At 45.9% G+C, this 71,345-nt stretch overlaps 2 protein-coding genes across 5 annotated transcripts in view; both read left to right on the forward strand.

Moving 5' to 3' along the window:
- DNAJC8 (DnaJ heat shock protein family (Hsp40) member C8) overlaps window positions 1-7,057 on the forward strand; it is a 20,782-nt gene extending 13,725 nt beyond the window's left edge. Inside the window, exons 6-9 of the mRNA XM_014853620.3 lie at window positions 749-820; window positions 3,272-3,363; window positions 5,062-5,137; window positions 6,222-7,057. Coding sequence (XP_014709106.1) covers window positions 749-820; window positions 3,272-3,363; window positions 5,062-5,137; window positions 6,222-6,344 — 363 coding nt within the window. The 3' untranslated portion in view covers window positions 6,345-7,057. The remainder of the gene's footprint in view (window positions 1-748; window positions 821-3,271; window positions 3,364-5,061; window positions 5,138-6,221) is intronic.
- A 14,052-nt stretch (window positions 7,058-21,109) lies between these two features.
- PTAFR (platelet activating factor receptor) lies at window positions 21,110-48,457 on the forward strand. 4 transcript variants are annotated; one of them, XM_044770173.2, is made up of 3 exons: window positions 21,110-21,315; window positions 23,131-23,201; window positions 44,611-48,457. In XM_044770173.2, exon 3 carries the CDS (start codon window positions 44,658-44,660, stop codon window positions 45,684-45,686), a length of 1,029 nt encoding a protein of 342 aa, XP_044626108.1. In that variant the 5' UTR covers window positions 21,110-21,315; window positions 23,131-23,201; window positions 44,611-44,657; the 3' UTR covers window positions 45,687-48,457. The 4 variants fall into 4 exon arrangements, with proteins under 4 accessions (XP_044626108.1, XP_070366705.1, XP_070366704.1 ...); XM_070510603.1 differs by lacking the exon at window positions 21,110-21,315 and adding an exon at window positions 21,385-21,553; XM_070510604.1 differs by lacking the exon at window positions 23,131-23,201 and having other exon boundaries at window positions 21,153-21,315; window positions 44,611-48,321.
- The last annotated feature ends 22,888 nt before the right edge of the window (window positions 48,458-71,345 follow it).

The following is a 71,345-nucleotide window of genomic DNA, read 5'->3' on the forward strand; positions in this document are numbered from 1 at the left end:
TGGCAGAAATCAGAAAAGTACCTGACAGTTTCTTGACTCCTTGTGGTAGTTACCCTTCCTCTGTATTTTGCCTGAAGAAGCCATCCTCACTCTCTGACACAAGGTGGCAGTAGGGCCTTTCTGAGCTTGGAAGCCACTTGGCTTTTTGCTGGTGTGATAGACTGAATCGTTAGTTAATGGAGTAATGTCGTTCTTGGGTGAATGGGTATATTTAACTGTTTTGGATCTCAATAGTGACCGAAGTGATAATAACATCAGTTAATGTGATGTGAAAATTACTGGTTTAAGGGCATTTCACAGTCACAATTATTAAGAATGAAGTTGTAGAAATGCCAGAGAAACAATGCTTAATGTCGCATGTTCTGTAGCTTCTTCTAAAACTTGACAAATATATTTTCTTTGCTATAAACACGTAACCGCAAGTGCGAAAGGTAAACAGGTAATCTGTTCAGTTTATCAGAGCCTCTTTTGATCTGGCCTAGGATCCGATGAGTTGAGGAAAACTCCCTTCTGGTCCCTTTTCATCCTTCCAGGTAGAAGAATTTTAGATGAAGTTAGAAAAAGGATCCCTGGTTCCTAGTTTTCCTTGATTGCATTGCTGTTTTGGAGGGCAGGGGAGAAGTTCATCTTTTTTTAACGCAAACTTTTTATTATACCTATAGAAAAGTGCGCATATTATATGTGTGCAACTCAGTGGACATTCTCAAAGTATGAGTGCTCATTTTTTGATGAAAAAAATTCTTTTTAGGTGAAAGAGCGAAAAAAGCAATTAAAGAAGGAAGGAAAACCTACAAATGTGGAGGAGGATGATCCTGAGCTGGTGAGTTAAATATGAGAAGAGCCACCTTATCTTGTGCGGTTGAGTTCACTGATTAGTGGTTAAAGACAGGGAAACCTAAAGAATGATGCACACATGCATGCTATAAACATTTTATTTTGACTTAAAATATTAAAGGTACATTCATTCACCCTTTTAAAAAATTTCCCCTTTTTTGACATAGGGCTGCGACCATGTTTTTGCGTGTGCGTCTGCTGATCAGAGTTTATAGTTGACTTAATTTCGTAAAACACGCACGCCAAGCATTATCCATAGTTTCTGTTCTTAATTCCTTTTGAAGTGCATTGGAAATGTAGGTACTCGGGAAGCAAACCAAGAGCAAAATCTTAGATATTTGTGATTCTGTTTTCAGTCTTTTCCAGATGTCTCACCTGTAACTAATTCAACAGCAGTTATTTTTAGGGACTCATGTTTATTAAATCTTTCTAAAGCATTCAATGTAGTTTAAAACAACAACAACAAGCATTTGTTTTTATAATGACGTCAATTTCTATGATATTTAAATAACTTAAGTACGGTAGTCATTGCAACTGGCGTAGACCATTTTGGGAGCAACCACAAATAACTCTTGATAGACAGCTGTTTCGTAGCACGAGTGCTCGCTTTGCTCCAGGTAATAGTTTGCAGAGAAATGGAGAGTAGTGGTTAATCCACTGGGTTATTTAGTGGAGATTGGTTAGGAGATTCTACTTAAATATTTGTGTCTAATTGCCTCCCTAGCCTGCGAACTTAAAGTCTTCTTACTGATCCCTCAGTTGAGGTCGATATGTAACTTAGCCATGTGCGTATCTTGTTGTTGAAGATTTTTGGAAGAAAGCCTGCACCTGCTCGCTTCAGCGATTCTGCTCACGGTGACCAATCCTCTCTTCTGGGTGCTAACGCTGCTTGAGAACTCTTAGGTCATCTTTTCCACCAGCCACCTGTTTTGGGTTTACTCTTTTCCCATATTTAGTTTTTTCTCCTCAGTCCTATTTGCTCTTCTCTTTAATTGTCCTCTTCAGTCTTTTCTGAAGACCCTCTTACAAATACTCCTTGGCCCTCCTGAGTTGTTAAAGACCCTAACTTTTTGTAGTTGTATTTTTTTTTGTCTGATGATAAAGGAGCACATGCTAATAATAGAATATTTGGAAAAAGCAGAAAAATATGAAAAGATGAAAAACCCCCCGTCTCTGTCCATCCAGAAGAGTTTGGAACTTTAAAGGTGTTGAAGTCTTCCTTGCAGACGCCTGCACCCCTTTGATGTTTGTCCTTCTTAGGGCTGGAGTGGCAGCACTGCTTTCATTAAGCAGTGCCTGGCTAGTGGAAGCGACGGCAATTCTGGACCTCTTTTACTTGCCTTCTTTTCCACGCAGCACTCTTTGCTCCACCGTCTCTGATTTTAGGGTATAGGCCCTGTGAAATCTGCATGTTGGGTTATTTTCTATGTTTCTTTTTATATTTAAAATCCTTTGTATTTGGGGGAAAGAGTTTTAAAGATAAAGTTCTGCTTTCTATCTAATGTTGTGTAAACTGTTTCTGGCAGTGATTAGAATATAAGTTCAGCTGCATACAACTGAGACCCAAAATGGTGGTGGTTGGAATAAGATAGCAGTTTGTTTTTTCTCCCATGTAATAGTCTTTGGGAAGATGGCCATTGGTATGGCAGCCCCGGGCCATCTGTAATCCAAGGACTTAGTCTCCTCCTTTCTGTGGCTCTGCCAGCAAGGATGTTGCCCTCATCCTCACAGTCCAGGATGTGTCATCACCTCACTCATGTGCCAAACAGCAGAATAGAGGAAGGAGGCAAGAAGGGATAAGCCTGCTCCTTTTAAGAACATTCCAAGAAATTGCTTAATCACTTTTCCTAACATCCTGTTGGCTAAAACTTAAGTCACCTTGGCACTCCCGGCTATAAGGAAGCCTAGGAAATACAGACTTTTACATTGGGTGGTCATGTGCCTTAAGATAAGCAATTTTAGATGGAGGGAAAAGAGATAATGAGATGAGGAGTAGGGACAACTAGTAGCCCTGCCACAGTCAGTAGACCCCTAAGACTGGTGTGCTGGATAGCAACTTCCTATCTCTAGCACCTAGCTCAGTGCCTAGCACAGAGTAATTATAAAATATTTGTGAAAATTTTGGAAGGTCTTTGGAGGTAAAGGCCCTCCGAAATCTCAAATGGTTGTGATGAGCAGGTAGATTTTTTTCCCTCATTGGTGCTTTTTTTAGAGCAGGGTTCCCGTGTATCATCTATGTGGTGAAAGTGGGCAGGTCTCATAGGTGGATGTGTTGTTTTTCTCCTGAGAGAGCATTGTGAAGTGGTTCTCTCTGAAGAATCTTTTTCCATGCCGGCTTCTAATCTGCTTTTATCTTGGGCTCCATCTAAAAGTACTTGATTCAAGTTGCTGGTAAAATATTTACTTGGATTTTCTTTTGTTCTTAATTTTCTTGTAGTTCAAACAAGCAGTATACAAACAGACCATGAAACTCTTCGCTGAGTTGGAAATTAAAAGGAAAGAGAGAGAAGCCAAAGAGATGCATGAAAGGTATCTATTAGTATATTCATTTAAATCATATCTAAATGCCTTGGTTACCAACATTGGTCATTGGGGGTTTTCTTAATGAAGGGGTTAGGTAATACATGACTTAAGAGGCTGTCTAAAATAGTTCTCTGACAGGGAAGTGCAAATCAAAACTACACTAAGATATCACCTTACACCCATTAGAATGACAAAAATATCTAAAACTAATGGTAACAAATGTTGGAGAGGTTGTGGAGAAAAAGGAACCCTCATACACTGCTGGTGGGAATGCAAACTGGTGCAGCCACTATGGAAAACAGTATGGAGAGTTCTCAAAAAATTAAAAATAGAACTACCATACGATCCAGCCATCCCACTACTGGGTATCTATCCAAAGAGCTTGAAGTCAGCAATTCCAAAAGTCCCATGCACCCCAATGTTCATTGCAGCATTATTTACAATAGCCAACACATGGAAGCAACCTAAGTGCCCATCAACAGACGAATGGATAAAGAAGATGTGGTACATATATACAATGGAATACTACTCAGCTGCGAAACAGAACAAAATCATCCCATTTGCAACAACATGGATGGACCTTGAGGGAATTATGTTAAGTGAAATGAGCTAGTGAGAGAAGGATAATCTGTGTATGACCCCACTCATATGAGGAATTTAAAAATGTGGACCAAGAACAGTTTAGTGGATACCAGGGGAAAGGTGGGGTGGGGGGTGGGCACAAAGGGTGAAGGGGTGCACCTACAACACGAATGACAAACATTAATGTACAACTGAAATCACACAAGATTGTAACCTATCATGAAGTCAATAAAAAAAAAAAAAAAAGAAAAAAAATAGTTCTCTGAAACAGCCAAACTTTTGAATTACTAGGGTGAGAAATTTCCTCTCACTTTTGGGAAATATGGAATAGACCTATCCTTAGGGAGTTTATCGTCAAGAGTGCTATGTGTTTTCTTCCTGATTTCCTGGAGTGAAATAGGCAGAGTTATTGAGGCCATTGTTACTGAGGCCAGAGCCTTTGTGTGGCTAGTGGATGCAGCTGTGGTGAGTATGCAGCATCATACAGCGTAATCACTGACAAAATGTTTATTGTCCTAAAGTAGGATTTCCCGTGCTCATCAAAATATTGAGGTTAATTTAGTTTATGTATTTTGGAAGGTAGCTGTGCTCACCGCTGTACCACCAATGCCGCTAGTTTATATGTTTTGTATTGTTAATTACTGTTTAGCAATAAATACGTTTTGCTAGTTGAGGTTGTGTGAAATATCCTGGTTTTGGGATAGGTTTTGGGATAGGCTTTTTTGTTTTGGGATAGGTCCAGAGATCCTCTTGAGTAAGAACCTCTGCTATTGTAATATCATAATGAAAAATGTATGTAATGTGATGAAGTATGTAATATAATGAAGATGGCTTTGTCACGAACTAAGCCCAGAACCTCCGATTAGTATTGGCTGAGCTTTGATGACACGTGACAGGAGTGTTTGTATCTTGCCCCACAGCCCTGCGCAGGGTCGCATCTGTGTGTTTTAGAGTGAGACATTCATGAAAGTGCTTTGAGCCCTTGCCAGGCAGCCATCTTTGTAGAACCCTAGGGAATTGATTTCCTTTGTCTGCTTGCTTCTGTGGGGAGATGCCTTAACTTGCTTAGTTAACATGGGCTCTAAGTTTCATCTAAATACTATGGTCTGGTTTTCTTCTTAGGAAGCGACAAAGGGAAGAAGAGATTGAAGCTCAAGAAAAAGCCAAACGGGAAAGGGAGTGGCAGAAAAACTTTGAGGTAAATTTTCAGGCTGGCCAGGGGTTCTTATTCCAGACTAAGAAAACTCCCCAGCCTAGAAACTTGGTTCTGGAGCATTCCCGGGACTGACTGGGGCAGTCAGTCAGGGAAATGGGATATGGAGGGAAGAGTGGGGGCTTTGGAGAATGAGTCCTGGCCCAGCCACCTCTAAGCTCTGTTGCCTTGGCAAGGGCCGTGAGGCTCCCTGAATGGTTTTTGGAGATTGTGGTGGGCTCAGCTGCCAAGTGGGCTGAAGAGAAAGACTTGCATGTTTAATTTAGGGGTAAGCATGGAGTAGTGCCCTGCTTAGAGGGCTGTTACTAGAAACCGAGGTTCTTGTGGCCCTGGTGTCCTGCCTACAGAGACACTTATGGCTTTTGAACTGGGCTCCTCTGTGACACCCTGGTTGCATCCTTCAGGTGCCCAGCCAATTTCCTGAATTGAGCAACATTTAGTCTTGTCTTCTTAAGATTCAGAACCTAGGTTAGGGATTAGCTAACCAGAGTTGATGACTTTGTTTCTGTATGCAAAGAGAGAAAAGGAGTAGGCCCCTTGGTAAGGAGGAAGAGATCGTAGTGGCCCTCTCAGCACAGCCAGCTAGGCATTGCGCTGGCTTTGAACCTCCACCCAAGTTTTAGGGGGCAGAAGGAATGTGCAGTGGAAAGAGTGGCAGTCATATGTTTGCTAGTCATATGGCTTTGAGAAGATGATTTAACCTTTCTGAGCCAGTGTCACCATTGGTGAAATGCCAGTGGCACTACACACTGCAGTCAGCTTTTTGTGAGGATTAGAGAGAGCATATGCTAAATGTCCATCCCAGAGGTCCCCAGTGATTGGTGGTCTCATTGTTGTGATGAGTGTTACTCATCTGTCCTCGTCTTCCAACCTGTGGCTTCTCCTTCCTTCTGGGGATGCTGTGACACCTTTTTGTGCCACACAAAATGGGAGAAAAGCTCTGCTCTGTTCTACTCTTGGATTGTTCCAGAGGACTGAGCTGCGCTGGGCTGTGGGGGCATGGCAGAGCAGGTTCAGGCTCTTCGTCTCATTAACTGGTTTCCTCACCTCAAACCTCTTTTGTGCTTAGGAAAGTCGAGATGGTCGTGTGGACAGCTGGCGAAACTTCCAAGCAAATACAAAGGGGAAGAAGGAGAAGAAAAATCGGACCTTCCTGAGACCACCAAAAGTAAAAATGGAGCAGCGTGAGTGACCGCATGGGGTCACAGCCACAGAACCTTCCCCCAACTGTCTCCCCTCCTGCTTTGAAGGACTCATTCTTTCCTCCCATTTCCACCCCAACATAGAGTAGTATTTGCTTTTTAGTCCATTTTGTTTTCAATACAATTTAATATCGATCAGAGTAATTCTTTTGTACATTGAAATCAGGGGCTTGGTTTAAAAAAAACCTTCCCCGACCCCATACCCCTAAACCAACCAGGATTGGAAGGTACCACCGCTGGTGCTGCCTTTCCTTCCCACAGCCTGTAACTTAATGTTTTGTACTTCACTGAATTGTGATGGTTAGAAACTTCGTGTATAGTTTGTGGAAATCATGCAATTAAACATATTGCTTAAAACGGTGTTGCCGTGACTTCAGAGCTAAGCCTAGGCCACCTTGGGAAGCCTGGGCCACCCTCTCTTCCACTGCTTGCTTCTGGATGTGGCATCCTTCGAAGCCCCAGGTCAGGCAGGGAGGGCATTGGGCACACGGAGCAGTTACTCGCTGCCCTGACATCCCATGGTGTTTGGCATGTGCTCTCCCATCTGACCCATCCGCGTGGCATGAGGCGCCAAGCCACCCAAACCTGTTCACTTTCCAAAGAGCTAGCCATCTCCACCCAGTACCATTGTGTCCTAGCCTGTCTGCGTTTGTTAGCGGTAGTATTCTGTATGTGTAATAAATTTTTATACCCTAACCATTGATGTACTCGTCCTCAGGTATTATTCCAGGGGTGGGTCTCTTGTCTGGCTTGGATGTTGGGCAGACCTGGCTCCTTACCTTATTTGCTGAACCTTAGTTCCTTCATCTGCAAAATGGGAATATAGGTTACTGTGGCAGCTTCTCGGGAGGACTAGCTGCGGCATGTACAGGGTAACTACCACAGTGCTCAGTGGGTGTTGCCAGTGTTCTTTCTTTTTTTGTTCTTTTGCTTGCTTAAAGCTCTACAGCTGGCAAATGGCAGAGCCTGGAATCAAATTGAGGTCTGATGGATGCCAGAGCATATACTCTTTTTTTTTTTTTTTTTAAATTGGCACTTGAACTAACAACTGTTGCCCATCTTTTGTATTTTTTTCTTCTTCTTCTTCTCCCCAAAGCCCCCCAGTACATAGTTGTCTATTCTAGTTGTGAGCGTCTCTGGTTGTGCTGCGTGGGATGCCACCTCAGCATGGCCTGACGAGCAGTGCCATGTCCGCGCCCAGCATCCGAACTAGTGAAACCCTGGGCTGCCAAAGCAGAGTACGCAAACTTAACCACTTGGCCATGGGGCTGGTACCCGCCAGTATTACATTGTGCAAAATGAAGGTACTGAGTATTTTGAGGATTAAATGAAATAATGTATGAAAGCACTCAGCTGATAGTATATATTCAAATGGCCTGCTGGCTATGAGAGACAGGATTAGCCCTTGGGAGGGACATAAGGTGAGAAATAGAACACCTAAAAGTGTTCTTACCTAAAGTGTGATGATAGGAGAAACGGGGCAACTTGAAATTAGACGTTTTGCAGTATTCTGTAGATGAGTGAAGAGGTACAGTGGTCACGAGGGCACGAGGTCTTACAGTATCCAAAGACAGTGCCGCTTTGATTTGCTTCTTGGAGGGGACAGAAGTGTGGGTGTCCATACAGCTGAGCACGTCCAAACTACAGGAGAATTAGAGCACAGGGGTGCGTGGGGGTGGCTAGAGCTAAAACTGGACCAAGGCAGAGAGAAGGAAATGTTTTGTCACCCTGCAGGGTCACACAGGCTGCATTTTTTGACTGTCCTGTGCAGGGAGCAGCAGCTATCTCTTCTAGCCAGGCAAGGCGACGCCCACCTCACTCCAGCATGTGTGTACACACCCACCCCTTCCTTAGAGGTTCTCTGGTGGTCACAGCTCAACTGTCTTTGCAAGCTCGTGAGGGCCAGGCCCAGTCTTTGCCCTCAAGGAAGTGGTGCCGGCAATCAGCTATGAGTGTGCTCATGCTTCAAGTCTGCTGGAATAAACGGTTAGAATAAACGGTGATCCTCCTGGGGCCCCTGCTGCCTACCTCACAGTCTCTACTGGGACTCATGGATGAGTGAACAGGTGCAAAGATCGTGAAAGGCACAGTGCATCCCCCGCTCCAAGGAGGGGGCGCTTGATCCTATTCTTAGGCAGCCAGGGAATGTTTCCTGGAGGAAGGGGCTTTTTTAAACTTGGAACCCAGAGGCCGTTGCATCAGTTCGCAGTGTTATCAGCTGCAAGGGATAACTCGCATCAACAAACACGGGAGTACTTGCTCACGTAAGAAGGCTGGTGGCAGGCAGTTTCAGGTATTGTTCATGGGCTCAACGCTACCCCCAGGGAAGCAAGCTCTTAGAGTGCCTCCCCTCCATCCTCTCAGGAGGGCTTGTCATCTTAGGGTGCACAGTCTCACAGAAGGCTGTGGCAGCACCACACCCCATGTCAATTGCCAAGCAGAGGTCATCCTGGAAGCCAAGAGATGTCATTGGCCAGAAAAATGGGTCACATGGCCGCCTCTAACTGTAAATTTGGGAAAACAGCAAAGGAGAATGGGCAGGTCATAGACCAGGACTTGTCCCTTGGGGCTGGGCACCTACTCTTTCCAGTAATGTTTTGTTTGTAAGGAGGAAGAAATAGAGGTTGATTTCTGGGGATGACTTGGAGTGTCTGGCATAGTTGGGGTAGGACTTGAGGGGAAGATGTTTCAGTCAGAGGGAACAGTGTGTGCCAAGACCCAGCGGTAAGAGCATAGCCCATTCACGGAATCGAACATCCTTTGTCATGCCTAGAGCATAGAAAGGGTGAGGTGAGACCAGGAAGATCAGAAAGTCCTGAGGAATTTGCATCTTAGCCATGACATCCTGTTTTCCCGTACAGACTAAAGCCTGCCCATTTCTTCTCTGGCACAGTTTAGCCACAGACCCACTGGGAGGATCAGCAGTGGTCTCAGCCATTCTCAGGACCCTTCTCAGGGCAATCTTCAGTGAGGACTTGGCCAGGGAGAGGGCTGTATGTGGGGTGTTGAGTTAAGGCAGCATTAGTCAAGATGCCTCCAGGGTGGGGCCGTGGCTGTGGCAGTTCTGCCAGCGCCTTCATCCGTGAAGAGGTGAAGGGGCTCTTTGGGCAGGAAAGGCCCCAGGGCCCAGAGAGAATGAAAGCCTGGAAGAGCCACTTCACTCCTCTTCCTGCGGTTTGCTGTGACTAATGGAACACTTAGCCAACCCCCACACCTCCCACTGCCAGCCGACCGCTGCCTGAGGACTGCTGCAGGCGACGGGGCAGTGGAAGGAGCTGGACAGAGGGGGTTAGCGTCCTGGCAACTGGGCCAGTGAATCAACCCAACCGCTACTCAGAGCCTCTGCTTCCTCGTGGGTAAAGTAGTGTGTAAAGTAGCAATTTACCTTTAAAACGAGGTCTAACCCTCTGCAGCACCAGTCATTGCCTTTGGCAGTTCAGTCAAGGTTTCTCAGCAGCTGCCCGGGGCAGCTGCAGCCAGGCCCCACCTTCTGGCACCTCTGGCTTCCCTGGAGCCCCAGAGGAGGTGGCAGTGAGTGAGTGGGAGGCTGCAGAGGAGCCTGGGCCTGCCCTGAGGGCGGAACCTCAGTAAAGTAGGGTTTGGGCCTCCATTTGCTGCTTCTTCCCCATCCCTGTCCCTGTCCCAGCACATCTGGTTCATCCGCCCCCTCCTGGAGGTTATCAGCTCTTCTCACCATTGGAATCGGGAACTGTGGGGACATCTGACCCCCAATGCTGTGCAAGGAGCATCGAAAGGGCTTGCAGTCACCTTCCTGATTACCTGCTCTGCCACTCACCAGCTCTGTAATCCCGGCAAGTCATTTCACCTCTCTGGGCTTTAGCTTCCTCCTGTTCGGTAAAACCAGGGTAAAATACACCCTCACCCGCCCTGTTCCTGTTCCGTGAACTCTGGTGACATTCTGTTTATTGCAAAAAGAACAAACCTTGCAAATGAAAGTAACAGGCCTGTGTTTGGGGTCAGACAGACTGGAATCTTGAAACTTCTCTGAGCCTCAGCTTCCTCATCTCTTAAATATGTTGCCCTGAGGGTTAAGGAGATTAGAGAAATCAGGTGCCCAGGACAGTGAGGTGCACAGTGGGTATTCCTCCCTGCCCCCCTCTTCCAGCATAGTGTTCCCTGTTCCAAGAATTGGGTGAAAGAGCAGAGGATTAAGGACACTTGGGACACTTGTTAAAAAGACATTCTTGGGGCCGACCCTGTGGCCGAGCGGTTAAGACCGTGCGTTCCGCTTCAGTGGCCCAGGGGTTTGCCTGTTCGGATCCGGGGCGCAGACATCAGGCTGTGTTGAGGCGGTGTCCCACATGCCACAACTAGAAGGACCCACAACTAGAAGATACAACTATGTACTGGGGTTGCTTTGGGGAGAAGAAGAAAAAAAAAGATTGGCAACAGATGTTAGCTCAGGGGCCAATCTAAAAAAAAAAAAGACATTCTCTGCTCTCCCTCAAGATTCTGATTCAGGATTTAGGGTGGAGTATGTGGGGTGTGCACAGTGGGGAGACAGACAGCTGGATCTTTAATAAGCTCCCAGGTTAACTCGGCCAGCACTAGAACATCAGACAGGGACGGACAGGCCTCCATGAGGTAAGGGGTGGGGCGAGCTTGAGCTTCTGTCAGAGATGCCAATATTCTCACCCTACACCTGTGGCTCAGTGGGCAGCCATTATTAAGATGATGGGTAGGTAAGCATAGCTACTAAGAGTGCTTCTGTAGTTGAATTCTCCTTCCCCAGTCACTCGCTTCCTCTGGAGTCCCTCCACGCCTGCTCTGCAACATGGGCCACCTACCTTGGAACCATGGGGGTGCTTGTCAAAAATTCATTTCCTGGGCCCCACCACCAGGACTGCTGGATTGGAATCTCTTGAAGTAGAACCTGAGAAACTGCTTTTTTTAACCCATCATTTTTAACAAGCTCTCCAGCTTAATCTGATGTCGGGAAAGGATTTGAACTCTGATTCTGGGACACTAGGCAGGAACTTGGTTCAACAAAGTGATTTTCATTTAATGAGTTCCTAGTATGTACTAGGCATCATGCCAGGTGTAACATAGGGAAGATGTGTCTCTGTTACCGGACCCAGGAGCCTGAGGCTCCTTGCTGCTCAGTGGAGGGCTCAAGCTGAAGAGCAGAGGCGGTGGTCAAAGCCGGGTCTAGTGGATTCTTAGAGCCGGTGTTTGAGAATGTCCAACCATGCCATGGCCCAGTTTGCTTTCCTCTGTGGCCTAACACCTCTGCTTCCTGCTAAGCCCAATCAGATATTTTGGCGAAGTTGGGGTCGGGGGTGGAGGTGGAGATAAGAAATAACGTTCCGCACAGAACGCACAAGGCTGGAGCTTCTACCGCAGTCATAGGCATTTGGCAGAACGGTGGTCCTTTGTTTGGATCAGACAAGGGGCCTCCTCAGAGCAAGGATTTGTCTTCTCCCTCAAACTGGGGGCTCATGAGGGCAAGGATGGCTGCGTCTCCCCCTCAGATAGAGGTGGCTTCAGAAGGCAGAATTTTCTCTTTCCCAACAGACTGGGCTTCCCTGAAGGTGGGGAGGTCTCCTCTTGTTTGGGGGCACCTGTGGGTGGGCTGTGTCACACCCATTGGACCGTGGCCTCTGCAGGCAAGACTGGCTGTGTGTCCTCTCAGACAGGGATATCTTCTGGAAGCAGCTTTGGGTGTTTTCCATCAGCTTGGGGCTCACTGGAATTGGAGCTGTGCCCATCGAAGCTTGGGCTCCTGAGGACGGGGCTGGAGTACCCTAGGCCAGGGCCCATCTTCCCCTCAGACCAGAGCCCCGGTTCCTCCCTCCTCTGCCAGCCCAGGCCCAGCCCTTTGTCCCAGAAGGGTTCTGCATCGGATGGGACCAGCCTGGTGGTGTTGGCAGAGACTCCTTGGCTGGATGTGAGTATTCCCAGTGACCTCGAGGTTGGGGCCCCACCAAGGAGCGGCTTCCTGGCCAGCACAGCCGGCAGGCAGACCTCCCCTAATTTTTCATCCTGCCATTGCTGAATGGCGACTGGGGATTGGAACGTAGAGGAAAGTGAGTCACACACCTAGGTCTGGGCCTGCCTTCTACCTCCTCCCAATTGTGTGCTCTGCTTCCTGAGTTTCCTGAGAAGCTGTCCAGGAAATATGCTCTCAGCAGCCCCCACCTGCCCCTCAGCTTCTCTGCCACCTCCTAGACCACTGCCCCCGCCGTTTCTCAGGTAAGAGGCTGGTGGCCTGGGTGAGAGGGTCAGGTATGGCTGCTTTGTCTAGCTGCCCCGCAGAATCCTTGAGGCCGGTCAGGCTCTGGAGGGGTCTGAAGAGCTGGGTCATGCCTGACTCCCCTCCATTCAGCACCTGCTCATGGACACAGTCCGCCTTCGTCACTCACAGACACAGCATGCATCCTTTCACCCCTCATAGCCGTTTAACATACACAGTCATCTACAGTCATAGCATTCCCTCACACACATCACACAAAACACACCCTGATCACTACAGACACAGTTCATGGCCTTTCGCAAACATGCAGCACACAACGGACGCTTGATGTCCACTGATGCAACCCGTGACCCCTCACTACACACAAAAAAACAAACTGTCACAACTGACACAACCCATCGTGTGATGCATGTCCTTACCTACACTCTCTGCAAACACACCTACTCCACATAGACACACAAACATCCCCCTACACACACACACACACACACACAGATCAATGCAATCACCTGTGCACATCACAGAGATTCCCCTCACCCCAAAACAGGCCCCCAAGATCCCTGAGTGCTACTGCTCAGCTGGGGCAGGGACAGGGACCCAGTCAGCAACACCATTCCCACTTCTCACCGCCTGCGGGCTCTGCATTGAGGGGCAGTCAGGAGCAGAGCCCGGGTCCTGGCCACACCATGGAGCACGATAGGAGAGACACCTGTGCTGCTTCCTATGCCCTGGGACTCAGCGCAAGCAAAAAGAAAAAAGCTGGCTAGCATTTGTCACAGGCCTGCTGTGGGTCAGACACCATGCTCAGTGCTTTTACAAACATTATCTTATTTAATTATGCAATATCTTTATGAAGTAGATACTATTAACCTCATTTTACAGCTGTTTCAATATAGGCTCAGAGAGGTTAAGAAACATGCCTGATATACCACAGCTAGGAGGCAGCAATGAGATTTGGACAGAGGTAAGTCTGACAACCAGAGTCCACCTCTTTTTTATTTATTTTAATTTTTTTTTTTTGAGGAAGATTAGCCCTGAGCTAACATCTGCTGCCAATCCTCCTCTTTTTGTTGAGGAAGACTGGCCCTGAGCTAACATCCGTGCCCATCTTCCTCTACTTTATACGTGGGACGCCTGCCACAGCATGGCTTGCCAAGTGGTGCCCTGTCTGCACTCAGGATCCAAACCCGCAAAACCCTGGGCTGCCGAAGCAGAGTACACGAGCTCAACCACTCGGCCACGGGGCCAGCCACATATTTTAATTTTTTAATTTTTTAAAGAGTTAACAAATGAGCAAATTAAAAGTTCAGTAGATATCAAAGAATCCACAGTGAAAAGACTCCCTCCCATCTTTGTTCTCCAACCACCCTATTTTGCTCTGGGGAGGAAACCCAGCCTACCTCTTGGAGACCTCTCTTTTAACAACCGTCACAGGCATTGCAGCCCAAGGGTTCCAAGAGCAGCACCCAGACCCTGGGGCCTTTCCCACGCCCTCCTCCTGCCCAGGCACACAGCCAGTTGCCTCTGTCTGCCCAGGTGAGGAGTGGGGCCCAAAGCCCCTCTAGGGCTCCTGCCTGGCTGCCAGGCACCATACTTTACCGACCTAATCCCATGGGAGGTTGGTGGTGCTATCTATCCTCACTTTACGGATGAAGAACTTGAGGCTCAGGTGGCCCACTTGTTAAGTGGCAAGGTTGGGATTCAAACTCCCTGTCATTTGAGAAAGAGAGAGAGAGAGGGAACCTGAGGTTGTGATGGTGAGGAGGAAGAGAGGACGCAGGGCTGCCAAGCGTCACGGCTGGCCGGCCCAGAGAGGAGTCTGAGAAGGAACCCGCCGCCCCAGTGACTTTTGGGCTCTTAGGGGTCTCTGGTTTTGTAGGAACCCCCTCCCCCAGTGGCTCTTTCCCTATTCCGTTGATTTGCATTATTTGTCTATCTTTGTGTTTTTGCCATCCTGCTTTAACTACTGTAACTTGATAGTAAATCTTGATATATGATGCAGCATGTTTCTTGACTTCTCATTCTCCAACTTATTTTGGCTAATCTCAGGCTCATGTTATATATATATATATTACAAATACCTGTGTGCCCACTGCCGAGTTAAATAGAATATTACAGACGCACTAGAAGTCAGTCTCCTGCGCACCTGGCCAATCCTGACCCTCCCCCCTCCCCAGAGGAAATCATATCCTGAATTCATCTTTATACATTGATGCATATGCATGTGTCCACCGACAGCAATAATGTTTTAGTTTTAAGAAATAGTATCAGGCTCTATTTATCCTGCAACTTGCTTTTTGAGTCTAGCATTGTGTTTCTTGTCCATGTTATTACATGTAGCTCTGTTCATTTTAGCATGTGTTTTACAAGATTACATTGTAAAAACACGCAAATATGTATTTCCAAGAAAATGCGTGACAAGGGAATACAAATATTTCCAGAGTGTACGTAGGAAGGATGTGCACATTTTCTGGTTCCTTATGAAATTCATTTCCAAAATGATGGCGCCATGAGTGCTCTCTTTTTAGCAGTGTAATAAGAGGTTCCATTGTTCTGCATCCTCCCCAGTACCTGGAATGGGCACACTTCAATTTTTTTTTCCTATCTGGTGGTTGGTTCTTTTCATTTGAACCCCTGATTTCCCAAAATGTTGATCATAATTTATGTTTCTTACCCCTCAGGCTTTTTCTTCTGGGGATTGTTGCCTCCTTCCTGGACCCGTTTTTCGATTGGGCTTGTCTTTAAGTTATTGATTTGTAGGAACTTAGATTATGCCTGAAAATTCTTTTTTTTTTTTAAAGATTTTATTTTTCCTTTTTCTCCCCAAAGCCCCCTGGTACATAGTTGTATATTTTAGTTGTGGGTCCTTCTAGTTGTGGCATGTGGGATGCTGCTTCAGCATGGCCTGATGAGCGGTGCCACGTCCACACCCAGGATCCGAACCAGCGAGACCCTGGGCCACCAAAGTGGAGCACGCGAACTTAACCAATCGGCCCCGGGGCCGGCCCCTACAAACTTTTTGATAGACGTGTTGCAAATATCTTCTCCTGGTCTGTCTCTTTTCACTCTCTTTATAGTGTCTTTTGATGTCCACAGTTTTAAACTTTATATGGTCAGATTTATCCAACTTTTTTTTGTTGTTTATAATTTCTCTGTCTTTTAATTTAAGAAAATTTCCCCTGCTTTTAGATCATAAAGGTATCCTCCATTTTCTTCCAGAACTTTCTATTTTGCTTTACACAGTTAGGTCTTCAAGCCAGTTGCAATTTAATCGTGGACATGGAGGGGGTAGGGGTCTAATTTTATTCTTTTTCCCTAATGGATAGCCAGTGACTTGTACCAATATCTGCTCTGCTCTCATTGATCTGTAATGGCAACTCTGTCACATGTATCAAGTTTCCACATATGTGCTATTTCTGGGATCTCTATTCTGTTCCTTTGGACTATTTGGCTTATCCTTTTATTAATACCACCCTGTCTTAATACTGTAACTTTAAGACTTGACATATGATAGGGAAAATATTATCATATGTCCTTATTGTTCAGATGTCCTTGTTGCTCTTCAGGAATTTCTTGGCTAGTCTTGGCTCTTCGCTTTTTGTTTGGAATTCTAGGATCAGCCTGTAAATTTCCTTGAACTCTATTGGGATTTTTTTTGAAGTGCTTTACGTATCTTATTTCTTTTCTTTTTCCAGTTTTACTGAGGTATAATCGACAAATAAAATTGTACGATATTTAAAGTGTGCATCATGGTGGTTTGATATACGTATACATTGTGAAAGGATCCCACCATCTAGTTAACTAACATCTGCTGGGATTTTGATTGGAGTAGCCCTGAATTTATAGATTAAATTGGGAAGAACTTACATCTTATAATATTGACAGTCCCATGTATGAATATTTTACATTTATCTATTAAACTAGTTCTTTAAAAAAATTTTTTTTTTTTGAGGAAGATTAGCTCTAAACTAACATCTGCTTCCAATCCTCCTCTTTTTGCTGAGGAAGACTGGCCCTGAGCTAACATCCGTGCCCACCTTCCTCTACTTTATATGTGGGACGCCTACCACAGCATGGCTTGCCAAGCGGTGCCATGTCCACACCCGGGATCTGAACCGGTGAACCCCAGGACGCCGAAGCAGAACATGCGAACTTAACCACTGCGCCACCGGGCAGGCCCAAACTAGTTGTCGTTTAAGTATTTTTCAATGACTTTGTAATTTCCTCCATCAAGATCTTGCACATCTTTGGCCAAAAAAGTTATTTGCCAAGATAGTTTTCTTGCTATTGTAAATTGGGTTTTCTTAAAAATGACATTTTCTGTTTATTTCTTGTTTAGAGGAACATAATTGATTTTTATATATTGATTTTATATCCAGAAATTTTATTGAAGTCTTTTGTTGATTCTAATAATTTGTCCATGGAATTGCTTTAATTTTTTCTGTGTAAACAATCACATTACCTGTGAAAATGACAGTTTTGCTTTTCCTTTCCAATCTTCATAGGCTTTTTTTTTCTCTCATGTTCTTCACAGCAGAGTTAGGTACTTACGATTCCTCCCAGTTTGCATATTAGGAAAGTGGGGTTCAAAGAGGGAAATTAGCTTTTCCAAGTTCACACAGAGAGTTGGCGGCAGTCAAGATTGAAATTCAAATCTCTTTAATTCTGAAACCCACGCTCTTTTCCCTGTGGCATTCTTCCTTCCACGTTATCCTCCATTTATAGACGAGAAAAGAACAGCTCGCAGCGGTGAAGTGTCCACAGCACTTTGAGCAGAGGGCAGTTTGAGAGAGCGGAAAGAAGTTCACAAAGCCTACGCAACACTGTGCAGGACTGAATTAGTGTTTAGAGTATCTGGGTCCTAATTCCAGTTCTGCCACCTGCCAGCTGTCTTTCCTCCCGTACGGCACTTCCTCTCTCCGACCTCATTCAATCAATAAATCGAGGAGCGCCTGCAACGTGCCGGGCAGTGTTCTGGATAATGGGGTACAGTGATAAACAAACCCATCCTTGCTCTCAAAGAGGTTATTGTTTAGTGGGGGAGACAGATAGTGAGCAAAGTAAAGAAGTAAAATGGATGGTATATTGGATGTGCTAAGTGCTGTGGCGGAAAATAAAGCAGGGTCGGGGCCTAGGGAATGTCAGGGGGTCCCTACAGCTTGTTAGGGTCATCAGGGAAATCTCACTGAGAAAGTGGCATTTGAGGAAAGACCTGAACTCTGGGTGTCTGGGGAAGAGTGTACCAGGCGGAGAGAAGAGCAGGTGCAAAAGCTCGAGGCACGAGTGTGGCTGGCGTGTTGAGGAAGAACAGAAAGGCCAGTGTGCGGAGTGAGAGCAGGGGCGGGATTGCAGTGGGGAGGAAGTAGGAGGTGAGGTCAGGTCTTTAGGGCCTTGTGGGCATTTTAACGCACTTTGGTTTTTCCTCTAAGTGAGATGGAAGCCACTAGAGAGTTTTGAGCAGAGCAATGATCTAATCAGACTGCTGTTTCATAGGCTCAACTGCACCGCTGTGTTGAGAACAGACTAAAGCGGGGCGCAAGGGTGGAAGCAGGGAGACCAGCGAGGGGGCCACATCCAGGTGAGAGAGGCTGGTGGCTTGGACCAGGGCCATAGCAGCGGAGATGGTGAAAAGTGGCCAGGCTTTGAACCTCTCTCTCTACCATCTATCATCATTTGAAGTATAAAGTAAACTTATTTACTTTAAAATTTAAAATAAGTTGATTTGATGAAGGAAACTTTAAAATATAAATCCAAACATAAGGCAACTCCTTAAAAAAGCAATCTCTTATTTTCCTGATGATAAGATCCCAAAAAGAATTTTTAGGGCAACTTGAATATATAAACTCCTGGGAATGTAGATGATATAGTCCAGAGTTTCTCACCCTCGGCACTATCAACATGTTGAGCCAAATAAATTTTTATTGTAGGGACTGTCCTGTGCATTGTAGGATGTTTAGCAGCATTGCTGGCCTCCACCCACTAGGTGCCAGCAGCACCCCTGTCCCTTCCTCCCTGGCAGTTGTGACAACCAAAAATGTGTCCAGATATTGCCAAATGGAGCCCATGTTGAGAATCACTGATGTTGTCAAATGCGTAGTCAAATTATAATATTTCATTTGTTCTTTTAGTTGCTCATACACCTTAATATTTTGGGCAATAATTTATTATTTTCTAAGTAATGCTTTTTTTACACTCTCAAATTTCATGAAACAGATTTATTCAGACCCTTTATGTGCATCGTTGATGTCAACACCTTCGTTGTTGCTCTTCTGGCCTGTCATTTAACAGAATTTTCCAGGTTACATAATTTTCCCTTCCATCTACATTGTATGAACCCAGCATCTTAATAAGATGCTATCACAGGAAAATTACATCCTAAGACACAATTATCCATTATGTAATATTGGGACAGTTTTTCTTTTTCAGTCGTTCTCTAAAATCCGAACAAGTGCTACGTTACTTTAAAAAACGCAACAAAAAACTCTTTCTTATTATAAAAAATTGAAAACACATACACGAGTGTACTTAATGTTATAATGGATCCCCATGTACCATCAGCCAAATTCAACAATTATGAACCCATTTTTTTAATTGAAGTATGTCCCATATTATTTTGAAGCAAATCTCCAGTATATAATTTCATCCATAAATATTTCTGTGTGTCGCTACAAGATAAGAATTCTTTTTAACATAACAGTGAAACCATTGACCTAACAATTAACATTAATTCCTTAATATAATTGAATATCTGTTAAGTGTGTAGATTTCTGTTGGTCTCATAAATTTCTTTCTTTTTTTATAATTTGTTTGAATGAGGATCCAAACAAGGCTCGCACGTAGCAATTGGTTGCTGTGTCTCTCAATTCTCATTTAATCTACAGGTTCTTCCATCATCTTTTTTTCTCTCTTATAATTATTTGTTGAAGAAACCAGGTTGTCTGTGCATTCATTACTGTCTGCATTTGCTGAGTGCATGCCTAGGATCAGTTTCTCTTCTATATTTCCTGTAAACTAGTGATTGAAATTGCTGATTCTGTATCCATTTCCTTGGCAATACTATTTGGGTGTGTACAAACACAACTGTACTAGGACAGTTTTTAAACATACACACAAAGAGAGGGAAGAGTATAATAAATCCTTTTATACCTGTATTAGTTTCCTGTAGCTGCTGTAACAAACGACCACAAATTTGGTGTCTTAAAACAAACACACATTGATTCCGTTACAGTTCTGAAGGCCAGATGTCCAAAATCAGTATCAACGGACGGAGACAGCAGGGCTGTGCTCCCTCCAGAGGCTCCAGGGCACAATTCGTTCCTTGCCTCTTCCAGCTTCTGGTGGCTGCTGGCATTCCTGGCTTGTGGCCTTGTTACTCTGCCTCTGTGGCCACATTGCTTTCTCCTCTTCTGTCTATGATCAAATTTCCGTTGGCTTCTCTCTTATATAGATTCCTGTGATGGCATTAAGGCTCACTTGGATAATGTAATATTTTAAAGCAATTCCCTGTAATTTCATCTCTAAATATTTCTTATATAACCACTCCACCATTATCACTTAATAAAATTAACAATAATTCCTTAGAATCATCTAAAATCATGTCCATATTAAATTCTCCCTGATTTTCTCAAATACGTCTGTCCTAGATATCTTCTATTTTCCCCTCCAGCTCCACTCTTCGCCCTACTCCACCCGACTCTGTGCCCCTGGAGGCTGGTCTGTATGGGCTACGTTAACCATCTCCCTTGCTTCTGGTTGGGGTCAGCCAATGGGAGGCACTGGTAAGACATCAGAGGGTGGAAGAAGAAAGAGATTTGGGTATTTATTTCCTGGTTCATTCTCTGCCGGGTCATTGAGGATCAGCTGCAGCTTCCTACCCAAGGTCACAGCTCCTGTCCCTCAGCCCTCCCCAAATAGCCACCCTCTTTGGGTTCCAGTAACTGCTTTCTCTCCTCAGCCCGTCGTATGATAAGGGTGCCCCACTCTTTGCAGCCCTGGAGGACTACTCTATTCCTTTTGGACCTCCAGCCCGGCCCGCATCTCTTTAAGTGCTCCCTTCATCCTTGGACTGCCCATTTTGAGTGTGCCATCTCTTTCCAGGACCGTAACTGACACGTATGTCTTTTTACAGTTGATTTAATTGCTCCAGGTTCCAAACAAGATCCACAAGTTGCATTTGATTTTTATGTCTCTTAAGTTTCTTTTAATCTAGAATAGTCCCCTCTCCATTTTTTTCCCCCAGGTGGTTGGTCTCTTGAAGGAATTGGATCAGTTGTCCTGTAGAATGTCCTCGTCCCACATTCCGGATTTGGCTGATTGCCTCCTTGCCAGGTCTTCTCATTTGTTCCTCTGTCTCCTGTATTTCCTACAAACTGGTTAGATCCAAAGGCTTGATTAGATTCAGATTTGGATATATTTTAAAGTAGAACTCACAGTGTTTGCTAACGGAATGAATGTGGATGTGAGAGGAAGGAGGAGTCGACCTCAGTGTCCTCATTTGTAGAAGGTTGATACGATCTCTGCCTACCTACCCCGCTTATTGGTAATCGCAAAAGAGGTACTGAAAGGCAACTGCTCCAGAAACCCCGGAACAGGAACAGGGACTACTGAAAGACAGGCTGAGCCGAACAGCCCTGGGTTTGAGCCAGGTGTCCTGGAATCTGTGGTCAAACAGGGCCTGGTTGATCCTGGAGGTCCCTCCAGGCTTGACGTCCCTGCTGGAGTGTGGCGGCTGGAGGATGGCTGAGAAGGTGAAGCCAATTTGGGGCAAGCGGGTCTGGGCTGGGGAGCAGAGTGGAGGCCTGGGCTTTCCAGCGGACAGTTTGCAAGAAGGTTAAACGCAATGAACAGATTGTGTTCGCTTGTGTCTCAGGGCACTCAAGGCTCAAAATGCCTCGAAGGGAGACGAGGAGGGATGACCAAACTGTGCCTTTGCAAAGTCCTGAACAGGCCTGGGCCGCATCTTGGGATTCGAGGACAGTGTCTGTGGTGGGTGAACGTGGGGAAGTGTGTGTGAATGACCATGAGGGAGGAGGTGACTCTGGGCAGATGTGAGGAAGGGGGTGACAGATTTGGGCACCTGAGTAGGTGAGTGTGCATGTGAGTGGAGGGAGGTGGCTGTGCGTGGTGTCTTTGCATGATAGAATGTATTGAGCGTACATGAACATGTGAGGGTTGTATGCCTAAGTGGTTTGAGTGCTTCTCCCTGTGTGTGGCGAGGGTGGGGTAGAGGGGCAGATTTGGGGCTCTAGTCTCCAGGGCCGAGGCACAGGTTAAAGCTGGTTTGTCCTTTGAGATCTGTTTTTGGCTTTGACAAAGGACGGCAGTGGGTCCCAATCAGCGTAAGGAGGCTGGCCCAGACACGCAGGGCAGAGCTGAGGCTGGACCCTGCATGGGGAGTCAGGAGCCTATACTCCTGGCTCTGCTTTGCACCTGCCTCACTCTGGGACCCTGGTCCTGTCTACAGTTGTTCCCCTCTCTGTGTAGCGGGGGGTGGGATTGGCTAATATCCAACTTGCTTTCTTAGACAGTGTGCACTACAGTGCCCGGTACCTGGCCATGTTCAATAAATGTTTATTGGTTGAATGTGTGGGTAAGTGGATTGGAAACTGAGGCAGGAAGCTCTGGCCCATCCCTCATTTATGAACACACAAAGCCTCCACTCAACTGACTTTCACACACACGGACACACACAGACACACATGCACACACACTCTCAAACTCACCTGTGTTCACCCCTTCAGTTGCCCACACCTATTCACCCTCACTTTTTCCCACTCACTCCCACACTGCAAAACTCCCGCTCAGGGTCTTATGACGTTCCCTCCCTCCCCCAGGCCCATGGCACTCCGTCCCCATGGGTTCCTTGGGTTCAGTGCTTCTTGGTCACCAAGGATGCCCAGCCCAGTCACGCCGCTGACAACAGTAGCTCTTCTGAGCTCCTCCCTTCTCATCTTTTTTTAAATTCTAGTTGTCACTCTCTTTCCTCCTCTCTCTCTCTCTCTTTCGTTCTTTTCTCTGCCGCCTGTACAGATGCACAGACACACACCTACATAGGCACACGCAGGCACACGCTCGCTGTCTGTGTCCTCTTTCTCTTTTAACTCCCCTGGTTTTTGTCCTTATATCTCCTGCTTCCTCTTATGCGCTCTCTCTGTTTACATCTGTCTGTCTTTCTGCGTATGCCTTTCTCTCTCCATTTCTCATTTTTTTCCTGACTCCCTCTCTCCCGCTCTTATTCTGTTTTCTCCATCACTCATTTCTCCTCTCTCCTCTTCCTTGTGCTCATGCTGTTTCTCTCTCTCAAGTGCATGCTCTCTCACTTCTTGCTTTCCCTCTCTTTGCTTTTTCTCTCTCTCACTCTAATTCTCTGGCACAGTGGCCACTGCCCACACCCTACCGTGCCCCTTGCTCGGTGAGAAATCTCCAAGCAGTGCCCAGGGCCTGGGTGACCCAACTTGGAGGTTCCCGTGGCATCCGTTGGAGAGGCCCTAAGGTCACGGCATTTCCTCCCGGGGGTGACTTGGCAGTGGCGTGCTCTGTTTCCTCACTTCTGCAATTTCCAGACGGCACAGAAGCTGGGTCTGCAGACAGAGACACCAGGATCCTGCCGCTGCAGCTGCTGCCCCTGGTGCAGGTAAGGGGGTCCCAGCCCTGGCTGGGCAAGGGGGAGGCATATGAGAGCGTCCTCAGGAGACCAAGGGCGTGCTTCTGGACTGTGCCTAAGCAAATGGGGGGTTCTGCTTTTAAGAAACTGTTTTCACATCTTCCTTGGGCCCAGAGTATCATATTTAGAAAGAATTTCTCGTGACCAAACTTCCCACGAAATCAGCTCCCCTCTTCGGTTCTCTGAGGCCAACGCAGTGCTGAAGTGACCTCAGAGACCTCACTGGGAGGTGGTGATGGTGATGAGAGAGGGGCTACCTAGATCTCGGGGAGCTGAATGCCGCCTACTTTACTAGCTGTGTGACCTTGGCCAAGTGGCACTCCCTCTCTGCACCCCAGTCTCTTAAATTGTCACATGAGGATAATGCCATCTCCCCAGCAAAGTTGTCAGGACAAGTAAAGGGTCTGGTACAGGCACGGGTGCTTAGGAACTCACTAGATGCTAGGCTTTCCCGGGGGAAGATGAAGACAGAGGTTGTTGGTACAAAGGGCCTGGCCCACAACCAGGTTCTTCCACCAGGTTCCAGGGGGTAGGGACAGAGCACAGGCTTGTGCCCTCCTGTCCTTTGCTGGCAGGAGGTCCAGATGTAGACCTGGTGACCCAGAGATGCTCCAGGCACTCCCTCGGCTGGGAGAAATGAGGAGCCATCACACTCTCTCCCTGAGCATTCAGGCAGCTTTAATTTAGCGCTGACTGACTCCACAGCTGTGTTCTGGTGCTTGGAGAGGGAGAGAGAGAGAAAGAGAGAGGGAGAGAGTGTATGTGTGTGTGTGTGTGTGTGTCGGGAGGTGCTGGGAAAGCAAAAGAAAGAGACATCCCTACCTTTAGTTACCGACAACCCAGCCAAGGAAAGACGCCCGCTCTGGAGGTGAAGAAATGGCCCTGGGCCTAAGGCCGGCAACAGGGTTTTGATTTCGGCTCTGGCTCACAAGCTGGGACCTTGGGCACTTTAGGAGCCTCGCTTTCCTCATTTGCAGATTGCAGTTAAAAGGACTGACCTTGTGGGTTTGTGGGCAGGATGAAGTAAGAAGCTGGGTGGGAAAATGCCTCATCAATCGTAAGATGCTACACGAACGTGAGGCAATGTGTTACTGCCACGGCCAACACTGTAATTCTTACTGAAAATGCCTTAAGAATGAGGAATTTGTTTTGTTCATGGCTTTATCCTTACCCTTAGCACAGAATTTGGCTTATATATAATCTTAGAATATGAATTGAATAAATGAATGATAAAGTAGTATTTTGTACTTGGAAGAGAATGGACAGTGAGCCAGAGACCCAGCATCTAGTTCCAGCTCTGCCCCTGATACTGTTGTCGCATTGGGCAAATCCTTTCTGGGCCTCAGTTTCCCCATCTGAGCAATGAAGGTTTGGTAAGGGATTCACAGTCTATGACATTAATACAATGTGCCTCCAGGACCGAGTTTCTACTCCCGATTGGTATTGGGGTGGCAGGGGGTGTGATGAAAGGCTGGGGTCCTGCGTGTCCTTTTCTAAGGAGACCTTTATGGGGAGACCTCCTCCTCCCCATTCTGGGCCTGTGAACAAGGCCTTGTTGAGGAGAAGCGAATGCTCCTCTTTTTAGGGGCAGCCCCTCCTTTCCCACACTGGTCCCATCCCCTTCCCCCATGGGTGGGCAAGGAGGGGGCAACAGCTGAGCTGTAGCCTGGGAGCATGCCCCGAGTGGTCCTGGGGGGTATGTCTGGGTTAGGAGTGGAGCCTGTTCCCACAAGGACAAATGATGGGTCCCCAGCGTGGCCACTTCTCTGACCAGCACTATTGGGTTCCTAGGCTGCATGGTGGTGATGTGGGCTCTGCGAGCAGAGGAGTCAAAAGAAAGATTTCTTGAACTTTCAAGGTCTGGTAGTAGTGCTCCTTTATCCAAAGAATAGCATGAGGACAGGACCCATGGACAGTAAAAAGCTGCAGGCATGGGGACAGGACCCATGGGCAGTGAAGAGCTGTGATGGGTTGAGGGCAGGGCTAAATTTATAAGGCATAGGTATATGAGTTATTTCTTTATTAGACAAAGAAGAGATCGTGTAAAAAAGTCGTTAAAAAGGTATCAGTGCAGGTGGGGTCCAGTTATTGGGTGGTCCTATAACTTTGTCTATGAATCAGGTCGAATCAGGTCAGGAAGTCCTATACTTCCTGGAGGACGATATAGATTGGCATGTAGGACAGGACGCCTTAGGCTTCTCTCCCTGGTGTAGCCTTGATCCTCATCAGTGGGAGGGTAGAGAACCCTCAGGTGTATGTTTGTGCGTGCGTGTGTGTCTGTGGTTATGTGGGGTGAGCTGGGGAGTTGGCTCTGGCTATATCCACATGTGCCGGGAGCATGTCCAACCTGCAGGTGAGGCTGGTACAGCCGAGCTGTTCCCAGAGGCGGGATCATCGACAAAAGCAGCTGAGAGGTGGGTACATCTTTCTTTCCTTGTGTCTTCAGCCAAAGGAAATCAGAGCCAGGCTCTGTGTGTGTGTGTGTGTGTGAAAGAGAAAAAGGCGAGAGAGAATATGTGGGGGGAGGACCACCACTCAGCAACCCCCCTTCCCCATCCCCTTTGTTCTGTAGGAGGGGGACCCTCGGGGCCTGGGTTTGGAGTTGAGCTTAGATGGCTGATGGGCGAAGCATGTCAAAAATTTGTGCAGATCTGTTTATAGTTTATAAAATCCATTTCAGTTTACCAAGTACTTTACTGTGTACCAAACCCTTTATTCCAACAATCTTAGTTCCTTTTCACAGCAATGCTTGAAGTGGGGGGGGCCGTTTTACAGATAAAGATCCCAAGGCTCAGAGCCGGGAGGAGACTCACTCAGGACTGTGGGTGGCACAGCCGAGGCCAGAACTCACATTCTCTGATCCCAATTCCTGTGATTTCTCTTCAACCACCCCTTGTTGCTGCTTCCAAAGAAGGAGATGTGGCTTGTGGGTGCATGGCTGGTTTGTTTGCTTATTCATTCATTGGTTCATTCAACAAATATTTTCGGGGTGAGGGAGGAGCTCACAGTTATTGACCGGTAACCAAGCGCCTAAGTTGCTTCATTCTGCTCTTACAACTACCCTGTGAGGCAAGTTTTATTATCACCATTTTGCAAATGAAGAAAGGGCGGCTATGAGAGCCAACGATCAGCTAGGAAAGAGCAGAGCCAGGTACAGATCAGGGTCCCTGTGACCCCAGGGACTGCGCCCTGTACTCTCTGTTTTCCCTTGGGCCAGGCCCTGGGTTCCCATGAGAGTGTCCACAGGACTCAGGAGCTCGCAGGCTGGGAAGACGTGGTCAGCATGGTTCCTGATGTAACAGAGGGGTGTGGCCAGTTCTGGAAAAGCCCAGAATAGGAAGCTCCTCTCCTCTCCCTCCTCCCTGCCCTGGCTGACTTTCAGGGAACAAGGAGCAGGGAGCATGACTCAGACAGAAACCATCTGGGTATCTGGGAGCCAGGAGAGACCCAGGCCAGGCTCAGGGTCCCCCCACTCCACAGGGATGCCCTAGGCCAGCTGAGCAGAGACTGAGTCTCATCAGTGTAACATACATACCTGGGGTCAGGGTAGGGCCCCAGTGACAAGGAAAATTGAGCAACTCTGGTACCCAGGCCACCCCCATCTCCAGGACCCTAGACCCTGTCCCTGACCTCTCCCCAGACAAGGAGCTCCATTCGTCCACCAAAAAGTGTACCTGGCACGGCACTAGACTCCTTGTACCAGAACCCGTGGGGAGCCCAGCACAGAATTCTCCGGAGCTCAGCATACTTGCTTCCTTAATTTGCCCCTCAAATCCCTCTGCTTCTTGGAGAAATGGTCATGAAACCACTCCACAAGGGGATCTTTAGAGGGTATGGCCAGCATGGCCAGGCCAGGGCACAAATGTCAGCAACAGGGGAGGTCAGAATAGGACGTAACTGCTTTATTATGCACCTACTGTATGCCAAACATCTTAGAGGTTTATCTACCTTCAACGTCAGGGCTGTCCTATGAGGTCAGTGATGATACTATTCCCCTTTGATAGATGAGTAAACTAGTACTCACGGAAGGGAAATGACTAAACTGTGGTGTTTGAGTGGCCCCAGGGAATCCCAGGGCTGGGAGTCGTTGAGGCTGGTACGTGCGGGTTTGTAAGTGAAGGGGGGGATCAGTTAGACACTCTGTGTTTGTGTGTGAGTATCTATTTGGTAAATATTCCTTGAGCGTTTGCTGCGCAGGAGGGCCTCTGATGCGTATTGGTGAAATGCCAGAAGCCTTCACCCAGGGAATTCCTAACCCAGAAGGAAAGAGAAGCCTACAGCCATTGTAATGCAACGTGATGCGCTGTGTTGTAGGAATCAGAGGTGGCACCTCTAACCCTGTCAGGGGTAGAGAAGTAAGACTAACAGTAGCCAACACTCATTGAGCTCCTGTGATGGATCAGGCATTTTCCATTTAATCCTTACAACTCTCCTATGAGGTAGGTAACATTATTATTATTTTGTTTTACAGATGAATAAACAGGGGCTCATGGAAGTTAAATTAATCACCCTGGGCAAGAATTGGCTGATAGCATTTTGCCAGCTGTCCCCAGCTGCTATAAAAAGATGTGACTTGTTCCCAGAAGCTTTCAGGGTTGATGCTATATCCAGAAGCCTGATGTAGGCGGCGTCAGGCTGGGGTGAGCTTGATTGAGTGATCACAGTGACAGCGGTGCTATTTTGAAAAACATTTGATCTGATTTAATCAGCAGATTGTCTGGGTTGCTTGTAGATACAGCTTTTTAGAGCTGTGGAGTGTGAATACCTTGAATTGTGCTAAACACTTTATACGCGTTACTCGTTGAATCTTCACACCACTCTAGGGAGATATGCACTTGGAATATGACCAGCTCCATTTATAAGGGAAGGACCTGAGGCCCGGAGGGTGACGTGGTTGGCCTTGGTCATGAAGTTGGACGTGACAGAGGCAGGATTTGAACTCGGGTTTGTCTGACTCCGGAGTCTGTGTGTTAACCACTGTCCTTTCCAAATGCTTTATATCTTTTACCTCACTGGGTGCTCACAAAAGCTCCGTAAGGTAAATGTGTTATTGTCCCCACTTTATAGATGAGGCCCAGGGAGGGGAAACAGTCTTACCAAAGGTTGCACAGCTATTTAGTCATAAAACTGAGCCCTATGATTCCAAGTTAGAAATAGACAATGTAGGGCCAGCCCGGTGGCACAGCAGTTAAGTTCGCACGTTCTGCATCTCTGCAGCCCAGGGTTCGCCGTGTTCGGATCTGGGTGAGGACATGGTACCGCTTGGCAAAAGCCATGCTGTGGCAGGCATTCCACGTATAAAATAGAGGAAGATGGGCACGGATGTTAGCTTAGGGCTGGTCTTCCTCAGCAAAATGAGGAGGATTGGCAGCAGTTAGCTCAGGGCTAGTCTTCCTCAAAAGAAAAAAAAGAAAAAAGAAAAAAAAAGAAATAGACAATGTACTTTCAAATCTGCCATCTCTCAGGCCCGTTTTTAAAATTTATTTTTTTATTGTGGTAAAAAACACATAAGATGAATTTACCCTCTTAATTTTTAAGTGTCCGTTACAGCATTATTAACTATATGCACATTGTTGTAGAATAGGTCTCTAGGACTTTTTATCTTGCATGACTGAAACTCTGTACCCATTGAACAACAACTCTCTATTTCCCTTCCCCCCAAGCCCCTGGCAACCACCATTCTACTTTCTGTTTCTATGAGTCTGATTACTGTAGACACCTCATGTAGATGGAATCATGCAATATTTGTCTCTTTGTAATTGGCTTATTTCACTTAATAATATCTTCACGTTTCATCCATGTTGTAGCATATGACAGGATTTCTTTCCTTTTAAAGGCTGCATAGTACTCCATTATACACACATACCACATTCATTGACCTATTCCTCTGTTGATTGACCTTTGGGTTGCTTCCACCTCTTGGCTATTGTGAATAGTGATACTATGAACACAGGTGTACAAAGATCCCTTCAAGATCTTATTTTTAATTCTTTTGAAAATATACCCAGAAGTGAGATTACTGGGTCACCTGGTAGTTCTATTTTTAATCTTTTGAGGAAGCTGCATGTTTTCCAGAGTGGCTGCACCATTTTCTGGTTCCACCAATGATGCACAAGTGTTCTAATTTCTTCACATCCTCACCAACACTGGTTATTTTCTGCTCTTTTGATAGTAGCCTTCCTAACTGGTGTGAGGAGATATGTCATCGTGGTTTTAATTTTCATTTCCCTGATGATTAGCGATGTTGAACATCTTTTCATATGCTCGTTGGGCTATTTGTATATATTCTTTGAAGAAATGTCTATTCAAGGCCTTTGCTCATTTTTTAATGAGTTATTTATTTATTTACTTATTCATTTATTTTGTTATGAAGCTGTAAGAGTTCTTTATATATTCTGGATATTGACCCGTTATCTAATATAGGTTTGCAAATATATTCTCCCATTCTGTAGGTTGCCTTTTTACTCTGTTGATTGTTTCCTTTGCGACTACACAGACGTTTTCAAGTTTGATGTAGTCCCATATGTCTATTTTTGCTTTTGTTACTCGTGCTTTTGATGTCATTGCCCATTCCAATATCATGAAGATTTCCCCCTATGTTTTCTTCTAGGGGTTTTACAGTGTTGGGTCTTATGTTTGGGTCTTTAATCCATTCTGAATTAATTTTTGTATAGTAAGCCCCTCTTATCTGTGAGGCATATGTTCCAAGACTCCCAGTGGATGCCTGAAACCATGGACAGTACTGAACTCTCTCTATACTATGTTTTTTCCTATACATACGTACCAATCATAAAGTTTAATTTGTAAAGTAGGTGCAGGAAGAGATTAACAAGAACTAATAATAAAATAGAACAATTATAATGATATATTGCAATAAAGGTTATGTGAATGTGGTCTCCCTCTCTCTCAAAATATCATGTTGTACTGTACTCACCCTTCTTCTTGTGATGATATGAGATAATGCAATGCCTACTGATGAGATGAAGTGAGGTGAATGACATAGGTATTGTGACATAGCCTAATGCTACATCAGAAGGAGGATCATTGAACCATGACGCTGTCAATGGCCGGATGTCAGGAGCAGACCATGGGGATGGTTGGAGATGCAACGAAGGGATGATTCACATCTCAAGCAGGACAGAGGGGGGCGATGTGAAATTTTATCATGCTGCTCAGAAGCACGTGCAATTGGAAACTTATGAATTGTTTATTTCTGGAATTTTCCATTTAATATTTTCAGACTGAGTTCAGACTGTGGGTAACTGAAACTGCGGAAAGCTAAGCCACGGATAAGTGGGGGGACTACACTATATGGTGTAAGATAAGAGTCCATCTTCATTCTTTTGCGTATGGATGTCCAGTTTTCCTATCACCATTTGTTGAAGAGACTCTCCTTTCCCTATAGTGTATTCTTGGCACCCTTGTCAAAGATCATTGACTATATATGTGTGGGTTTATTTCTGGGCTCTCTATTCTGTTCCATTGGTCTGTGTGTCTGTCTTCATGCCAACACCATACTATTTTGATTATTATACTTTGTAATGTGTTTTGAAATTAAGAAGTTTGAGGACTCCAGATTTGTTCTTCTTTCTCAAGATTCTTTTGGCTGTTCGGGGTCTTTTGAGATGAGAGTCCATATAAATTTGAGGATTTTTTTCTATTTTCTCAAAAACTGCCATTGGGATTTTGATAGGGCGTTGAATCTGTAGATTGCTTTGGATAGCATGCACATTTTAACAATATTAAGGCTTCCAATCCATGAACACGGCCTGTCTGCCCATTTATTTGTGTCTTCTTTAATTCCTTTCAGCCGTGTTTTGTAGTTTTCAGTGTACAAGTTTTTTGCTTCCTTGATTAAGCTTATTCCTAAGTATTTTATTCTCTTTGATGCTCTTGTCAATGGGATTGTTTTCTTAATTTCCTTTTCTCTGAGGCCCATTTTTAGGTCTTCGTTTTACCAATGAGGAAACAGAGACCCAGAGTCATGGGTGAGTTTAGTGTTTGAACGAGAGTCCGATTCCATCTCCAGCGCTGCCTGGCAAGAGCGAGATGGGTGCAGAGCAGACCCTCCCCTCCCTTTACCACTTTCAATACTCGACTTTGGGGAGCAAAGGTACAAGCAGGATTCCCAGGGCAAAGGCGTCTTGTCCTGGGGCCCTGCAGCACCTGAAGCTCCTTCTCAGGCTGTGGGTCGGATCTGTGAGTGGACCCCTTGGCCAAGGAATGGTTTGCTTACAGCAGAGGTCACAGCTTGGCCTAGGAGAGTTAGGATGGGCCCTGGAGTTTAAAATCCCACTTGTCCCAGTGTGACTGTGGACAAGTCTGTTTCCCTCTCTGATCTCACTTTCTTCCCAGGAAAAATGGACATTTCATAAAATTCTTCTCACAGTGCTGATTTGAGGAAGAAACGTGATCATTGGTGAGAATGTCTCTGGCTCTGGCTCACCTCCAGGCCTGCCCTCCCCGCACAGCAGGGAGTCCTTAGATCCATGTGAGAGGGCCCACCTGGAGCCTGTGTCTCTCCCACACCCCACTTCTAGCCCACGCTCTGTTGGTGAGTGAACCCCCAGGCTTATGGGGCTGCGAGGAGCTGCTGGTGCATGGGATATATATGAAGTTGGACGTGACTGATTTTATAAATATTTAGAAATTTGTACTCTTGACATCAAATGGCCCCCCAAATGTTAGGGGCCAGTCTGACTGGTAAACCCAACTTCCCAACCCACCGTCCGCACTGGGGAGGTAACCAGCAAATATTTCCTTCTTCCCAGATCCTCGTGGTCCGTCCCCTCTGACTGTCCAGCTGAGGATGGGAGCTCTTTCTCCGGGTTCCCTAGGGGCTGCGAATGTTTCCAGACAGGATGGAAATGGCAGGCAGAGTGGGAGTTGGGGCTGAGCATTCTGCAGGGCGGAGGATGGGAAATCCAGATGGCAGAATTCTTCTTGTCTCCATGAATATTTATGGCTCCCTAGCCCACCCCCGGCTGAGTACTGGGACTGGGCCTTCTGCCCAGCCTTGATCCATCAGGAAACCATGCCCTTATGTTAAGGTGAATGGTCTGAGCCATCTCCTCCTTCTCCTTCCAAGTGCTCATTCCCCTTCTAAGCTGTTGAAAGCTTTGTTGGCGTTAGCCTGAGGGCCTGTCTGGAGCTGACAGGGAAGCCATCATGTGGGTTAGAGCCCATGGGGTCAGTGGTAATCCATCGTCCCCTCCCCTCGCTCCACATAGCTGGGCCAATAGGAAGAGGGATGCTTGGCTTTTTGCGGCCACTTTGCATGCTTATCTTTGGAACCACTGTTAGGATCATAAGATTTTGCAGATGTAGAAACTGAGGCTCAGAGAGGTAAAGTCACTTGCCCAATGTCACACAGCAAGTAAATGGCAGAGCCAGGTATAAACCTAGATCTTTCTGACTCTGGAAGCCTTGTTCTCCCCAACTCACTATGCCTCCCCAAGAGAGACTAGACACCTTTCCTTCCTGCCAGTTTCCTCTGAATAGTCATCAAGGGCTTGGCCATTCATTCATCCATCTAGTCCCCAGTGTCTGACACTGGAGATAAAGACATGAAAAAGACCTAGTCCTTGTCCTCAAGAAGCTCCCTGCCTGGTGAGGAAACCACCAGAGAAATCAATACTCAACAAAATATTGTGTCAGGTGCTACACTGAGGAGTGTGCCCGGGACCATGGGGACCCAGGTAAGAAGCAGCTCATTCTGCTGGGGTGATCAGGGAAGGTGGCCCAGAGAAAGCACTCTTTAGATTAGGTTTGAAAGGATGAGTAAGATTTTGCTAGGTAAAGTAATAGTCAAAGGGCACCCTTGAAAAGGACCTCAGTGTGTGCAAAGGCACAGAGGTTTGAGGAGAAATGGAGTTTTTAGAGACCCAGCAAGAAATTCAGTGTGGCTGGAGTTGAGGGTAAATAGTAGTAGCGGCTGGTGGGTAAGGAACTTAGACTTGATCCTGGGCCATGGGGAGCCATGGAAGGTGTTAGATCAGGCAATTATGTGGCTGCCAGTGTGTTGAGGCACAACACTTCCCAAACTTCAGTGTGCACATGAATCACTTGGGAATCTTGTTAAAATACAGATTCTGATATAGCAGGTCTGGGGGGGGTGTCTGAGATTCTGCGTTTCTAGCAAGCTCACAGGCGGTGCTGATGCCGCTGGCCCAAGGACCACAATTTGAGTTGTGAAGTTGTGAGGACTCAGTCTGCCTTGTGTGGAGGCTGCTCTCACGTCACTGGACAGATCAGGCCTCCGCCATCTTCTTGGCTCAGCCCTCTTGCAGCTGTCACAAAGGGATCAGTGTTGTTGGTTACCAGATATTTGTTCACTCAACAAACATTTACCCAGCTCCCGCTCTGGCCAAGCTTGTGCTGAGTGCTGGGGATGGAGAGAGGAATTGGAAATGCCACTTTCTGGTCCATGTCATCACCATCTCTTGCCTCCAGAATGGTCTCTCTGCTTCCACTCTTGTCCCCTACCATCTAGTCTCTGCCCAGCAGCCAGAGCAAGTTAGATTAGGTTATTCATGCACTTGACATACCCCAACAGCTCTCCGACGCTGGCGGAGTAAAATCCAAAATCCTTACTGTGGCCTGGGAGCTATTGGGAGCCTGTTACCCTTTGATCTCCTCCCAATCTTCCCATTTCTCACGCCCCTACGGCGACATTGACCTTTTAGTCTCTTGAATATGACAAATGTATTCCCACTTCAAAAGATGATGAACTAACTTCCACCACAGACTCTTTGCACATCATACATCATACCCTTTGCCTCGAATACTCTTCTTCTGGATTTTCTCTTGACTTGTTTCTTCTCATTTTTTAGATTTTTAGCCAGGGGAAGATACAGGTTTTGCAGGATCCTAAAGCTTATACAATTTTGGGGCCATCTTTGAAGAAAAGATACCAAATTATAAATACACAATTAGCTACAAGGCCTAGGAGGGGGCCTAGAAGCTTAAGCTTCATTGGTTTTGTGATAAATCTGCCTCTGCTTTCGTTTATATGTCACCTCCTCTGAGGAGCCTTCCCTGATCACTCTATTTAAAGCAGCCCCTCACTCAATCTTTGTCACGTCGCTATTTTTATTTCTTTTATTGAATTCATCACAATTTGAAATTCCCTTGTTCGTTTATCTCTCTAACTATTTTTGTCTGATTTCCCTGACTAGTGTAAGCTCCTCAAGAGCAGGAATCTTGCCTGTCTTATTCCTGCAGTATCCCCAGCTCGGTGCCCAGCACTCAGCAGGATGTCAATTACTGTTGTTGAATGAACGCACACAGTCTCGGTGCTTCAGTCTGGTGTGGCAGGCGGACATACACAGGCAATTTCAGTGGGATAAGAAGCCGTGAGCTCTGGGAGCCCAGAGGATGGACACTTAACCAGGCCTGGGGGCAGAGGGGAGGGTGCGGAAGGCAAGGAGGCCTAGGAAGAACTACCTGGAGGAACGAAGGCCTGAGTAGTCTTAAAGGATGATCCGTAGTCGGCCAGGCAGAGAGAGGGAGGGAAGCATGAACAAAGGCATGGAATATGAGCCCCCAGACCTACAGGAGACTTGACTGGTTACATTTTGGATGATTTTAAGGGTTCTGTTGATGAAAAGGACAGCTAGGTATTAAGTTTGGGAAGAGGACCAAGCGAATGGGAGTCACCTGGGAATCAGGACCTGGGACTGGATAGCAGGCAGCAGAAGTAGGAAGAGCCAGGGTGATGGGTACTGGAACCGCCACGGGCAAGGCTTCGGGCAAAGGCAGGGGTTCCACCCAAGACTGCCTACACTGATTCTCATTCTTTATCTGGAAAGAAGTGGCCTACCATTGCTGGGCCTACTGGGGAGGCTCTGTGGACTGGGGAGGCTCTGGGCTCAGACAGATCGGAGTATACATTGTCACAGCTGACTCTGGGAAGCTGACGCTGAGATGGAGATTAGCATGTAGGCACATTTTTCCTGGAATATTTTAAAGCAAAACCCAGATAGTGTATAATTCTACCTATAAATACCTCAGTATGGATATCTCATTGATAAGGAATTAAAAAATTAAAAAATGTATAATCATAATATTATTATACTTAACAAAATTAACATTAATTTCATAATTGCATCTAATTCTTAGTTTATGTTCAAGTTTTCCCAATTGTCTAACAATTTTTTTTTTTAGATTTTTAAAAATTTTTCCTTCTTCTTCCCAAAGCCCCCCAGTACATAGTTGCATACTTTTAGTTGTGGGTCCTTCTAGTTGTGGCATGTGGGATGCCACCTCAGCATGGCTTGATGAGCGGTGCCATGTCTGTGCCCAGGATCCGAACCCACGAAACCCTGGGCCACCGAAGCAGAGTGAGAGAACTTAACCACTCAGCCACGGGGCCAGCCCCTAACAAATAATTTTTAAGTTAGTCTGTTTGTTTGATCAGGATGCAAACAAGGTCCACACACAGAATTTAGTTGCTGAACTAAGCTTCTTGAATGAGAACTTGACATTCCACTTCCTCATCTCACTTACTCCCCAACTCATGCTTCAGAAACCACTATCCCTCTGATGAAGGAAGATAGAGTTCCGTGTTGCCACATGCGATGTTTATTTTTCTGTCTACATCTCCCTGTGGCTTTTCACACTGTTGGCCACTTACTCCCCACTTTTGAAACTTTCTTCCGCTAGGTCTCCTGCATGGCACTTGCCTGGCTCTCCTCCAACCACTCGGACCGGCCTGGGCCTGCCTCCTCCATAGGTTTCTCTCCTCCTCTGCCCTCTGTTTCAGTGCTGGGCTCTTCAGGGTTTAATCCTGGATCCTCCTGGATGTTTCACAGACATTCCTAATGTGATACGTCCTCAGCTGAATTCATCCTCCCCACCGCACTCTGTTCTTCCTCAGTGTCGTCTCCATGAGGATAGACACCACCTCAGCCCCAGCCGTCTGGGCCAGAAACCTGGCAGTCCTTGACTGCTCCCTTTCTATCAACCAACATCCCGCCCATCACCAAGTTCTGTCCATTTCATCTCTCAAATAACTCTCACGGTCATCCATTTCCCTCCATCCTTTCTGCCATGGTCCCAGCCTCTTCCAGCCCTGCGACAGTTGCAGTTGTCTCTGGGCTGTCTCTCCGCCTCCGGTCTGAAGCCCCGCCAGTCCATTCTGTGCACAGCAGCCAGAGCCATCTTCCTTAAACCCGGATCCAGCCTTGTCCCTTCCACACTCCGTATCCTTCAAGGACTCCCCATTTTCTGCAGAATCAAGTACGAACTCCTTAGACTAATATTCAAGACCCTTAAGTTGACTGCTGCTCACTTTGTAGGCCCTGTCTCTCCTCATCCCTGCTCTCACTTTATGTTTTAGCCAAACCGAATGTCTCAAGTTCCCTAAGAACAAGGTACACCCTCTCCTATTCTTCCAGGGCTCCGCGGTGCCGTCCCTTCTGCCTGGCATTCCTCCTCAGGCCCACTCCTTCTCTCCCTTCAGCATGAGCAGGAGGTCATTCCTGACCCTCAAGTCTGTGCTAACAGCACCCTCTCTGAATTACCCTGACATCTGGGACCTCCACCATCATAACACTTATCACTTGTCTGTTTCTGAATCTCTCTCTTACAGAATGGTCTGTGAGCCGCTGAAGGTCTGTTCTCTGAGGCCTCGGTGCTCTGCCCAGGGCCTGGAGCAGTGGGCGCTCGGCCAGTGAATGCATGAATGAGTGACCGAATGGGCGAATTGGGTCAGCTTGCATGTGTGCCCCATTCACATGGTGAAAAGGCTTTTTAAAGAACCAATTAATGCAAAAAAAAAAAAAAAAATTCATGATGAACAAAATACCAAAATTTTAAATGGAGACAGGATCCTAATAGCACCAGGCAGAGCCATATTAGAACATGAGGCACAGGGAAGAATCAGTAGTTACACTGATTTTGATTTTTTAAAATGTTGCATTAAAATAGAATTTATTTTGATTCCTGAGGTTTTGGGCACCCCCTTAAATTTTGTACCCAGGTGAGCGCCTCACAAGAGTTACCCTAGTCCTGCTGCTTCCTGGTGGGAAGACTTTGTCCACAGGCCTGGGTAGGCATGGCACGGAGACAGGGGGCCCTGGCTTAAGGTGTCCTGGGTTAAGTCCTTTGGCTGGAGAAAGACAGTTTTCAGGGGAGAGATGCCCCCACCCCACTGAGCTGGAGCCTGAACCCAAGAAGAGGAAGGGACTGACTGAGCGATAGGGGTGGGGAGTGGGGTGGCTAGAGATGTGACTTCCTCACAGACCCAGAGTGAGCACCACGCACTGCCCAGCAGTGGTTGCCTCCCTGCCTCTCTCAGCCCCCAGGAACAGCGTCCCCCAAGTCCCAAGGGTCCAGCACGAGAAAGAAACAAAGTCAGCCCAGATGAATGGGCATCTTGGGCTCAGAGGAAAGGCGGGCAGGGCTGAAATTGTAGAGCCGTGATTTTCAGATCTTCTGGTCTCAAGATTTCTTCATATCCTTGACATTTGTTGAGGGCCCCAGAGAGTTTGTGTGTATGCGGGTCATATCTCTCAAGTTTTACCATATTTGAAGTTAAAACGAGGACAGTCTAAAAATCTTTTTGGTTTTTAAACATGAAAACAAGCAATACATTCATTCCATGGTAACATAAATAATATTTTTAGCAAAAAATAATAAAAATTTTCAAAACATAAACTATTTAGAGAGAAGAGTGGCATTGGTTTATTTCTTTTGCAAATTCCTTTAATGTTGGATTTAATAGAAGACAGCTGGATTCTCGTACCTCCGTCTGCACTCAAGTCTGTTGAGAGATGTTGATTGGTTGACGTCCACAAAGCAGATCCGCCCTCACGCGGTTGTGTGTTTGTAAACGGAAGGATATTTTAACGTCTTTTTCGGATGATAGTTGATGCTCTTTGACATTGCATCAAGGCTTCACAAATGGTAGTCTGTTTCTTACAGGTTAGTTGCGATGTGGAACCTGAACCATACCCATGAACTTTTTGGGATCTGTTACACAGCAATGTGTCGATCCAGCTTGCCCTTTGAATCTTTTACCTAGACAGAATTTTGAAATATCACGCCTTCTTCCTTCGGAAAATTCGGGTTCACTGAGTTAGGCAGGTCTTCTACATCTCGACCTTTCATGATAAGATATCAAGAAAATGCATTCAGGGGCCGGCCCGGTGGTGCAGCGGTTAAGTGCGCACGTTCTGCTTCTCTGCGGCCTGGGGTTCCCTGGTTTAGATGCCGGGGGCAGACGTGGCACCACTTGGCAAAAAGCCATGCTGTGGTAGGCGTCCCACGTATAAAGTAGAGGAAGATGAGCATGGATGTTAGCTCAGGGCCAGTCTTCCTCAGCAAAAAGCGGAGGATTGGCAGTAGTTAGCTCAGAGCTAATCTTCCTCAAAAAAAAAAAAAAAAAAAAGAAATTGCATTCATTAATATCACCACCTATCTCATCGGAAAATTCTTTAAGTATGGGAAAGTTGTCAAGCTCATGCTGGCAAATACAAGTTCTCCAAAAATTGTCATCTTCTCTTGAAAGTTCAAATTTTATCACCGGCAACAGATACCATCGTTTGTTTTCCTTGAAGTGACAGGTTCACTTCGTTCATATTTGAAAAAATGTCTGCCAAATACCCAAGTCTGAAAGCCATAGTTTGTCAGTCATTTTTTTGAGAGATAATGGTGACTAAGCAAAATTCAGCTCTCAACCCCAACAATGGCATAAGCGCTTTTCCTGAAGACAACTTCAGTGTGCGGGGGAAGTGTCTCATGGGTGTTTCCCGTTTCGACACACAGACAATTAAAAAGATGTATACTCAAAATTTAATAAAGTTAATAATTTCCTTGCTTTATTAAGGACACTTTAAAGTGAAATTGGCTTTTTAAAAAATTTAATTAAATTTTGGTACACTGCGTGCATGGCTGTGAAGACCGTAACTCCTGCTACATTTTGGTGCCACTGCCTTGATTTGTGCTAAAGAGGCAACAGTTTTGCTCATCATTTTGTACCATCAGCACAAATGTCAACACAGTGAAAAAGACAAATAATCTCTTGGTATTATTATGACAATGGTTTTGACCTCAGGGATCCCCTAAACGGTTTCAGAGAGATTCCTCTCTCCTCCCTCGTTTCCATGGACCACCCTTGAGATCTATTATCCTAGAGTGGCGGCATCAGGTGGGTTCCACCTTAGGAGTGGAAAAGGTCCCAGCCGAGTAGAAGCTAGCAATTTTGCTGCTGGGGAAGCAGCATAAAACTATGTAATTCAGGGGCTGGCCCAGTGGCGCAGCGGTTAAGCGCGCACATTCCACTTCTCAGCGGCCTGAGGTTTCCCTGGCCTCGGGTCCCAGGTAAGGACATGGCACCGCTTGGCAAAAGCCATGCTGTGATAGGCGTCCCATGTATAAAGAAGAGGAAGATGGACATGGATGTTAGCTCAGGGCCACTCTTCCTCAGCAAAAAGAGGAGGATTGGCAGCAGTTAAGTCAGGGCTGATCTTCTTCAAAAAAAAAAAAAACAAAACAACTGTGTAATTCAAATCAACTATGTAATTTACAACATGACTTGGTGGGTTTTTTGTTTTTAAAGGAATCACGATTTATTGGAATAATGGAACCTACATTTATTTAATTTAACATAGACAAACTACGACTACAGGAATGGGGCAAAGCACAAAAGTGTTCTCAATCAGGCTGCCCAGTGGCACAGCGGTTAAGTCCACGTGTTCCACTTCTCCGCAGCCCGGGGTTCACAGGTTTGGATCCCGGGTGCAGACATGGCACTGCTTGTCAAGCCATGCTGTGTTAGGCGTTTCACATATAAAGTAGAGGAAGATGGGCACGGATGTCACCTCAGGGCTAGTCTTCCTCAGCAAAAAGAGGAGAATTGGCAGCAGTTAGCTCAGGGCTAATCTTCCTCAAAAAAAAAAAGTTCTCAATCAACAAAATTCCGATTAGAGCCAGTCGTTTCTTCAAACTCACCTGTAAGTATCTATAGGTTTCTTCAAGTGTCTCCGTTACTCCGGGGCCCCCTAAGGAATGGGCATAATTAAAAGGCTTCTCACTCATTCCTTCGGTTATTGGTTCATGATGCCGGGAATAGTGTTGAATAGACAGATAAGGCCCTTCTCCTCCTCGTGCTCGTAGTCAAGTGCAGTCAAATGCAAATATGATTACAAGCGTGCTCAGATTTACGAAGAAGTACAGTGAGTTTTGAGACAGGAACGGAACTGAACTGGCCCTGGAGTCAGTGAAGTCCTCTCTGAAGAAGTGAAATTCGGCTAAGGTCTGAAGCATTAGCTCACAAGGCCAGGTGGAAGCGGGGTGTGGGTGGGGAGGAATGTTCAAGGCATCGGCGTGGGGACGTGTGGAGGCTGAGGCAGGAAAGGTTTGGGTGGGTTTGAAGACCCATGTGGGAAGTCCATTTTGGCTGCAGCCTCGGGGGAAGGTAGCACGAAGTGAGGGTGGAGTGGCAGCTGGAGGTTAGGACAAAGGGCTGTCAGGTGGCCCTTTTTTCAGTTCCTGGAACCTACCAAGCTCTTTCTTGCCTCAGTCCTGGACCCGTGCAGATCCCTCTGCCTGGGAAATTCTTCCTCTGCTCCTCCTTCAGGCCGCAACGGAAAGGTCACCTCTTTTCTAAGCAAATCCCTTTTTTGATTCTCCATATCAGTGCCCCATTTTCTTTGTATAGCAGCTATGTTTGTTTACATTGCTTTTGTCTGCCTCCCCCATGACACTGTAAGTTTCCTGAGTGCAGGGCCCCATTGGCTGTGTTCACCCTGTATCTCCTGTGCCTAGCAGAGAGCCTGACAGGCAGTTGATGCTCAGAAATATTTGTTGGATGAATATGTGAATGAACAAATGAACACAGAGCTGGACTTGAGATCCTGGCTCCATCCCTTAACGGCTGTGTGACCTTGGACAAGTCACATAACCACCCTACGATCAGTTTCCTGTTACATAAAAGGGGGGTTTTACTTCCTATCTCAAAGGGCTTTTGTGAAACTCAAATGAGTAGTGCATGTGGAAGCACCTAGAAGGGTGCCTGGCTCTAAAAGGAGTGCTCTGAAGTGTTAACTGTCTTCCTTGCTTCTCACTCTCAATTCTGGGCTCTTTTCACTGCATTATGATATATGACGAGCCTCAGGCCTTGCTTAATCCCAATCTAAGTCTCTTGCCATCCCTTCCCCATCAGCTGCAACAAAACTTCAGAGGGCCTTCCAGGCTCATGTGATAGCGACAAAGTGGGAGGAACAAGAGGTGGGGAGGGAGCCACGGGTTCTGATGGAGAGCAGATGACGGCGAGGCACTGTTGAAAATGGACCGCACTTTGGGTGATGGGGTTGTGGCTGGTTTTAATCTTCCTTAATATACTTTAAAAAACTTGTTTATTTTGAAATAATTTTAGGCCTTCAAAAAAGTTGTAAAACAGTACAAAGAGTTCAAGTATGCCCTTCACCCAACATTCCCTAGAGATGACAGCTTATAATACCATAATACGATGATCAAAACCAGGAAATGAACGTTGATAGAATATTAACTAAATTATAGACCTTATTTGAACTTCACCAGTTTTTCTCTTAATGACCTTTTCTGTTCCAGGATGCAACCCAGGATCCCACAGTGCACTTAGTTGTCACATGTCTCCTTAATATTCTGTCATCTATGACAGTTCCTTAGTCTTTCCTTATCTTTCATGATCTTGACACTTGTTTTTCTTAAAATTTTTTTTCCCTTTTTCTCCCCAAAGCCAAATGTTGCATATTTTTAGTTATCGGTCCTTCTAGTTGTGGGACGCTTTTGGTTAGTACTGATCAGTCATTTTGTAAAATGTCTCACAGTTTGGGTTTGTCTGGTGTTTTCTCATGACTAAACTGAGATTATACATTTTGGGGAAGAATACCAGAGAAGTGATGTTATGTCCTTTCCAGTCCATCAATTCCGGGGGACATGATGTTGATAAGTCTTGCTAATGATGATGTTAATCTCGATCACTTGGTTAAAGTATTGTCTAAAGGGCTTCTTCACTGTATACTTTTCTTTTAAAATTATCTTCAAAAATTTTTAACTGCTAGAGTAATAAATGCTCCTAAAAAGTTCAAACAGGGGCGGCCCCGTGGCCCAGTGGTTAAGTTTGCGTGGTCTGCTTTGGCGGCCCAGGGTTTCGATGGTTTGGATCCTGGGCGCGGACATGGCACTGCTTGTTAGGCCATCTTGAGGCGGCATCCCACACACCACAACTAGAAGGACCCACAACTAAAACATACAACTATTCAGTGGGGGGATTTGGGGAGAAAAAAGCAGAAAAAAAAAAAGAAGATTAGCAATAGTTGTTAGCTCAGGTGCCAACCTTTAAAAAAAATAAATAAAAAAATAAAAAGTTCAAACAAACAAATCTACAAAGTAAATAAACTTCCTACCAAGCCCACTTGACCTTCCCAGTGGTTACTTACCACTGTCAACTGTTAGAGGTGTACCCTAGATCATTTTCTATTCATACACACCTATATACTGGGGTCCTACCAACTCGTTTTGTTTTACTTAGCTATATTATCCAGGGACAACTTTCCACGTCAGTACAATCAGATCTAACTCACTCTTTTGAACAAGTGGCTAGTATTTCAATCCCTGGATGACACTAATATTATACTTCTCTGTGTTTTCCTGATTTTTTATAAACACATAAATCATTATTACTATTATTAGTATTTTGTGTGTTTGTGAGGAAGATTGGCCCCGAGCTAACATCTGTTGCCAATCCTCCTCTTTTTGCTTGAGGAAGGTTGTCGCTGAGCTAACATCTGTGCCAGGCTTCCTCTATTCCACAGCGTGGCTTGATGAGCCCAGGATCCGAACCTGCCAACCCTGGGCCACCGAAGTGAAGTGTGTGAACTTAGCCACGACACCACCAGGCTGGCCCCATAAATTATACTTCAATGTAGAACATTTTACCATCAAAATTTTTATTTCAAATGTCATCAATAGAAAAATATACAAATTTTGTCAGAAAATTAAAAATTTCATAGTATAAATTTTTATGTATTTTATCACCATAAATAGATTATCTAAAACTTTAAGTCAAAATAAGCCAAAGAATAAAAAGGTATATACATATAGTTAAAATTATTTTGTTGAGGTCATACTGGCTTAAAAGATTGTGTAAATTTCAGGTGTACATTATTATGTCAGCTTCTGTATAGGCTGCGTAGTGTTCACCACCAATAGTCTAGTTTTTATCCTTCACCATAAATATGTGCTGCTTTACCCCTTATGCCCACCCCATACTCTTCCCCTCTGGTAACCACCAATCTGTTCTCCATGTCTATGTGTTTGTTTATCTTCCACATATGAGTGAAATCTTACAGTATTTGTCTTTGTCTGACTTATTTTGCTTAGCATAATACCCTCAAGGTCCATCCATGTTGTTGCAAATGGCATGATATTGTCTTTTTTATGGCTGAGTAGTACTCCATTATATCTATATCTATATCTATATCAATATCGATATCGATATTGATATAGATATAGATATCTTCTTTAACCATTCATCCCTTGATAGGCACTTGGGTTGCTTCCAAGTCTTGGCTATTGTGAATAAGGCTGTGATGAACATAGGGGTGCATCTATCTTTTTGAATTAGCGATTTCATGTTCTTTGGATAAATACCCAGTAATGGAATAGCTGGATCATATGCTATTTCTATTTTTAATTTTTTGAGTAATCTCCATATTGTTTTCCTTAGTGGCTGTGCCAGTTTGCATTCCCACCGGCAGTGTATGAGGGTTCCCTTTTTCCACATCCTCTCCAACACTTGTTATTTCTTGTCTTGTTAATTATAGTCATTCTGACAGATGTGAGGTGATATCTCATGTAGTTTTGATTTGCATTTCCCTGATAATTAATGATGTTGAACATCTTTTCATGTGCCTGTTGGCCATCTCTATTTCTTTTTTTGGAAAAATGTCTGTTTGTATCCTCTGCCCATTTTTTGATCAAATTGTTCTTTTTGTTGTTGTTGAGTTGTATGAATTCTTTATATATTTTTAAAATTAACCACTTGCCAGTATATGACTTGCAAATATTTTCTCCCAGTTGATGGGTTGTCTTTTCATTTTATTGATGGTTTCTTTTGCCATGTAGAAGCATATAAAGATGTATTTTTAAATGGAACATTTCTCTTGTAGAAAAGATATTGAACTGCCATTAGTTTCATTGAATCTCAGATGTCATCCATTGTAGAAACACACTATTATTTTCTCTAGAAAGAAAAAAGATGCTGCCAATTAATTGGAAGACGCCTTTGATTTTAGGGTTTTAAAAATGTGCAAAGCGGTAGTCTTGGAGTTGATGAAATAAGATAGTCCTTCGTTGGCCCCTCATTAACCAGAATTCCTGTGTGATCTTCCAGGCACAGGCAGGACCCTGTGACCAGCTGCCTCATTCCAGCCCACAGCGATGGAGTCAAATAATAGCTCTCGTGTGGACTCTGAGTTTCGGTACACTCTCTTCCCGATTGTTTACAGCATCATCTTTGTGCTGGGGGTTATCGCCAACAGCTACGTGCTGTGGGTCTTTGGCCACTTGTACTCTTCCAAGAAACTCAATGAGATAAAGATCTTCATGGTGAACCTCACCGTGGCCGACCTGCTCTTCTTGCTCACCCTGCCACTGTGGGTGGTCTACTACTACAACCAGGGCAACTGGATTTTCCCCAAGTTCCTGTGCAACCTGACTGGCTGCTGCTTCTTCATCAACACCTACTGCTCTGTGGCCTTCCTGGGCGTCATCACTTACAACCGCTTCCAGGCAGTGGCAAAGCCCATCAAGACCGCTCAGGCCTCCACCCGCAAGCGTGGCATCTCTTTGTCCCTGGTCATCTGGCTGGCCATTGTGGCTGCTGCATCATACTTCTTATTCATGGATTCCACCAACATAGTGCCCAACAAGGCTGGCTCAGGCAACATCACTCGCTGCTTTGAGCATTATGAGAAAGGCAGTGTGCCAGTCCTCATCATCCACATCTTCCTGGTGTTCAGCTTCTTCCTTGTCTTCCTTATCATCCTCGTCTGCAACTTGGTCATCATCCGCAAGCTACTCATGCAGCCAGAGCATCTGCAGCGCAATGCAGAAGTCAAGCGCCGGGCACTGTGGATGGTCTGCACAGTCTTGGCTGTGTTCATCATCTGCTTTGTGCCCCACCACATGGTGCAGCTGCCCTGGACCCTGGCTGAGCTGGGCTTCCAGAACAACAAATTCCACCAGGCTATTAACGATGCACATCAGGTCACCCTCTGCCTCCTTAGCACCAACTGTGTCTTAGACCCCATCATCTACTGTTTCCTCACCAAGAGTTTCCGCAAGCACCTCACCCAGAAATTATATAGTTTGCGCAGCAGCCGGAAATGCCCCCTGGCCACCACGGAGACGGGCATTGAAGGGGTCATGCCACTCAACCAGATCCCTGTCAATTCCCTCAAAAATTAGTTCCTGATTATTGGGGCCAGGTCCAGAGGCTTCTCCTCCATGGACATCACAGACCAACCTGGGAGGAGAAGGAGTATCTGCTGTGGTCTGGTCACCTCCTCCCTGGGCACTGGTGCCCATTAGATATGGAGGCTAGCTCCCCAAGGTGGGGATGATGGCAGAACCAGATTATGGGAAAATCCGGAACTTGAATGAGCCCCTCCAGCTACCTTTAGGCATAGGCCATAGCAATCTTGGCTGGTGACCTTATCCTGAGCCTGAGTCTGATAGCTCTGGGAGGAACATCAGGGCCAGGGGCAGACCTTGGGGGCAGACTCTGAGCCATTCAGTTCACCCTAGCAGGGCAGTACCTCAAGTGAGTGTGGCCTAAAGTTTTGGGCAACCACTCCTTTTATCACTATAAAGTTAGAGAAGGGGGGTTTCGGAAACCCTCTAGCTGAGTGACATTATCTTTGGGGCAGACTTTTTTTTAAAGTATGCTTTTTGGTGAGGAAGATTGGCTCTGAGCTAACATCTGTCACCAATCTTCCTCTCTTTTTTTTCTCCCCAAACTCCCAGCACATAGTTGTATATCCTAGTTGTAGGTCATTCTAGTTCTTCTATGTGGGATGTCACCACAGCATGGCTTAATGAGCGGTGCTAGGTCCATGCCCAGGATCCGAGCCAGTGAACCCTGGGCCACCAAAGCAGAGCCCGTGAACTTAACCACTTGGCCACGGGCCGGCCCCTGGGGCCGACTTTTGAGCTAGAACAGTGCCACCCTGTCTCCACCCACAGGCACAAGGTCTTTGTGACTCTTCTTAGGGGAAGTGGCTTGGTGGAACCATCTTCTGACTCACCCAACAACCTGTCCTGAATGGTGACCAGAGAAGATAAAACATGCAGAAACCGAAAGCTAGAATGGGGAGCTTGTCTCCTGAAGCAGATGTGTCTCTCTGCACAGCCCTCGCCTCAAGCCTGGGTCAGTTCTGGGCCAGCGGGAGAGACACAACCTCCACATCCATCTGTCTGTCTCAACAACAGACCCTGATGAATTACCTTCTATGTGGCAGCCACGCACTGTGGAGTCAAGGTCCCTCAAAGTGAAACTCAGGTCATGCAGCGCACCACGAGGCCCAGAGGCTTCCACGGGAGTGGACACTTAGGCTGGGAAGTGCCTGGGTGTGGGTGAGGCCTCCAGAGTAGAAGGAGCCTGTCAGATCTCCTCTCCTGCCTCGCTTTCTGGGGGGCCCTCCTAATTTAGCTTCCAGGAGGTGGGAGGAGTGGTTATGGTTCCAAGGGCCAGCTGGCGCTTTGAATTCTGGGGGCAGAAGAGAGGTGTCAGCTTCTCTTGAGGATCTCTAGATGCCTGCTTGTGAATGTCGGAAAATATATTCAAATGAGCCTCCTCTCACACTCTGAGCTGAGTGCCTGCAGTATACACCTGGCAGCCTCAGACCCTGTGCTTGGAGGAGCTTTCCCTGGTGTCCAGAGCCCCGTGGTTCTCCTGAGAAATTTTCCTACCTTCCAGCTAGTGTCCGCATAAAGCTAGGATCCTTATTTCCTATCTGCTGGGCAAGCACTGGATTGCTGAATCTGATAAATGCCTCCCAGGGCCAGTAACCTGCCTGGGTCTGGAATGATAGCTGTGGGCTGGACTTAGCTGATGATGACCAGGTGTATAGTGCAGCATCCTAGAGCTTTGGTGTCACACAGACCCAGGTTCGAGTCTTCACTTTGTCACCTCTTGCCTGCCGAGGGGCTGTGAGCTGAATTTCCTACCTCATAGGGTTGTAATGAGCAGTGGATGCTGAAGCAGATGCCTCTTGGTCAAGGTGACTGCTCATCCCAGATTCTCCCTTTTTCTGAGAATTTGTTCCCCTCGGTCCTCATATAGGAGCTGAATGGATGAGAGGCGAGCATCTGGCTCTACTTGGGCCAGTCTGGTTCTCTCTCTCAGGAATAAGCAGCGAGACTCAGGGATGCTGTTTCCAGCTCTGCAAGTCACTTACCTGAAGATATACAAACTCTGGAGCTGTGAGCGTGTGTCTACATGTGTGTCTCTATGTACCCAAGCCTTGGGGGTGGTGGCGGCAGGGGGTGGCCACCTGCATGAGTGTATTAGAGAAAATGGCTCGACTCAGAGAGAAGATGGAGATGTGCAGAGCAAAGCAGAGACCAGAGGGAGACCCCAGGAGCCTGGAGAGGCCAGGGGGAGGCGCTTCCCGGAGCCTGCCGGCGCTCCTCCTCCGGGCCAAACCCTTCTCGAGCCTCAAAGTCCGCCCTCCTTCCTTTGAGTCCTGTGAGATGCCCTTGTTAGGATGCATTCTCTTGTTTTGCTTGAGCTGATTTGAAGTGTTATCTATTACTTGCAACCAAAAGAGCTCTGAATAAGATAAAATCTTGTTGCTAAAGCACAGTGTCTCTCGAATTTCGGTCATCCGTGTACCCTCCTCACAATTTTTGCATATCTATGTACCATCTGTATGTTTACTTAATAAATATTGTTCTTTAAATCTTTAAATCCTTTTCAAAACTTGTCTCCTTAAAAGGATGCTTTACAACTAAATCGTAAATGAAAACTAATACTACTTGTCACACATAGAAGGTAAATACAAACTTAAAGCCTGTAACTATTAAAATAAAAATGCCTTTGATGTCCTGTCTAGAGTCACCTCATACGCCCCAGTGACTTACACAGCACACTTCCGGAAACACCGCTGTGCTGTGTATAAAGTGCACAGGGTCTGCATTCAGTAAGTGCTCAATAAAGAGTGGGTCTGACAGTCCTGAGATGGTAACTCGTGATTGCCCATTTGCTTCTCCCAGAATGTTGGCCCTACACACAGGCCAGGGTCTCCCGCCCCACCAAGGCCCCTGGGGGTGGGAGGCGTATCTTAGTTTGTAGTCCGTGCTACAGTCCTGCTCATCTCCTCACCACTCTGAATACAGCCACATTTACTCCCATTGTGACTTCTCAGATGTCTTCTCTTCTTTTTGACCTAGCCCAGAACACCTCCTATAGGCAGCCTTCCTGAATTTCTCTCGGCAGGGTAAATGGCTTCCTTCTAGCAGCATTCTAGCTGGGAGGGTCCAACTTTTTTATACCCTAATTACCGTGGTTATCAAAGTTTATCCATTTCAGTGTCTGTCTTCCCCATCCTGGGGCAGGAACTGTGTCTTAATCCTGAAGATATCTAGGCCTGGAATTGAGATCTGTTTGTCTTCAAAGCTTACTGCTCTCCTCTGAGTGTAGCATAAACAGACGTGTTGACATATCCATGCACTTATTTTGAAAGGGTTTAAGGAGACTCTTTAGGGACAAATAAGAAGGAATTTAATACATACTCTTCCAAAGTTCTATGTTCATATTTTAAAGAAGATGTCAGGGATTTTTAGAGGATCAGAGCATTTTGGAGATGGGAAGACCCACTCTCCTCATCTTACTAAGGGAACCATGGGACTCGGAGGGGCTAAGTGACTGCAGAAATTACCCAGCGTGGGACTGCAGCCAGGACAGAACTGCCTGCTCATTTGTTTCTCTCGCTTCTTGCTGCTCATTTGTTTCTCTCGCTTCTTGGAATGGTGCCAGCGATTATAGGAAAAGCTGAGTTGTAATTCTTTTGATGAAACATCACCAGTCAGGATTTCTAAGCTACCTCATACGTCAGGAAGCTCTCACCCTTCATTTGCCTCTGCTCTTCGCCTTCACCCCAGGGAACCACAGTGGAGAATGTTGGAGCGGGCAAGGCCTGGCCCTCACCTCATCGAGATGAGTCATGGCCACAGGAGTGGTAAGTGTAGGTCACAGATGACTAGAACTGGGCATGTTTATGCCTGTTTTTACTCATCTATGTTAAATCCGTGCTTAAGACCTAAGGCTGTAAATAGGTATGATAAAACCTCCCTGTAAAACACCTGATTTCTGTGCAGACTTGTATTCCTATAATACAAACAGTGTTTCCCCTGACATCCTGCCAGCAAGCCGTACTCCCACCTACCATCTATCCATCCATCCGGGTATCCAACAAACACCTATGGAGTACCTATTTTGGTCCAATAGCTATGCGGAGCACAATTTTTACCTGTTGTCTCACTGAAACCTCACATCCTCCCCAAAAGGTAGGTGATTCCATCCCCACTGAAATGAATAAAGTAATAAGGACTGCAGCTGACTGAATAAGACAGTGGCTGCCTCCCAGGTACTCGGTACAGGGGTAAAGGGGCCTACTTTTTGTTAAGCCCCAGACAGCTGCTTGCCACTTTCATAAATCTTATCTCCTTGAGTCCTCACAACCACTGTACAGAATTGATATTTTCAGCCACTTTCATAAATCTTATCTCCTTGAGTCCTCACAACCACTGTACAGAATTGATATTTTCATGCCTACTTTACAGATGGGAAAATTGAGGCTCAGAGGGGTTCAGTGATTTGTAAAACAGCTAGTAAGTGGCAGAATAGTATTCAAACCCGGATCTGCCTTAGAAAATATGGGTCCCTTCCCTTTTCTCCTCCCCCTGTGTGACTGTGCCTTCACCCAAGCTGCTCTAGGCACTGTCCCAGCTTTGGTGTGCGCTGGGGCAGGGATCCCTCAAGGGGAATAGTAGCTGGCAAGGGCCCCTGCCTTGCTGTTTCAAGAGTCTTCTTTGAGGGCTCTCCTGTTCCCCATGTAGGCTGAAGCCCCAGCAGCAATGACTTCTTTCCAGGATGAGGCTCCTGTGGTCAGTTAGGGAGGGCACTCCTGAAGGTGGATGGTGCACATGAATGCAGTGTTTCAAAGAACTTCTGAAGCCAGAGTGCCATTGTCACTGAAGCTAACAGTGTATTAACTGGTCACCTGGATCCTGGCCTCTCTGTAAGAGGAGGGAAAGAGATGAATATCTGACACTTGCTGACCACTTACCGTGTGCCAGGCACCGTGAGGACTACTTCACAGTATTACCTGTGGATAGAGGTGACTCTGCCCTCTTCCTGAATTACATTTTCCCCCAGATAACCATATGGCTCACTCCCCCACCTCCTTCAAGGCTTTGCTCAGATGTACCCTTCTCAGTGAAGCTTGCCTCGACCACATCATTTAAAACAGAAGCTTAGGGAGTGAAGTGATTTCTCAAGGCCACACAGTGAATGGCTGGATCTGTCTGGCTCCAAAGCCCGTGCACTTTCCATTCTGCCGCACTGACTTCCTCTGTAGACATCCTTCATGACACAGGATGTGAAGGTCCTTATCCCCCATCTTCCACACAAGAAAAACTAGTATCAAGGAGATGGCATGTCTTATCCAAGGTCACACAGTAATAACTTGGTAGACCTGGGGTGCATACATCCTTATTCTTAACCTCCATTTCTCAAGACGCTTCTCTTGTACATTTTTCTGTCTGAATGCATGTTGTTTTCTCTCATCGGCATTCTCCAGTCTCATCTCCCGCAACAGTTCTGGTGCATTCCATAAATATATTTGACTTTGCATGTATCCTTGGAAAATGTAATGTTATTTTCTGTGCATATTCATTTTAAATTTACGTGAAGACATGATTTCCATAAACTGGTCTACGGACCTCATTCTGTGTCTCTCTTTTTCCCCCATTCAGCATTATTTTTACAGTTTAACCATGGTGAACTGTGTATATCTGGTTCATTGATGCAAGCATCTGCCTGGTCCTCTATCGTGTGCGTCTACATTTTACTGACCTAGTCCCCCAGCAATGGACCAGTTCCAACTGACCAATTCCCCTGCCAATTTAGGTTGCCTTCAATCCCCTTTTCTATAAACAATGCTGTGAGGAGGTCCTTCCGGATGTTCCCCTATGGGCCAAGGTAAGAATTTCTCTGGGACGTATACCCAGGAGTGATGTTCCTAGGTCACAGGCTACACTCTTGCTGAATTGGATGAAGACCTGCCCTATCCCTTCTGGAATGGCTGCACCAGTCTACGCTCCTACCCACAGTTACATGCGGGTTTTTATTTCCCCAGACCTCCATCCACACGGCATTGTCCAACTTTCAAATTGCTGGCAGGTGTGAAGTAAAATCTTGTGTTTAGTTTGATCTTCTCTCAGATTACTAAAGGGTTTGTAATCACGTACTTGTGAGTCATTTGAGTTTGAATTCAGATAATTCTGACGCCAAAGCCTGCACAGTGTCGTGTAGTGATCAGTAAAATGGCCTCTGGGGCCGCCTGTGAAGACTCAATTTCTAGCTCCACCTAATCTGTGATTTGACCTCTCTGGGTCTCTGCTTCTTCATCCGTAAAATGGGAATAATTTCATTGTCAACGTAATAGGATAGTTTTGACAATTTAAAATTGCTTAGAACAGGACCTGGCATGGAATAAGTACTTAGTGAGTGTTGTGTCCTGATTTGATAGGTTGTGTTGCTCCCCATGCTGCCTCTTCTTTCAAGAAGTTCATACTGTGTAACCCTGTACTTTCCTTGGGATTGTGACACTATGCAATAAGAGAGGAACAGTGTGTCTGGATTTCTTTTTATTTAACTTCCTAGGTCATTCTAAAATATGTTTGGAGGGTGTTTTAAGCAGAATTGCCACATACATGAGTAGGGGATTTTGAACCTTTGAAAGGAAATGATGAGTCAGTTCCTTAAAAGAAAGGATGGGGCATGAAAGACACTATCAACGGAGTTAAAAGGCAACTCACTGGGAGAAATTATTTGCAAATCATATGTCTGATAAGGGGCTGATATGTAGAATATACAAAGAACTCCTACAACTTAACAATAAAAAACCAACAACTCAGTGAAAAACACGGGCAAAGGACTTGAATAGACATTTCTCCAAAGAAGAGATACAAGTGACCAACAAGCACGTGAAAAGATGCTCAACATCTCTAATCATAAGGAAACTGTAAATCAAAACCATAATGAGATGCAACCAGAAAATAACAAGAGTTGGAAAAGGCTGCGGAGAAATGGAACTCTCGCGCATCGCTGGTGGGAATGCAAAATGGTGTAGCTGCTGTGTGCAAGACAGTATGCAGTTCCTCAAAAACTTAAACACAGAATAACCGTACGACCCAGTAATCCCACTTCTGGGTAAACACCCAAAAGAATCGAAAGCAGGAATTTGAACACCAAAGTTCAAATAGCAGCAATATCCACAATAGCCAAAGGCAGAAGCAACTCAAGTCTGTCAAGGGATAAATGGATAAATAAAGTGCAATATATACATACAACGTAATATTATTCGGTCTTAAAAAGGATGGAAATTCTGACACATGCTACAACATGGATGAACCTCGAAGACTTAGTGCCAAGTGAAATAAGCCAGACACAAAAGAACAAGTATTGCATTATTCCACTTACATGAGGTGCCTAGAGTAGTCAAATTCACAGAGACGTAAAGTAGAATGGTGTTGCCAGGGGCTAGAGGAGAGGGGAATGGGAAGTTATTTTTTATTTTTATTTTTTGGAGAAGATTAGCCCTGAGCTAACATCTGCCACCAATCCTCCTCTTTTTGGTGAGGAAGACTGGCCCTGAGCTCACATCCGTGCCCATTTTCCTCTACTTTGTATGTGGGACGTCTGCCACAGCATGGCTTGCCAAGTAGTGCCATGTCCGCACCCAGGATCCAAACTGGCATCCCTGGGCGGCCCAAGCGGAACGTGCGCACTTTACCACTGCGCCACCAGGCTGGCCCTGGGAGTGGGGAGTTATTGTTTAGTGGGTATGAAGTTTCAGTTTGGAAAGGTGAAAAATTTCTAGAGATAGATGGTGGTGATGGTTGTACAACAATCTGAATATACTCAATGCTACTGAACTGTAAACTTAAAAATGGTCAAAGTGGGGCCGGCCCGGTGGCATAGCGGTTGAGTTCGCATGTTCCGATTTGGTGGCCCGGGGTTCACTGCTTCAGATCCCGGGTGCGGACATGGCACTGCTTGGCAAGCCATGGTGTGGCAGGCGTCCCACATATAAAGCAGAGGAAGATGGGCACGGATGTGAGCTCAGGGCCAGTCTTCCTCAGTAAAAAGGGGGAGGATTGGCAGCAGTTAGCTCAGGGCTAATCTTCCTCAAAAAAAAAGTCAAAATGGTAATTTTATGTTAGCACAATAAAAAAAGTTTGTTTTAGAAGGCGGGATGGGTTAGGAAAAGTGAGGTGAGGAGGGAGAAATTCCAGCTCCCAGAGGAGCCCCTCTCACAGTGGGTCCATCATATTCAAAATGGTGTTGCCTGCCATTGATTCAACAAACTCCGCTTGAGTTACAGTGTGTGCAAGAACTTAGTCCATAAAACTCTATACACGTGGGATATTGTTGGTATGTGTGGCTGTCTGAGGCAGCACGGCGTAGTGAAAAGAGAATGGGTGTCCTTCTTTCATTCCACCAATGTTTAATGATTGCCCATCATAGGTAGCACTCTGCCACGCGCTGTGGGGACAAGTCAAGAAAGATGAAGTCTCTGCTCTCACACTCTAGCAAGTGGCAGACGTGCTAAGAATACAATAGAGTGTTACGTTTGCTATTCCATGGTCTACTTCTGAGAGTCCATTGTGAGCATCTCCTCCCGTCTTTGGCTTTGAAGTGACCTTGAAAATGGAAACTATTTGCCAGGATGGTAGAATGGAGTGATACAAGGAGCCCGGGCCCGTGACATTGGTGGAGTACCATTCCTGCCCTCTACTGCCTATCTCTGGACCACTTTTATGTGAGGGAAAAACAAAATTCTCTCTTGTTTAAGGCTCTGTTATTTCGGATTTTCTGTTCTCTGCAGCTAAATCTAACGAACCTTGATGGATATTGCTGGATGGAGCTGTGGGAGACATCAGCGGACAGCAGCTACCTCTTATGGAGCACTTGTGATGGGCTCATGAGGTTAACGCATATACATGGTTTCAGTCTTCTGACTTGACTTAGCAGCATTTGACTCTGTTGAACATCCCCTTCTTCTTAAAACTGGCCCCCGGCTTCTGTGACCTCACATTATCCTGGTGTTTGTGGGATCTCTTTTGATCATCAGGTGACAGAAATCTTGACTTATACTGGCTTAAACAACAACAAAAGGGTATGTTGTCTCAAGTAACTCAACAGTAATCCAGGGGTAGATGTCTGGATCCAGTTGAATAGAGGGGTTCAAACAACAGTATTAAGACAGGAGTAGGGGCTGGCCCCGTGGCCGAGTGGTTAAGTTCGCGAGCTCCGCTGCAGGCGGCCCAGTGTTTCGTTGGTTCGAATCCTGGGCGCGGACATGGCACTGCTCATCAAACCACGCTGAGGCAGCGTCCCACATGCCACAACTAGAAGGACCCACAACAAAGAATATACAACTATGTACCGGGGGGCTTTGGGGAGAAAAAGGAAAAAAGTAAAATCTTTAAAAAAAAAAAAAAAAAGACAGGAGTAACATTCAAAATATTTAACAACTGATGTTACACTGTCACTGACTCATTAGAACAGATGTCCGAGGGGGTGACCTGGAAGTCCCCTACTGGTCCTGGCATTAACTCTTTAGTTACTGGATGATTGGGAAGTCCAGGGAGTCCAGAAAAAGGGTGGCTGGGAGGCAGTGGGGGAATGACTCCTATTCCCGGGGAGTTTAGGCAGTATTTACTTACCAACAGAAATATTTCAACAACAATCAGCCATTCCGGTGTGTACTAGCTGAATAACAGTCCTGTGTTAGGATCTGGTCACTCTATTTTTCCATCTCTCAGTTGTGCTCTTCCATGTTGACTCTATCCTCACTCTCTCCCATGGTTGCAAGATGGCTGCCAGGGGCTCCCGGGGCTACATGCTTCCTCGTTCATATCTAGCAGAGGAGTGAGGCTCTTTTCCCCAGTAGCCCTAGCATAAGTCCTGAGATTTGCTCTGATTGGGCTGGCTGAGATCATATGCCCAATCCTGATTGGTCAATGTGGCTGGGGGGTAGAGCGGGGAGCCTGGCTTAGGCTAGATCATATACCCCACCCCTGAGCCCCAGGTTAGAGTTAGCCCCATTGGAGTATATAGGCTTAGGGTGGGGGTGGTTTCCCCAGAGCCAAATTGGGGTACCGTTCTCAAAAGAAGAGGGGGCATGAATTAGTTTCCTATTGCTGCTACAACAAATTACCACAAACATAGTGATTTAAAATAACCCAATTTATTCTCTTATAGTTCTGGAGGTCAGAAGTCTGAAATGGGTTTTATGGAGCTAAAATCAAGATGTTGACAGAAATGTGTTCCTTCTGGCTGTTCCAGGAGAGAATCCATTCCCTTGTTTCTCCCAGCTTCTAGAAGCTGCCCACATTCTTTGGCTCATGGTCACATCATTCCAACTTCCAATTCTGTTGTTACATCTCTTTCTCTGACTCTGACTCCCATTCCTCCCTCTTATAAGAACCCTTATGATTATCTTGGGCCTGCCTGAATAATCCAGAATAATCTCCTCATTTCAAGATCCTTGACTTAATCATATCTGCAAAGTTCCTTTTACCATATAAGGTAATATATTCAGGGATTAGAGTTCAGGGATTAGAACATGGACGTCTTTGGGAGGGTGGCTATTATTCCACTCACCACAGAGTGGATGCTGAACGATAACGGCAACAAATGTCTGTTATCTCCGCTTTGCCTCCTACCCCTCTGGCTACCCTTGTATCTTTGGCAGACTCATCCTCCTTTACCTGACTTTAAATATTGGGTTTCTCAAGTTTCAGCTCTCTCCCCAGGCAAGTTCATTGAATCTAAAGCATAATTACGCTCATACATCCACATCTCCAGCTCAGACCTCTCTGAGTCTTGACCAATTTATCTAAATGTCTACATGACATCTCCACTCGGCTATTTCAATGGCCCTCCAAATTAAAAATGTCTAAAGGCTTCTCTCCAAACCCAGCCCTAACTCAGTAAATAGCACCACCATCCCTCCAGTTATGGGAGCCGGAAACCCAGACAATCATCTTTAGTGTCTATTCTCTCCCTGCCTTCAATCCAATCCTTGACTGAGTCTTTTCAATTTTGCCTCCTTGATCAAAAATCCGCCTACTTCTCTCAATATACTAATCCTCCACTCTAAGCCACCGCTTTTGTCTAAACTGTTAATTTTTCTTGCCTGGACTTCTGCATTGGCCATCTACACTGGTCTCCTGGGTCCATTCTGACCCACCTCCCGCCTGTTCTCCGTACCATTGTCAGGGTTATTTTTCCAAAATGCAAATCTGACTCTGTAACTCACCTAATCAGAACACTTCACTGACTTTTCAATGCTCTTAGTGATGTGGGATCGGTGAGCCAAGGAGTTGAAAGAAAGATTTCTTGGACTCTCGAGATCTGGCAGTAGTGCTCTTTTATTTAGAGAATAGTGTGGAATAGCATGGGGACAGGACCCATGGGCAGTCAGGCTGCTGCTGCATGGGGTCAGGGCCCACGGGCAGGAGGAGCTGCTGCTGCTGCCCCAGCTACTGCTGCAAACATACGTGGAGAGTAAGGCTAAATTTAAGGCATAGGTATGTGAGCCATCTCTTTACAAGACAAAGGAAAGAACATGTAAAAAAGTTAAAATGGTATCAGTGCATGTGGGGTCTGGCCATTGGGTGGTCCCACAACTTTTAGATAAGAATCAAATTGGATTAAGTAAAGGCCAGAAGCCACCACCCTAAATCAGTTACATGAGGTTGCCAGACAGTAACCAACTTAAGTCCTTGTCTTCCCCATTAAGAGTTTCCAGAGATAAGGCCATCCTGCCTTCCTCCTGGCAAAGAGAGGGAGGCATCTTTACAGATGGAGGTTTCCCTTACAAATGTAAATGTTTCCCAACAAAGGGCAAGCAAACTCCAGTCCTCAGAACCTGCTTCTCAACTGCAGTTTTAAAATTAACCAGCCTGGGGCCGGCTCCGTGGCCGAGTGGTTAAGTTTGCGTGCTCCGCTGCCGCGGCCCAGGGTTCTGATCCTGGGTGTGGACATGGCACCACTCGTCAGTCCACATTGAGATGACGTCCCACATCCCACAACTAGAAGGACCTGCAACTAAGATATACAATTGTGCACAGCGGGGATTTGGGGAGATAAAGCAGAAAAAAAAAAAAAAAAAAAGATCGGCAACAGTTGTTAGCCCAGGTGCCAATCTTTAAAAAAAAAAAAAAAATTAACCAGCCTAAAGTCCACATCATTAGGAGAGAGATGGAAACCCTTCCTGTGGCATCCAGTGCTTTGCAGAGTCTGCCCCTGGTCTATTTCTCTAGTCTTGCCTTCTGTCAGGTTTCTGTTGGTCTTCTACCTTTTTTCTTTTCCTCAAACTTGCCATGTTCTCTCTCATCATTTAACCATTGCATATTCTGTGGAGTCTGCCAGATTACCTCTAACTCATCCCTCATATTCCCCCATGGACCCTTCTTCAACCTCCTGGAGTAGATCAAATTCTCCCTTTATAAACTGACAGGGTTCAAGGCAGGCCACCCTAAAATGTGTCACGTTGACTTAGGGATTATTTTGATCTGAAGACAATCAACGCCCATCAGACTCAAGAAGAGCTTTTTACATCCCCCTTAATTGCCTAAAAGAATTTAGATAGGGATCCTGTACCAGGAAGACAGCTATTACCAAAGATAACATTTTTACATTGGAAAGCCATCCCTGCATGGCATGGCAAACATTTGTTTACCACGCATTTGCTTTTCCCATCTTCCTGTGAATTGTCTTCCTCCCTTTCGAGGCCCCAGACCCTGACTCGCTCCTCCTTAGCTCAGGATGGCATATAAACCTCAATAATGTGACTGTCCAGGAGCCTCTCATGTCTTTGTGGGGCTCCTGTACCTACAAAATTAATTTTTTTCCTCCCGTTAATCTGACTAATGTCAATTTAGTTATTAGGCCAGCCAAAGAAATTAGAAGGGAAAAAGAGAGAAGTTTTCCTCCCCTACAAGACTCTCTTTGTATTCCATTATAAATATTATAGACTGTGCATTTCAGCTAGGTAGTGCTAACATAATTCTTTTTTTTTTTTTTTTGAGGAAGATTAGCCCTGAGCTAACTGCTACCTATCCTCCTCTTTTTTCGCTGAGGAAGACTGGCCCTGAGCTAACATCCATGCCCATCTTCCTCTACTTTATACGTGGAACGCCTACCACAGCATGGCTTTTGCCAAGTGGTGCCATGTCTCCACCCAGGATCGGAACCGGCGAACGCCGGGCCACAGAAGTGGAACATGCGCACTTGACTACTGTGCCGCCCAGCCGGCCCCAACACAATTCTAATGTTCTGTTTACTTGGGTACTCATTTGATTAACACCTGTTCTCCCCAACACAGCCACGACCAGTCTGTAAGCTCCAGGGGAGCAGGGGCTTTGTCTGTGTCTGTTCACCAGTAAGTCTCCAGCACCTTGCTCTGTGAGCACTGGATGTCTCTTAAAAATAAGGATGCGCATGCTCATTTTTGGATCAGGACACTGAGGTTTGTTCCAAAGTCACATAACCAGAATGGGGGTAAACCCCAAATCGGACTCCAAAACCTGCCCTTTCTTCTTTTCACTCTGCCATCCCCTGAGATGGGGGAAGGCTTGGGATTATGCTATTTCTGGGCATGCAGCTCTAGAAAACTCACCTGCTTCCTGCAGCCTTTGGAAACGGATCTGAAAGGGCTGATGGTTTGCCTGACCTCTCAGGGGTGGAGGGAAGTTCTCCTTTTTCTTTTCTTCCATCTACATCTTTCTCTTTCCTCCCTCTCTCTCTCCCTCCTTCCTTTTCTCTCCCTCCTTTCCTCTCTTCCTACTTTCCAAAATAAGCACAGAGTTCCTGCTCATTGCCAGACTCTGTTCTAGTAGATGGTGAAAAAGAGATGAATCAAACATAGTCCTTGCCCTCAAAGAGCTCAAAATCTAGCCTATTAGAGGTCTAGGTCAGGTAAATAAATTCCAATCCTGCATGGTTTCCTCCTCTGTAAAACGGATATCATCCTTACCACGCCAGTCAGAGTTTTTGGATGCAAGCAACTGAAACCGAGTCTGGAATGGAATTTACCGGAAGGACATTGGGTGAATTCCAGGATTGAAAGGAAAGCAGGAGAACCAGCCTCAGAAAACAGAGGGATGGGCAGCTAATGGATTCAAGACCACACTGTAGGAACAAGCTGGTCAGGACAACGTCACTGGCACAGTCCCCTCTGTGACTACTCCAGTTGTCCGTCTGTCTTTGAGATTGCCTTTCAATATTCAAAGACCCGGATGGGGGCATCCCATGAACCAAGCAGGGAGCAGTCATCTGGCCAGACTCCAGCTGCCCAGATGGAGGGAGAAGAGATAACTGCTTTCTTTCAGGGCGGAATGGGAGCTGGCACTCAGCACCCCTGACGCTGTTGTCCTCATCTCCTTGTGGTTCTTGGGTGGCACCAGGGCCAAAGAACCTCTTGAGAAGTCATCTATCGGTCAAGTCTCTGGACAGCGATCAGCTGCTAAGTCACGGGGCTGGGACTTGAATTTGGCTCTAACTGGTGGAGGAGCAGTTAGGGCTCTCGGCTGCAAGTAACAGACACCACTTCTGCCAATTTTCAGGAAAAAAGAATTTATTGGAAGGATGTAGGTGGGGCTCAAAGGATTTATAGGTAGCTAGAAAAGCAGATCTGGGGACATACAGAAACCAAAGGAGAGAGGGAGGGCCTAGGATCAGGTTGCAGACACAATCACACCTGAGTACTGCCACCACCACAATAAATGACCTCCAACAAGATCTCCTATCTTGGCTGCACTGTCTCAAAATCCAGATTCTTTGGGAGAAGGTGTTGGATGGGGTTAGTTTCCACTGTAGTCCTCTCCTTCAGGGTGGGAAGAAGGATATGGCTTCCTCACCGGAATGGGTCATTTAGAGTTACTTGTCAAGGGGGGGGTCTATCAACGATCTATCACTGAATGGTGTGTGGCAAATGATTGCATGCTCTAGAAGCACGTAACAATAAGCTCGTACATCTGGTGGTTAGCTAGGCAGCTCTGCTGGTCTCGGTTGACTTGTTCGCATGGCTGGAGGTTGGCTGGCTAGTGGCTAATCTAGTCTGACTTTGGCTGGGAAGGCTGGGGCCTCTGGCTTGGCTCCTCCAGTTGGCTAGTTCTTACATGTTCTCACAGGTAATGGCAGAGGCACAAGAGTGGGAAAACTCTATCAGACAAGTGCTTTCTCAGCCCCAGCTTGCATCACATTTGCTAATGTCCTATTGGCCAAAGCAAGTCACACCACTAAGGCCAGTATCAGAGTGAGAGAGCACTGCAAAATTTTGTGGCAAAGGGTATAGATATAGGAAAAGATGAAGAATTGGTGCCATTTCTGCAATTCACAGGGGGAAGGATGTATACTGCTAAAAGGAGCCAATGTCTGTGACAGACATCAAAGTCCAAGTTCTTTCCATGTTTCATACCACCTGGGGCCCTAGCCAAAGGAGCTTTTCTCCAGGATGGACCTCTGCCCTCACTCAATGGTATCACTAAAATGTCAGGTCCGTGAGAGCAGAGATTTTTGTCTGTTTTGTTCACCATGTAACCCCATTCTCAAGAACAGTACCTGATACATAACAGGTGCTTAACAAATGGTGGTTGAAGACAATTACCTCGTGAACTTACCTTATGCATCTCACCAGAGTTTTTCACTTTTGTGGGAGAGGCTGCATGCTATGGAAGAAAAGACTTAGATTTGGAGACAAACCAACATGGATTAGCATCTGGGCTTCGTCATTTACTACCCGGTGAACTTGGGCAAATTGTCCAGTCTTCCTGAGCCTCAGTTTCCTGTAGTAGAAATTGTGGGGACCTGAAAATGGCCACCCCAAGATATGTCTCTTTGGATGATTATTTGAGGCTGGTTCCTTTGCAGACAGGAAAGCAACGGAAAAGTAGAACTTGCTTACCCTTTGTTAGGACACATTTACATTTGTAAGGTAAATCTCTATCTGTAAAGGTGCCTCCCTCTCTGTACCAGGAAGAAGAAAGGAGATGACCTTCTCTCTAGAAACTCTTAATCAATGCCAAAGGCAAGGACTTAAATCTGCATTTTATTGTGCTTCTCTGGTAACCTCCTGTAACTGACTTCCCTCCCCGCCCCCCCAACGTTGGCATTTCTTTAAGGATTAAGCATCTTTCCTTAGGCTAGGAACTGATTGCTGCGCTCACCTGTGCTCACCTGTGACCACCCAGCTCAAGACAATAGACTTGCCTCCTGCTACACCCTCTGAGAAAGCAGACCACTACCTGCTGTGTCCATCAAGTGCTGTGCTGACAGGGCAATCTTGTGACTATTGTGGGAGGGACATTTCAATCATATGTGAAATATCCTGTTTGGGGGTATATAACCACTCTGTGCACCCCACTTCTTTGGTGCCCTTTCTTCCTTCGGGAAGAAAGACCCTGGGCCATGGTCCTCATAAAGCTTTGTTTAATTTTCTCTTGCTATTCTGTCTCATGTGAATTTAATTCGTTCTCCAGCCAGATGAACCCACATTGGATAGAGGAAAAGTTTTCCTTCCCTGCAAAATCTTTTGGGGTGACTTCCCAGTGCAACCTCCTCATTTCCATCTTCACATGTTTAATTGATGAGGCTTCTCGTATTACATGACCCTGTCCCCCTCTTCTAACCCTATCCCGACTGATTGGACCGGGAGTATGCATCTGACCCCAAATGGGCCAATCAGAGTCTGTTCTTCGGGAATTTGGAATTCCACTCTTTGTCTGATTGGCCTCTTAAATGGAGGAGATAGGAACTCAGGAACTGGCCATGGCCATTTTGCACCAAAGAGAGCAGGTCTGCAGCAGGAGAGAAGAATATTATTCCAGATTATTTCTTAGGCCCAGCTTCCTCTCAAACAGCTAGGTAGGTAGCTAGGTAACCATAGGTGTAGTGGTTAATGGCATAGTCTCTGGTTCCAGACTACCTTGGTTCAGATTCTACCTTATCACTTACTGGCTGTGTGACCTGCCTGAGTCATTTAACTTCTCTGTGCCCTGGCCCTCATCTGTAAAATGCGAATGACATTAATACCTACTTCATGGGGTTGCTATAATGATTAAATAAAAGTGCAAAGAACAATATCTAATACGTGGTAGGTACTAAGTAAGCATTATGTGTTATTATTATCCATGTCTATGGATTCCAGGCACACATTTTGATCCTTAAAATTAATATCCTCCCCTCCTTAGGAAAAGCTCACTTCAGTGGATTGTTGATTCCAATGCAAAGAACTGAACTACTATCTTTCCTTGCTTGAGAAATGGGGAAAGTTAAGACTCTTGAGTATTTAGAATGGTAGTGAGGATTAAATGAGATAAGCAAAACCCCTGGCACACTGTAGGTACCCAATATTTGTGTGCTTCCCATCCTTCCTACCCCACCTTTCTCAGACTCCAACCATTTTCACTCATCTTGGCCAGGCTGGGGCCAAGTGTGTAGGACGGTATTTCTGGTGAGGATCGTCCTGCCCACAGCTTAGTTTGGCTCCTTTGCAAGGTGAGTCAGATCTGTTCTGACAAGGTTCTTAGAACCACACATCTTGATACCTCCTTCTGCACTCAGAGGAGTGAATCATTGGTCCTGATGATGAGGATCGAGGCTGCCCCAGGGAGAGAAGTCCAAGGTACATACTGCCCTACATACTGATCTATATCATGTTCCAGGAAGCATAGGACGTCCTGACTTAATCCGATCTGATTTCTTATCTAAAGTTATAGGACCACCCAATAACTAGACCCCACCTACACTGCTACCATTTTAACGATTTTTTTCATGGTCTTTCCTTTGTCTTGTAAAGCAATAACTCACATATCTATGCCTTATACATTTAGCTCTAACCCTCAACACATTGCAGCTCTTACTTCCCATGTGTCCTGTCCCCATGCTACTCCATGCTATTCTCTGAATAAAAGAGCACTGCTGCCAGACCTTGAGAGTCCAAGAAATCTTTCTTTCGACTCCTCGAATCACCGAGCCCGCATCAGTGAGGTGCCTTCCTCCAGGAAGACTTCATCTCCGGATGTATTCTAGATTTTCTCATTGCTGGAGAAGTGACTCAGGGCACAGCAGCCCTTGGGGGTGGGGGCAGGGAGCTGAACCTGGTTTTCCTCATTTGTCCCCTGCTGGCACAATCCCTTTACTTGGGAGCTACATAGGAAGGGAGAAGGGTGTGCCACTGCCTTAAGAGGACAGAAACAAGAGGCTTGGAGATGTGAACAAAACTTCTTGATTTGTGTGATAATATTCCAGGGTGGACAGCAAGTCCCTGACAGGGAGGTTTTCTCCCTCTGGGCTGGCTTTCTCAACAGTCCTGGCTCCTCCCTTTGAGGCCCCTCCTCTAAGCCAGCCCAGCCCAGCCCCTGGGCCAAACCAGCAAGGGCAAGAGGTATGGGTAAGTAGAGTGGGAGGTTCTAGAACCAGCTGTGTTTCCTGGATCCATTTGCATCTGGGGGGGTGTGGTGGGCATGTGGGAGAGTGATCCTGTTGACGAAAATAATCCATAACCAATCTATAAATGAAAATTTGGGTGAGTTTATTCTGAACTGAAATCTGAGGACCATGGCCCGGGGTCTTTCTTCCCAAGGGAAGAAAGGGCACCAAAGAAGTGAGGTGTACAGAGTGGTTACATACCCCCAAACAGGGTGTTTCACATATGATTGAAATGTCCCTCCCACAATAGTCACAAGATTGCCCTGCCAGCACAGCACTTGATGGACACAGCAGGTAGTGGTCTGCTTTCTCAGAGGGTGTAGCAGGAGGCAAGTCTATTGTCTTGAGCTGGGTGGTCACAGGTGAGCACAGGTGAGCGCAGCAATCAGTTCCTAGCCTAAGGAAAGATGCTTAATCCTTAAAGAAATGGCAACGATGGGAGGGGGAGGGAAGTTGCACCTTTATCTCAAGGGTCTTTGCTCTTGCCGTAGGGAATATCTAAAGCAGATATACAAAGCATGCTCAACGGCCCCGGCCCCGGTCAGGCCCTTTTGGAAAGACAAGGTCAGGTCGAATTAGGTTTACACCAAATGGCTTCCTCATATACTCCAATATATCCTATTACTTGCCATTTTTATTTGTCAATCCCTAGAGATGGGTCAGCTGTCATCATTGTCCCTGACCCCTCCCCTTCTCTCCTGTGGAGAAAACAGTTGTGGACACTGAAAAGGCCATAAAGTGTTGGAGAATACTTCTGGAGACCCACAAATTCATGGTGTTGCAGCCTTCTCATTCTGGCATGTTGGCCTTGTCCTTGACTGGAATTCTGCCTCAGTTTCCCTATTTAGTTCTCTACTGGTGCATGAACATAGCTTCAGACTTTGCATATGTGGGGGACTGGAATTGGCCAGCCCAAGATACGTCTCTTTGGCATGAGGATTATTTTGGGCTGGTTACTTTAAAATAAACTGCAGACAGGAGAGGAACTCTGAGAAGCAGAAGTTATCCTTTGTTAAGAGATATTTACATTTGTAAAGGAAATCTCTGTCTGTAAAGATGTCTCCCTCTCTGTACAAGGAAGAAGACGGGATGACCTTATCTCTAGACACTCTTAACGCGGAAGGCAAGGACTTAAGTCTGCATAATAACCTTACTCTTGTTTGCTGTGCTTTTCTGGTAATCTCCTGTAACTGACTCCTCCCACCCCCAACATCCTCCTTTGTCTTTAGCTGAGGGTGGTATTTAAGGGGAGAGCTTACGCCATTTTGGTGAGTTGCTTGGTTTGCCTGAGCCTCTCCCATGTATACGTTATAAAGCTTTATTTAATTTTCTCCTGTTATTCTGTCTCATGTGAATTTAACTCATTGTCTGGCCAGAGGGACCCAGAGTGGGTAGAGGAAATGTCTTCCTCCCTTAGGCATATTACCTTCCTTTTAGCTGCACAAGTCATGCATCTGCCAAGGCCACACCAAGTTCCCCACCCATCCTTGGATCTCAAACGTAGGACTGCCTGACTTCCTGCCCAGGATGTTCCACTTGAGCTGGGTCAGTGTATCCTAGACCCACCTGACAAGCATCCTCCTTGTCTCCGCCAGTTCAGCATTCCCCACGCCTGAGTCAACTACAGTAATTATATTTTGAGTCTTTGTCCAAGAGACAGCCTGGGGAAGGAGCGTGGGCTCTAGAATCAGACAGTCAGGCTAGGATTCTGGAACCGTTATCACTTAATTGTTGTGTGGCCTTGAGCTAGTCACCTCCCCTCTCTGAGTCTCAGTTTCCACACCTGTCAAAAAGGCTAATGATCCTCTACTGCGGAGATGTGAGGATTTAATGCCATGACCTATCTATAGTAGCCAGCACATTGTAGAAGCTTGAGAAACGGCTGCCCACTGCCCCTTCACACACCGCTGTACAAGGAAAAGGAGTTCTGTATCATCATTACTCCTCAACTATTTAAGCTGCCCCTTGCCCCTCAGCTTTTCATAAGCCTGTTATCGGATCAAGATATCAGCATGTGCTGGGGGCCAATCTGGGAACAGGAAGTTATGCTGGACCAGGCGGAGGCAACAAAACGCAGTGGTGGAGCATGTGACCCTGGAGGCAGACTGCTTGGGTTCAAATCTTAGCCTTCACTCTGTTGAGCTAAGGGCAAACCACAGTATTTCCTGTAGCCTCAGTTTCCCCACTTGGTATATGAAGGGCAAAATAGCATACACCACCTAGAATTGTTTTGAAGATTAAATGAAACCATCTGTGTCAAGTGTATAATGTGGCACCTGCTGCAAAGTAAGCGCTCAAAACACCTTTGATCTATTTCCAAGTTTTTGCTTCTTTATTTTTTTCTTCTTTGTATAATTTAATTAGGGTAACATTCCAGGAGAGAAATTATTGCCTTCTAAAATATTTTGCCAAATTACATTTTAAAGGGTTGTGCCAGTTACAGTGTCATCAGCAAATTGTGTAAATACTGGTTTTGTCATATCTTTGCCAGCACAGACCATTATAATTATTTTCAGTTTTTACTAATATATAAGGTACCTCATAGTTGACTCAGTTTTTGTCCCTTTAACAGCAAATGTGAACAGGATGGAGCACTAAGTAAAAGTTTGTCAGAACTGGAGAGGGATAATTTCTTTGGGGAGGAAACTTAGAAAGGAAAAAAACCACACACGCTTTGTAAATATCTTGAAAATTGAGGATGTTGTTCTTCTTGTCAAATACTGCTACTTCTCTTTTCTGAGACATCCTTTTCTGTGTATCTTGTTCAGTTCCCCTGGCTTCGACACTTGTAGATCTGGAATGTGGAAGTGCCCTTAATGATAACAATTTAACAACACAAGACACACTTTTGATGAAACTTCAGATCAATTTCTTTGTCCCTTTAAACATGCATTTTATCATGACAACTTTGCAATTCAGAGGAGAAATTTAAATTTCTCTAGAAAATTATTGAAGATGATTGAGACTCAGTTTCTCCATCTGTAAAATGGGAGGGAGAGGTTGGGATGAGGTAATCTCAAAGGGCCCTACATTTGAAAGTGAGCAGCTTCATTGGCCTGCAAAGACCTGAAAGGACTTGACTGGCAAAACATGTCTTGGGAGGAGGAGGAATTAAGCCAAGAGTAAGCGGCATGGTGAGTCTCAATGTCCTGCTTGTTCACCCTAGGAACCTAGGATGACAGGGGGTTAAGAATCCAAGATTCACTGTCTTAGATTCACTATCCTCCACCCCTAATCACATCCTTAGAGATATTGAGAGAGATTCCCACTCTTCAGGGTCTGGGCGTTCAAGCCAATTTTACTACTTTCTCTATCTCAGCTGCCCATTTCTCTTTTTCCTCCATTGAATTTGTCATTTCCACTACTTTGCGTTCTTCTTCTTTGGCATTTTTACTTGTTACTGTCTGTCGCCCTTGCTAGAATATAAACTCCATGAAGGCAGGGAATGCATCTGCCTCATTCATGTTGTATCTCGAGTTTCTGGAAGATGCTAGATGTTCAACAAATATTAATGGAGTGTAAGGTGACCCTATTGGGCTAGAGATGTGGGGGACATCCAGGCTACCATCTCTTGGGTTACATATCTTCATTTCCTTTATAAAAATGATCCTGTATCATATGTAATTAGTAGAGATAAGATTTGAAAACAAGCAAGCTGACTCCAGAGTCCATGTGCTTAACCGTGATGCTTTGTGGCTGTGCAAAGCAAGACTGCATAGCCATTAAATCCATGTGGCAGAAGAATGTTTATTGACGTGGGAAAATACTCACAATACGTTGGTGAGCGAATACATCAGGCTTCAATATACGGCACTTACCTCGCAGGCTTACTGGGAGGAGTAAATAAATTAATGTGTGGGCTGGCCCCGTGGCCAAGTGGTTGTGTTCGTACGCTCCGCTGCAGGCGACTCCGTGTTTCGTTGGTTCGAATCCTGGGCGCGGACATGGCACTGCTCATCAAACCATGCTGAGGCAGCGTCCCACATGCCACAACTAGAAGGACCCACAACGAAGAATATATAATATGTACCAGGGGGCTTTGGGGAGAAAAAGGAAAAAAATAAAATCTTAAAAAAAAAATTAATTAATTAATTAATTGTGTGTGAAGCACATAGAACAGTGTTTAGCAAAAGGAAAGTTCTTGATACGTGTTGCCAAAGTAGTTGGTGAGCCATCTCTCATCTTCAGGATTTCTTAGGGAGAAGTCAGCCCCCGGGCCACAGTATGGAAAGGCACCTCATCATTTAAGAACTGCCTCCCTGGGCTTGAAATGATATATGCTACACCTCTCCACCTCTCCCCCTTCTCATCTTGGGGTGGTAAGATAGTGAGAATGACAGTACAGATAACAGCCCTCTCCGAAGATGTGTCTTCATCAAATCCTCTCTCCTTTCCACATTCTGACCACCTTTTAATCTCTTTGATTTGCCTGAGAGGTCCAAAAGTGGTAAAACTGGTTCTATACTTTTCCTTTGTAACTTCTACGTAGGCAATGGCTTCACATTCGCTTTGGGATATGATATCCGTGTACTGGCATCTTTGTAGAAACAGGTGGGGAAAGGCCCCATTTCAACATCCTATTATATGGCTGCTCTTATTGCCTTGGGTTCTATGAGACCCTTGGGTTCTCGTAATAAATTCTTCCCTTTTACTAGTCTGATTGGGTTTCTTCTACTTGCAAACAAGTGACTGCTGACCAAGACTCAAGTCCTAATAATGACATGACCCTATTGGGGTGTTCCTCCTGAAGTGGGAAGAAGCCAGAGGAACCAGAGCAGAGAGTCTAAGCCAAAATCTCCCACAAGTTCAATGGCCTGAAATGGGGCAGAAAATGGAAGACAGAGTTAAGAGCCAGGCCTGGGCCCCGGAGCTGAATGAATTGTAATTGAAGAGGTGAAGATTGAATTCAAAGTGAAGTGGTGCTGGGCAATGGCTCACTTCCACTTTTCACAATTTTGCTTTTTAGTCTCCACAGCCTGTAACGTGCAGTTGGCTTAAAGGTACAAGGTCAGGGACGAGAGCCACCAATATCTCCAGGTCTCTGGCCTCTGGCTTTTGTTGAATTGTTTTTGGAGTGGGATTATAAAGCCAGAAGATTTGACTCTTGGTACCAGCTACCAATGGCTTTGCCCAAAATGTTGCCAGTCAGCCCTGCATTAGCCACACGTGAGCCCATCGGGGCATATGAAGGTGCAGAGTTACAGGCAAAGGGGTGCCTAGGACGGCCCAGGCAACTTTGCAGCTTTAAGGGAAGGAAGAGACGCAGAAAAAACGTCAGGGAAGACAAGGACCTCATCCAGCACCCAGCGTTCTGGACATTCCTTCGGCTTCCCTCTGCTGTGGATTCCTGACTCCCACTTCTTGATTATCCCCAGTTCCTGGGCTGTGTCCTTTACAGATTAGGCCTTTTCCAACCACATCTCCCTTCCCCACTTAACCTATTGGCCAGTCATGCATGAGGAAAGGGTCACCGGTTCCTGTTAGTCTTCACCTTTCCAGCCTGGTGGCTCCCTTGAGCTCCTGAGCCCACTCTGAAAGCCTTGCTGGACTCTCCTCAAGGGTGTTATCTGGCCAAGGCACCCCATGCTTTCGTTTATTCTCTTAACTCTTAGTGAGGCAGGATAGCAGAATGGTTAAAAGCACAGGCCCTAGAGCCAGACTGCTTGAGTTCAAAAGCTGACTCCCCCTCTTATGAGCTGGGTAACCCAGGGCAAGCTATTTAACCTCCCTGGGTCTCAGTTTCCTCTTTTCTAAAATGGAGATGGGACTAACCTAGGGTGGTGGAGAGGATGAAACTGAGTTAATGTATGGAAAGCCAGGGATACAGATCTAATCACGCTGAGTGAGATGGACAGTCCTGTACAGTGAAGAAGCATCTCACCCACACGGCCATTAGTGCTCCTAGTTGAGAAACGCTGGCCAAGAGCACGGAGCCCAATCCCTAGGTTGTGTCACAGATCTGCCACTTACTAGTTTTGTGGCCTCAGACACTGAACATTTCAATGTCTCAGTTTTCTTTTTTTTGATGAAGATTAGCCCTGAGCTAACATCTGCCACCAATCCTCTTTTTGCTGAGGAAGATTGGCCCTGAGCTAACGTCCATGCCCATCTTCCTCTACTTTATATGTGGGATGCCTGCCACAGCATGGCTTGGCAAACAATGTGTAGGTCTGCACCCGGGATCCAAATCAGCAACCCTGGGCCGCCCAGGAAGAATATACGAACTTAACTCCTGCGCCATGGGGCTGGCCCCACATCTGTCTCCTTATCTGTAAAATAGGAACAATGATAGCCTACCTCATAGGCTTGACCTGAGGCTTAAATGAGGTAATACATATATTTTATTTTACGAGTTTTATAAAATATATTTTTATTTACTTATATTTATATTAAATATTTTAAATATATTTTAGGATGAGGTCTGGCACAAAATAAGCTATACATTTTAGTAACTCTCCCTATTATCTGTTCCCCTTATCTGATGCTGTAGTCATAACTGGAGGTGGCATATGATATATCATAAGCATTTTCCCCACATCGTAAAATAAATCCTCTTTGACTGCTTTCTTTGAAATTCCTCCGGAAGAAGAGTTTCCCTCTGGAGGTTAATTCCTATATGTATTACTCACAAGAGAAAACACTTTCCTTAGGACGGGGAAAATGAAACCAGTCATTTCCTAGTTGGTGGTGAATTAGACCAGCCTGAAGAGCTAAGGCACTTTAGTTAGGGATGGTTCAATTGCACATAACAGAATGCTTCCCACACACCAGCCTAAGCAAGACAGACATTTTGGGGGAGGAAATAGGGGGGAATCTGGATGAAATCAGGGGCAGGAAGTAGACAGGTCTCATGAGGAACTAGAACCAGGAACTTGAAACTTCAAAATAGGTCCAGACTCCCACTCTTCCTCACCACTCCCGCCACCACCACCCTAGTCCTAGACATCATCGTCTCTTGCCTGGCCTGTTGCAACATTCTCTCTGCTTCTCCTCTCGTCCCCCCACAATCCATTCTTCACACAGCAGCTAGAGTGATCTTTTTAAAATGTTGTAAGATTGTGTTGTTTCCTTGCATAAACCTTTCAGTAGTTTCCTGTTATACCTGAGGACAAGAATTTGTCCTGCTTGTTCACTGCTGTATCTCTGGGCTTGGCACATAGTGGGTGCTCAATAAATTTGTTAAATGACTGAATGGAAATGCACCAGGATTCAAGTATTCACTCCTGTCTCCATAACCCTCTGTGACTATGAGGTTTCTTGTTATTCTTTGTGACTCTCTTCCATGGTTCCTCTCTGGCTTCTTGGCACCCACATTAAACGTGGCATAAAATGGCTGC

This window comes from Equus asinus, chromosome 5 (genome assembly GCF_041296235.1).
Source record: "Equus asinus isolate D_3611 breed Donkey chromosome 5, EquAss-T2T_v2, whole genome shotgun sequence".
Taxonomy (NCBI): domain Eukaryota; kingdom Metazoa; phylum Chordata; class Mammalia; order Perissodactyla; family Equidae; genus Equus; species Equus asinus.

Coding starts and splice junctions, on each gene's coding strand:
- PTAFR (XM_044770173.2), top strand. CDS start 44,658: ATGGAGTCAAATAATAGCTCTCGTGTGGACTCTGAGTTTCGGTACACT.